The sequence below is a fragment of the Salminus brasiliensis genome, chromosome 25 (genome assembly GCF_030463535.1).
Source record: "Salminus brasiliensis chromosome 25, fSalBra1.hap2, whole genome shotgun sequence".
Taxonomy (NCBI): Eukaryota; Metazoa; Chordata; class Actinopteri; order Characiformes; family Bryconidae; genus Salminus; species Salminus brasiliensis.
This window is the reverse complement of record NC_132902.1, coordinates 8004912-8077000: the sequence shown is the minus strand read 5'-3', so window position 1 is coordinate 8077000 and position 72089 is coordinate 8004912. Positions and strand designations below refer to the sequence as shown.

The 72089-nt window shown below is 41.7% G+C and overlaps 1 protein-coding gene and 1 non-coding gene across 2 annotated transcripts; both read left to right on the top strand.

Moving 5' to 3' along the window:
- The first annotated feature begins 42011 nt into the window (after nucleotides 1-42011).
- Nucleotides 42012-42127, top strand: LOC140548722 (U5 spliceosomal RNA). The gene has a single exon (XR_011978917.1). It is a non-coding gene; the product is annotated as a U5 spliceosomal RNA (small nuclear RNA).
- Nucleotides 42128-49088: 6961 nt separating this feature from the next.
- On the top strand, nucleotides 49089-66251 carry syt13 (synaptotagmin XIII). Its single transcript, XM_072671697.1, has 6 exons — nucleotides 49089-49584; nucleotides 54707-54914; nucleotides 56061-56198; nucleotides 57867-58186; nucleotides 61471-61597; nucleotides 62513-66251. Exons 1-6 carry the CDS (start codon nucleotides 49411-49413, stop codon nucleotides 62815-62817), a joined length of 1272 nt encoding a protein of 423 aa, XP_072527798.1. The 5' UTR covers nucleotides 49089-49410; the 3' UTR covers nucleotides 62818-66251.
- Nucleotides 66252-72089: the final 5838 nt, after the last annotated feature.

The following is a 72089-nucleotide window of genomic DNA, read 5'->3' as shown; positions in this document are numbered from 1 at the left end:
CGGAAGTCATAGAGATGATCCAATGTTTTGTCCCGATATAAATCATCGCCGGAATCTGAAACTATCAAATAATTAAATAAATATATATATTTGTAGATCACCAGGAAGCATGCGCTACATAAGACTTTAAAATATTACTTACATTACTTATGATTAAAAGTGTATTAAAAGATAGATAAACACGCGTTGACTTCATTTCTAACGCTATACTTTACCTATTTTCTAATAAATGCATCGCATGTTGTAAACGACAGTTTTCTTACCTTGAGAGTATTCCATTTCGCTAGAGATTTCTCCTAAAAAGAGATGCTTTCAAAATGAACTTCCAATTTGACCAAGCAGTTGTTTAAATGCAGTTTTGAAACAAGGGGGTGGGAGAGTGGTCGTAAAAGGTCATGGCCCCAATTTCCTGAGTGCCATCAGGCAAGGAATCGGTGCCGCATAGTTTTGTCTTCAAGAGTTTTAAGGAGTTAAATATGCAATGGTCAATTTTATATATATATATATATATGTATATATATATATATATATATATATATATATATATATATATATATATATATATATGTGACAGTGAAAAGTATTTACAAAAAGAAATGAAAAAAAGAAAAGATTCTGAAGTTGCTCTTGTTTTCTGTTTTCACCATATTGAATGCGCCGTCAATTTTTGCAAAATATTCGAGAATCATCTTTTGAAAATCGTTCCATTTAAAGACAATCTGACAGTCTTTCATCAGATTCTTCCTCAAACACGCAACATCTGATCATGTAAATTACGGTGAGACATATTTCAAACTTTTCTTCACTCCTTTTCGGACAGAGACTGAATGTTCGCAGCGATTTGCAAGGTTTCCACGTTAGATTAAAAATCTCATCATATTCTTCTTCGCAATGCCAACATCAAAATTTAATATGAGTATACATACAACCAAAATGTCTTTAGAAAGTATGCCATTCATCGCGTTGCAAATAAGTCTGATAAAGTGCCCCAGCCATCTGATTGAATGGCATCTTTTAAACCTGGTGGGAAAATACACTAGGCAGGACTTCCGGTGAAAATGCATGATTGGTCGAGGGGGGCGTTTATTTGACCCTTTGGGACATTTTAGCTACAGATTATTTGAATTGAGGGTGACATTAGGCAGCAGGCAATTTTAATTCATTTGAAAAGTTTGACAGACTTCCACACCGTTTTAGATTAGGTATAGTTTCATCACAAACAAAATGTGACTGAACAGACCAATAACCTGTTTAAACCTGAATCCTATCCAGACAACTGTCAACAGTTCTGAAGGATGTGATTCATCCAGATCAAGCTTGCACCATTTCAGGAAGGAAGAACTGACATATCAAGATATAGGCAGTAAAATTCTTGTAAATGGGCACCTCACAAAGACGATCAGAGTTCACTCTGGCATCCGCCAATGGTTTGTTTGTAATCTCTACTGGAGCAGATCAGGATTAATGGCTCAGAGGACTAGACTTGCCTGGCGAACTCACAGCGACCTGTGCTTTGTATATGGATAAAATTGGATAGGAATGGTAGGGACACGTTCCTACCAATATCCAGCGATTACCGTTTTGTTCATAGCATTACTTTTGATGCCTTCTCTAGGAGGAGTCCAGTTTTCACTAACCCACATCGCTAACATGATTGGCATTGCAAATTCTTGCTAATGTGGAAGAGGATGTGGTTTTAAGAAGCGCCAAAGCTCTGTCACATAGCACGTAGGCCAAATGAGAGATACCATCCACCATTTCTATGCACAAAGACAAGTAATCTTAATTGCTAATGTGTAGAGTCAACAAGAATGGTAATAAGTGTAATCAACAAAGCCAAGAGTGCTTTGGTTCACTGATAATATGGCAGCATCAGTGTCATTTTGTCAGTTGACCAAAACAAGCTCAAATAGAGGAGAAGCATGAAGCGAGGCAGGGGCAGAAGTAAAGTTGAATAATGAATGAATGATTGGACTAAAAACCTTAATCCCTAAATAGCATTGTTTATGCTGTGCTGTGGTTTAACATAAATAGTCTCCTGCGCACTCCCCAAATAGCCACTGCTCCAACAATTTACTCCAAAAACAAACAAAAAAACACACACACACACCTTTACGCATTCTCGAAAACTGGCGGAAAAAAAACTCAGATGTGAACTGTCTTATATTAAGAAGTTGTCCTCTGGTGTAAATAATGGGGTTTGTGTGTCATAAAGCACACAAAACAAGTAAAAACATACAAATTATTAGAGAGCTCTGTGCCGAGGTGGCCACTTGTGGCGCCATCTTGAGAGAGATGAATTATTACTTATCACATGTTAAGCTAGTTTTTGTTTGTCTGCCACATGTGCTCCAGAGCAGCCTTGTTAGATTTACAAAGTTTCAACAGGCCAGTTAAAACTACTGTAAACCTCTAGCGACTGTGACGCTTGTCTCAAGATGCTCGAGCAACCAGCTGGTCACTTCACCTCACCTAAGGGCAGACCCTTGGAGCTCAGTGCAGTGCGCTTTATGGGATTCCACCTGAGCTGAGGGTAGAGAGCGTCACCCAGGGACATATCCTATTCATTATAACCAACATCCCTTGTGTGGGTGTTTATAAATATTGATTGAGTCACTGGGCGAGATAAAACAGTGCTTTCAGAGTGAGATTGATTCCGTTTGATAGAACCTCCTAAACTGTATAAACTGAATTGAGGTAAGAAATTAAACTAGGCTCAATCGATAGAAGCCAAATTTAAGGATAGTCCTGGACTTATACAGGTGGAGCCCCTTTGAATGTGAATAAGAATTATAGTTATTGATTCATTAACTGAATTAAGGATCCAATCCTTATTTAATAAACAAACCTCTAATTTGGTATATCGCTCATAATTGTCTTTACATATTATTGGTGCCCCATCTGAGGGCCCCTCTCATTGAGCTCAAACCCACAAGATTTGTACTGAGAGAAAATATGCCCCATTCTAAGATTATTTTTAAATGGTCATACTGATAACCTAACCCCCCCCCATGTTGATACTCCAAGTGCCCTCACTTCCATCCCCCTCCTACCCCTCCTTAAACTCTTCAATCTTTCCCCTCCCACAATTCACAATGTATATAAGGCCATTCCAAAATATCCCTAATCAGACTAAGATTGACAGTGATCAATCGGATTTCTAACAATTTGGTGCCGTGACCTGGATGGCCTACTGAAACCTTCTTGGTGAGTAAACGCCATTTTGAATCTGAGAGAAATTCTGGTTTCTGACAGAGGAGTCAGTAATTGTTGGCCTCTCTGAAACAAGAAGTTATCTGTTTGTCACTGATAAAACCAAGTGTTTTGTGGCCATTATCCTCTCTGTTCTGAGAAGGTTGTTGTTTTGTTTATTTGTCACTAGTCACTTCATCATGATTTCAAAAAGCCAAAATGCTCAGATTCCTGGAAACCTCTTAACCATAAGAATAGCACACTAGTTAAGGGGCTGAAATGCCCCAGTGGACTGACTCTGAATTTGAAGTAGTACTTGACAAAATAGTCAAAATATACATTAATGAACAAAAGAGGTCGGAGTACTTTGCTTCCAAAAGTTTTCCTACTGATAGAGAGTAGTCCATTACAGAATGTAAAACAGCTCTGGGCTATGGTATCAAACATGATTCAGTGAAGCAACATGATTTTGTACTGAAGCAATACTGGGGGTATAAACTATGGCATATTGAGGACAAGCTAGAGAAAGTCTAGAGTTAACTAGCAAATGTAAAAAGCACAAAACATCTGCACTGAATGCCCAAAAAAATGTGTAAAAAGCTCCAACAATCACTGGCTGAGGTTGAATGGTTACATGCTAGATGTAAACCTAAGCACCAGAGTTGACCTCCAACTGTAATCCCTCCTCTAGGTCAGCCATGCTATACAGAGGATGAAAATTCTCCAATGTTGGCTTGATTGTATCTAGTTCCACTTAGATGGATCAGAATTTGCACACTCTGATGATGATTCTGAACCTACTCGCAACAAAGTATTACAGATGAGACCTGTCACAATCAGATCTGCTGAGGTCCTTAATAAGGGTGGTGAAATCAAGGAGACTAGAGTACAGATTGGTCACATTAATTTCCTTAGACAATTTGTCTAAACATCCAAGGGTAATGGGCCTTGATTTCATTGACCTTATTGAAAAAAAAAAAAAAACCTGTATTCACTGCATTCTAATGATGCTGTAGCAATAGCGAGCTAAGTCCTTAACATCTCCGATAGTAGGAAACTTGCTAATAAGGTTTCAGACGGTTTAGGTGATAATGGTCAGGACATTAAAAAAGGGTGGCAAGTCTTCAAGGAGTAGATTAGCCACAAGTGTCGTAAGACAACTGACTGGGGGCAGATTACTAACTGCAAGCAAAGAAAAGGGGAATCGGTTGCAGAGTATTGTGAGCAGTTTGAAAGACGTTTTCCTCTGTCATTGTAGAATAGATTCATACAATAGTGACAGTATTGACTGCACCACTGAGGGTCCACACTTTGGACAACTGGTCGATTTACCACAGACAGACCTTAGACAAGCTTTAGTGACAGCCCTTCCAAACTGGCATAAGGTTAAATGAAACGAGCTTAAAAGAGAACTTGACAGATTGAAATGAGTCATTATGGTCATAAAACTGGCTATTTCGCAAGGGACGGTCGTAAGAAACAGGCAGATTATAAAAGACATTCAAAGACGATAGATAGCACCACAGGGAAATCATCTGGGGGGTTCTCACAGGGGGACACAATAGAGAAATCCAGGGTATTTCACCTGAGCAATTGTCTATGCTCATCAAGGCAATGCAAAGATATACAGAGGTGGCAATAGCGCCATCTGCCCCAGCTTTAAACTAATTTGCCCAGCCGCTTCTGCCCATTTGTGTTCCATCAATAAAGTTTTTAAGAACAGTTTTTTTGTTGATTTTCAAACAGGATTGATCATTTCTTGTAGAAACAGGCACTCAAGTCACTACTCTTTCTGAAACAGTTTGTTCATCTTTGGGAGTACTGCTTACAGATAGACACATTACAGCTGAGGGTCTGGGTAATGCTGGTATTTCCTTAACCTTATCTTCACCCATTGATGTTAATTTAGGAACAGTCCCATGGCAATTTTGGGTAGGAAAGGTTGAAAACATTCTTGGGATGGATTTTCTGAGGAAATTTAATTGTTCTTTGTCTATTAATGTAGATTCTTGTGTTTGGAACATTGCCTCTTTGAAACTGTCTGATTTGGTTAATTACCCTATTTGGTCTGATAAGGATGACCTTCTAGATATCTTACAGGTCATAAACCTCCTTGTACTAAACAATATATCCTATTAACAAGGACGTTTTGGATGGTATTAAGCCCATCATAGAGCAGCTTGAGAAAATAGGCATTTTGGTCAAAACACAGTGTGTCCAACAGTCCTGTGTGGCCAGTTCGTAAAGCTAATGGAACTTGGTGGCTAACAGTGGACTACAAAGTAGACAATCAGCATATAGACAAGCTAACTCCATTGGTTGCTTACCCATCCACCATTTTTGATTGCATACCTACAGCACAGTTTTTTTTTCTGTTGTTGATATGGCCAATGGTCTTTGGCCAGTTACATTAGCATCACAAAGCCAGCCATGGCATCCCTTTACTGTGGGGAATGTGCAGTATCAATGGACATGGCTGCCACAGGGATTTCACAACAGTCCCAGTATTTACCATCAAGCGCTCAGAAATCATCTTTACCAGGCTGAGCATATTTTGCAGTCATCTGTTATTCAATATGTAGATGATGTCTTATTGAGCAGTGAGTGAGGAAACATGACCGAGACGTGAAGGCACTTCTTGGCTAGCAAAGGACAAGGCCAGTCATGACAAAGCTCAGTTGTGGTGTTCTGGTGTGCAATATTTGGGACAGCTTTCCTAGGCCTCTGCAACTACTGTAGACCTTGGATTGATTCATATGCTGCACTTTTCACAACCACTATATGATCTGCTTAAAGGTAACCCTGGGCAACATGACCCTCTTGTGCCTACAGAAGACACAAACACTGCTTTTGTAAATTTGAAATCGGCATTGATATCTGCACCAGCTCTTAGCCTTTGTAATACAAACAAGCCTTTCACGGTCTTTGTGCATGAAGACTGTGGTTTTATGACATCCTGCCTGACTTAGGAACATGGTGGTTGCAGCGTCCAGTAGCTTATCATTCAGCCAAGTTAGATGCTGTAGCCTGTGGAATGGGTCCATGTTTAAGATCAGTACAGGCCACTTACCTGGAACTGTTGGCATTTGCACCACGGACACTAGAACATTGTCACAGTGAAATGCCCTCATTTGGTGTCAGCACTGCTGAACATTGGCCATGTGTTATCAGTAACAGCCTCCAGATGGGGCTCCTAATGTGGTTATTCGGAATGTGCCCATGAACAACCCTTTCTCCTTTATGATGTCCTCCCTGACTGATGCTTATGAAGAAGGGGATGATCATGAGTGCATTGAATTATCCTGAAGTGAAGTCCTCATCCTGTTTTTAAAGATGTTCCTCTTGATAATCCTGATTTGATTCTTTTTACTGACGGTTTCTCAACTTACACTGATGGTATGCAACGATCTTGATGGGCGGTAACTGACAGCTTTCAAACTTTGGCCAGTGGTAGTCTTTCTTCCTCCTATTCAGCCCAGCAGGCTGAGTTGGTGACTCTAACTGCAGCATGTAAACTGGCATTTGGTAAAAGTGCTACAATCTTTACAGATTCCAGATATGCTTTTGGTGTGGCCCATGATTTTGGACATTTAGGAAGCCACAGGGGTTCTCTCAGCTGCTGGCACTCCAGTTAAAAATGTTGACTTAGTACAGGGTCTTTTGGAGGCTGTCAAGTTACTCACAGATCTAGCCATTGTGAAAGTCAAAGCACACACACACACACACACGTGGTACTTCCTCTGAAGCACAAGGCAATAGAATTGCAGATGAAGCGGCTAAAAGGGCAAGTTTTTTTACCACCAGCAAACATCACATCTCTTACTAGCACAGAGTGCAATACTAATGATATTTCTTCAATTCACAAATTAGGTCAGATTCCCCAAACTGGGAACTCTGGACATGGCTAGATTCAGGTGCAAAGTCGCACCTGAATCATTACTTGCTTACCTTGCTACACGGGTACATTCTTTGGGTCAAATTGATTTACCATCTTTTCCACCCCAGTTTTCACATTCCTGGTGGAATCCTAAGTTTAGGGAACAAGCTAAAGCAGTTGTTCAAAATTGTGTAGCATGTGGTCAGGTCAATGTTGCACCTCAGGTGCGCACTCCTGCTACAAAGACAGTAGCACCTCCAGGTCCATTTCGCCATCTACAGGTAGATTCTATCACACTGCCTAAATGTGAGGGAAAACAAGATGTAATGATTGTAGTAAATAAATATTCTCACTAGATTGAAGGTTATCTAACTTCTGAGGGTACTGCTGCACACACTGCCAAAATGTTAGTACAGGATTTTATTTCTAGGTGGGGACTTCCTGAAGGTAAACTGGAAACTTCTACCTGTCCTGAAGCTTGTGGTCTGTATGGACAGTGATCGTGCAAACAGGGTCATCAAAGAAAGGCTGACTAAACTTTATAGTCAGGGTGTGAAATGGACTGCAGTACTAGCTACAAACTGGCAACTAGCAACAAAACTGTTGGGCTTTGTCATTAAGTAATGACAGGTAGACCCATGATGGTTCCAGGAGTGATTGGTCTCAGGAAAGCAGATGTGCATTTATTGTCAGATGCACTTCAACTACTGTCAAACACCAACAAGCCTTACAGGCAGCTCAGAGTCAGGTCACTAATGCTTGAGGCAAACAGGCTGAATGTGGTCGCTCAATAATTCCAGGTCAATGGGTCATGGTGAGAAGACATGACAATCTTTTAAAACCCAGATAGAAGGTCCATACCAGGTTCTTTTAAATTACCAACTCAGCAGTAAAAATGTGAGGAAAAAGAAAACATGGATTCATGTTTCCCATTGTAAGGTTGTGCCTGCTCCTCAAATATAAATTTGAGGGTCAGTAGAAGAGGAGGTAGGTAAATGTACAGAGCCTCAAGGAAGAACTATGATTTCTATCATGGGGCCACCTTTGAGGTGAAGATAACACTGTGCATTACCATAACCGCTCTTTTAAAGGACAGACAGTGAGGAGTAGCATGACAAATGTAGAATGATATTGTTCAACTTCTGATTATGAACAAGATCACTGTATGCTTTGTGTATTCTACAGAACCACACAGCAGGAGCGGAGTCCCCATCCACTTAGAACATTACACTGACTTCTGGATGATTTCCAAGAAAAGTGCAACATGTCAACATGAGTCACTGGAGGAATCACTGTTTCCTGTCTCTCACTCCCTCATTGTCTCAGTGTTTTTAGCTTGTTTTTTTCTGCTTTCTACCACTTTCTAGCACTTATTTTTGTATAAATGTTTTGTCATCTACTTTGTCGTAACTGCTTTTAGATTGTTTTTACAACAAAAAGCGGAGTACCCCTACAACAACGTTTATTTTGGTGCCCAAATCAGCTGAAAGCGGTAAGTGTATTTTATTATGGCTGTTGCTGGGCTTTTTGAGTGTGAGAAGTGCGGTATGTTTAGCCTGTACCCTTTTTCCACCGCTAGTGATAAGGATAGCATTTGTACTGAATGCAAGCTAGTTAGCACTCTGGTGGAAAAAGTGGACCAGTTAGGTGTGCATCATGGGGTTAGTGAAGGATAGAGAGCAAGAGTCACTGGTAGCAGCCCTGGATGCCTAAGGGAGAGCTAGCACCCCCCCCCCACCCCCCACCCCCCACGCTCTGGAGTTGGAGCCCTCACAGCGGGGCGAATGGGTGGCGTCTCGGCGGCATAGCCGGAAAGCTAAGGCTAATGCTAGCACTATGGCTGAAGCTAGCCCACCAGAACACCACGTCCCCCCACCCGCGTGTCAAACTGGTTTGCCCCACTCAGAAAGACACCCACTGAGGAGCCTGTTCAAAGAACTCTGGTAATAGGAGACTCTATTGTTCGACACATGAAAATAGCTAGTCCTTTAGGAGCTCCAGCAGTAACAGTTTGCTGTTTACCAGGAGCCAGAGCACCGGAAAGTAGCAGCAACCTTAGCGGTTAGCAAACAGGAGATATTCAAGGATTGTCATTGTAGGGACCAATGATATTTGTCTGTGGCAGTCTGACGTTACGAAGGATAATATTAAAGAGGTGGTTAAACTGGTCCAGATGATGTCTGATGCCTTAATTTGCTCTGGCCCCATCCCAATGAGGCGCGACGCTGAGTCTTACAGCCGACTCACAGCGCTGAACCGCTGGATGTCCAAGTGGTGTTCATAAAATCATGTGGGCTTCATAGATAATTGGTTGAAGTTTGAGGGCAAGCCTGTTTTTTTTTTTTTTTTTTTTTAGGTAGGGATGGCGTCCACGCCACACGGGAGGGTGCTGCCCTACTTTCGTGCAGCATAGCCCATATTCTGCTGGTTAGTCGGCAGAGAAGTGTAAAAGACTGCTGACAATCCAGAGCTGGGACCAGGCCGCAGACAGACAGGCTAAACCCACAGTCTGCGAGCTGCTTTGAGGAGTCACCCAGGTTTCACCATATTGAGACGGTGTCTGTGACCCGAATTAAACTCAAATGTAGAACATCTAGATCAGCTCATTTTAATAATTTAATCAGTGTTAAATTCTCGCAATCAAACGATAACAGCACCATCTCAGACCTAAAGCTCAGTCTACTTAATATTAGATCATTAACCTCAAAAGCAGTCATCCTAAGTGAAGTTATAGGTGATCAGAAACTAGATATTTTCTGCCTCACTGAAACCTGGATTAGACCTGATCAATACAGAGGAGAGCAGAGGAGGTGGAGTATGCATAATCTACCAGAATACACTAGATATTATTCAAAAACAGAAACACCTTCAATTCTTTTGAGATTCCCTACATTAATATCAAATCCTGCCACAAATGAAAATGCATTCACACTAATTAATATCTATAGGCCTCCAGGGCCCTATTCTGAATTTTTAAAAGAATTTAGTGATTTTGCTGCAGACTTGGCAGTGTGCAGCAACAGTTAAAATAGTATGAGACTTTAATATTCATTTTGAAAAACCAGATGATCCATTAACAAAGGAGTTCATATCAATTTTAGGTTCTGTCAGAATCATTACTGTAACCATACCCTAGATTTACCCTGGGTGTTAGCATTGATCATCTAAATATTGTACCTCAAAGCTCAGTAATAGCAGACCATTATCTAATCTCCTTTGAGCTACATCTTAGGCAAAATGTTAATTCGTAGCCCCCAACACTGTCTAAAGCGCACAATAACCGCAATGACAGCTGTACAGTTTACTAAAAACCTCCCACCCCTATCAATCTTAGCTTATCTCAGTCAGACCAAACGGAGCTTGTTAAATTAACAAACGATCTAGAAAATACCCTACGATCAACCTTAGACAAAGTAGCGTTTAAACGTAAAATGACAAGGCAAAAGGGTCATGGTACAGTGATCAAACTCGTACCTTAAAACAAACAGTGCGGAAACTAGAGCGTAAATGGCGGACAACCAAACTAGAGGTGTTCCACTCTGCGTGGAAGGACAGCCTTAGTCAATATAGAAAGGCACTCATTAAAGCTCGCTCAGCGTATTTGGCCTCGCTGATTGAGAAAAACAAAAACAATCCCAGAGTTCTTTTTAGTGAGATCTCTAAACTTACTAAAAGCCAGGCAGATACTCAACCCCAGATTCCAACATCTTTAACCAGTCATGTTTTTATGGAATATTTTAATAATAAAATAGAAAATATTAGACAACAAATCCAACCCTGCTTATTAAATCAAACATGGCCATCACCTGGTGTAGCTGCTTTAGAACATAACTTAGTTGATTTATGGTGTAAATGCATGGGATTGCACACTGTAGGTGCGGGCAGCATAAAGCTCATTAAGTAATCAGTCTCATAAAATTACTTACACCTTATAAATACTGTGATTTTAATTCACATTAAAGTCAAAATTATTACAGTTTATAATATAAATGTATTAATAACCAAGTCACTGTATCAGGGTTCCAATCCTTGATTAGATTCTGAAGGTTAGGAGTTCAGGAACAGTATGTTGGCCTCAATTTCATCTGAGTGATAAGACAAACAACTCTGTTCAAACAGGATAGCATTTATTTATCCAAAATAGTAAATACAGTCAGCAGGAACACAGAGCAAGTGAGTCAGTTCTTGAGTTAAGTTCTTGTGTGTACCTGAGCAGTCTCAGGCAGACACATGTAGTAACGACCCAGCCAATAAGGAAAAGAGAAGCAATGCTTACTGAGTTCCAGGGATCAACTTGTCTTCTCATTGTAGAACTAAGTAGTGTGGCTTGGAGTGCGGATTGGTCTAGATTGAATTGGACAATTTTGGTCCCTTCAAGCAGAAGTTTTTGCTGGAGGGTTTCATCTAACTGTAAACTGTTACCTCTGAAAGCATCAATTAACTCAAGTTCTGTCTCATACTGCTCAGAGTTAAGGTTATACAATACAACGTCGTTCAGGTGGACAGTGGCCCCTGGAGGAACTTTTAACGAAAACAGTCTGATTTGGGAGTTTCATCCTAATGGCTGTGTCGATCATATACCACTGTGATCTCCTGTTTGGGTGTATTAACAAACCATTTATCTCCTGCTTTTTCGACTCTAGTTTCAGTGATGTCATCTCTAATGGAAAGACTGGCTCTACACTTCTCTTCTGTGCTCCCAGCTTGTAGGCCACACAGACGATCTGCAGCATCTCTAATGAATGGTTTACTTGGGCAGACCCAGTGGATATCTCTTGTAGATGTACACATGGCGAGATTAGGGATAAGGTAAAGTGTAGGATTGTCTTCATGATAGGCTAACATAGATGGAGTTTCAATGTGGATATGTACATCATCCTCCCAGAATCCTACATTCAGTATGGACTTTAACCTATAAATATTCTGTGTCTCAATTATCGGGCGATTAAGTAGGAAGCCAACTTCCATTCTTTGTGGATTGACAGAGATTGGAATTGCACTACAAAGGCTATAAGCCAAATGCACTTGCAAATTTTGAACTGTGGTGGTTGTTGCAGACTATACAAGGCTCTCTACCATTTCAACTGGAACTAAATAAGAGAGTATAGATCCTCCACTTAAACTAGTAACAGAGAAGCTAATCTCACTAAGAACCTCTTGTAGAAACTGTTTGATCATGTTAAGTTCTATGAGATCAAACTCAACGGTTTTTGATACCCTGCTAAGTGTATGAACAGTGCTGTTCAGTATGGTTGAGTGAGTATTAACCATGAGAATGGTCCCCTGTAGTGTTTTACCAAGGCTTCGTAACTCCTGTTGTTTGAACATCAGCTCTCTACGAATTTCAGGCATTTCTTTATCCAGATCTTGGACCTGTTTCTTAAGTGTATTTATGTTTACAGAATTAGTGACTGAAAGGCCTATAGAGAATGAAGGATCCAACTGCTGAAGCTGCTGATAGTAACCCACCAAGGAAACGTTTTTGCCGTTTGGTGTTTTTAAGCTCTTCTTGAGTAACTAAAAACTTATCCAATTGTTCAAGGATGTGCATAGTAACCTGTTGAGCATGTTCGACTGCATCAGTAACAAGTGGCTTAGCATATGGTTCTTGGTTTTTGAATGTTGGGATAAGAATGTGTGATATGCCACCCAAGGATCAAGGCGGACATAAACTCTTTGGGTGTGAACACGACAGTTCGTGAGAAGTAGTCTGGGATTGTCTTGAACAATGCCGGCGGGGGGTCCTGGCTCCAACACCTCATCAGTTTGTGCGGTTTGCATTGCAATGAGAATGCCTAGAATCCATCGTAGCACCATTCTGGATATGTGGTTGGTTATCTCCCGGGCTTGCCACCAAGTGACCACGTTAACCACGCAAGTCTCCATCTTTGGAAGCCATTCCTCCAAAAATCGCCATGGTGTACCATTCAAAGCTCCTGCTTTGGCTAAACGGTCAGCCTCATCATTCCCATCCTTTTCTGGACCTGGGATGTTAGAGTGCCCTTTGACCTTTTTCCAATAGATTTTCATGCCGTGGTCGGTAACGAGTTTGTCACAAGCCAGGAAAAGTTCTCTGTGTTTGACATCTTTCCCTCTGGCATTTTTCATGCCATTCTGTTTCCATAAGGGGAAGTGCGAAACAAAACTGTACCAGGCATAGTTAGAGTCTGAACATACTACAAATTCCATGATGTTGGCCTGAGTTGCTAGCTGTAGGACTATGAGTATGGCTGCGATCTCTGCATACTGGCTTGATTTTGGTCCCAATTGGTATTGGCTGGACTCGAGGGTTGAGCTGTTTTGCCATACTATGCCTACACCAGCCTGAGTCTGGCTCTCATGGTGGAAGGAGCATCCATCTACATAAGCTTTTGCAAGGCCAGAGCAGACGTTCTCATCGTAGAAATGGTGATTGGAAGGCAGCGTGGGTGTAGTAATGGTTATGGGCTCGGTGGGTCCATCCTCACAGTCACAACGCTTACATCCTGCCAGTCCACGGCCCAAGGCCATCTTTTGGTTTTGAGCATATCTTACCTCCACTTCATAGCCTTGTAAAGCCATCATCCAAGTTGCAATTCGGCTATTTGAGACTCTCCCTTCTCTAAGTCGTTGACTGTTCAAAAAGGCCACTGGTTGGTGGGAGGTTTCAATGATCACCTTCTGTCCTCCGATGTAGCTGCGAAAGTGTTCCATAGCCCATACAGTAGCAAACAGTGCTTTCTCACAGTCTGAAAACTTTAGCTCTACGCTGCTAAGTGACTTACTAGCGTATGCAACCACACACTTCTCTTGGTCATATTTTTGAGAGAGACAGTGTTGTGAGAAGCTGGCCTCCAAGTAGAATTCTTTATCCTTGTCAGGATGAGCAAGGCAGGGCGCTGTGCAAAGGCGTTGCTTGAGCTCATTGAAAGCAACCTCTTGACTGGTTTCCCATACAAAGTCTGTGTCTTTACGAAGTAATTCTGTCAAAGGTCTACTGATGTCAGCATAGTCTTCGATAAACTGTCTGGAGTAGTTGCAAATTCCTAGAAAACTGCGCACTTCAGGAACACTGGTTGGGGCTTTGATATCCTTGATTGCTTGGATTCTGCCAGATTGTGGTTGGATACCTCCAGGTCCCACCAGGAGACCGACATACTCAACCTTTGAACGGCACCATTGCCCTTTTGTTAAGGAGAGTTTTGCACCTGCTTTAGACAACTGATTTAATACATGGCAAATTTCTGCTATGTGACTTTCCCATGTCTGGCTTCGCATTAGAATGTCATCGACATAAATTAGGTTACCACGGGCCAATGCAACGCTCATGGCTTTGTGAAGAAAGATATTGAACTCCGCAGGAGAGTTGGAATATCCATAGGGGCAGCGATTCCAGGTGAATTGCCGTTGCCAAACGAGAAGGCAAGTTTGTACTGGTCAGCCGGATCCACTTTCATTGTCCAGAATCCATTCGACACGTCAACGGTGGAAAAGAATTGAGTATTCTGAATTTTGGCTAGCTCTTGATCGAGGTGGATCATTGGCCAGTGAGAGAGTGGAACCTGCTTATTCAACTGCCTGTAGTCAATAGTTAAGCACCATTTTCCAGAGGGCTTTAACACTGGCCACAACGGGGAGTTGTAAGTTGAGTTGCATTCTCGAATTATCTTTTTCTCCAACAGTGAGTCTAGGATTCCTTTGATAGACTCATAAGCTGTCAGGGGGGTTTTATATTGACAGACATATGTGGGTGGTGCATTTGGATCAGTGGGAATTCGTACCACATGGAGATCCGTCACACCACAATCAGAAGAGTCCTTTGAAAAGATGTGTTTGAACTCATAAAACAGGCGTTGGAGCTGTTCTTTTTGAGTATCTGTGGTTAGTGCATCAGCTTTAGCAAGCTGTTGTTGTACCTCGCCTTCAAAACCTGGATAGGGTTCTTCTGGAGCAGAAGTTACCTTTTTCTCACTAAAAGCTGAGCTTGGGTTCTCAGTTGTGATGGCATGAATGACCATTTCTTCGCTTTTACTAAGATCAATGCAACAGATGGTATCTTGGTGTATTGCCTGATGTGGCATGATAGAGATCATTTTCATTGGAAGGGTAAAAAACACTGTCTTCACACTCTCCAATGTCCGGTAGGGAGTTGGGCAACTCACCAATTAAAGGAATGGAGAGTTCAAAGTCATAAAACATGCTTTCAATCAGATAGCCCAAAACTGTGCAAGCAGTCACTTGTACTGCATAGTTAGTCACATTCTGGACTAACATATAGACTGAGCGATTGGTCAGCTCAAGTAAGGGTATACCGCAAGTGGACAAGTTAAGCTCAAAGAAACATGGAGCAGGTTGGAAAAAGACTTGTGAGCAATCAAGCTTTTCAACAAGTTGGATGGGAACACCAGCAGATCTTGCCGGGATTACCAAGTCAAATTCACTTGCCACTTGACATGCTTGGGGAATGGTTTGTCCAGACCTCATTTGTTCGGCTTCAGCTGCCAGTAGCTTGTTTCCGGTTTGTGCTCGGGACCAGAGAACTCCATTGAGGGTGTCCAGTTGGGCTCCAAGCCGGATTAAGATGTCGGCCCCTACAAAGATGGAATGCGGTAAACAGGGAACCACGCTCATGTAGTGTAGGAACTTTCTCTTGCCAATGTTGAGCATGAGTGCACAAATTCCAGTACTCTTGACAAGGGTCTGAGGAAATCCTGGAGTGGGCAGCCAATGGCTTTTGGATACCTGTACTGGGCAGAAGTTGCGACTAGCAAGTGCATCTAGCAGGTTTTGGCTCGCTGCTGATTTTTCCGACCACCATGCTACTATTGCATCTGGAACCTTTGTTTCACTCACCATAATGCCTCCTGCGATCAGGAGACTGTATATGGTGGATTGTGTGGATGTACCCAGCGAGCACAGGAAAGATTCCTGGGAACTCACTAGATGGGACGTCAGTTGTGTACTGGGTGGCTCAACTGCAGAGTAGCAGGGGTTTTCCCATTGTCTGCCTGTTAAAGGCGTACAGTCTTTTACTGTTTGTGCATTTTGGTCTGGACTTTCCAGATATAGGTCAATTGTTGCTGGACAGCTATCACGCGTTTGGTCCATTATGACTGCTTCGCAGGCATTCTGAGCATTGGGTCTGTTGTTCACTGGTTTGGGAGTTGTAACTTGGGCCCATAACTGTCCCCGGTGGCAATCAATCAATGGAGCTAGTCGGTCAAGCATGTCTTGCACAATCAATAGCTGGTTTGTGTCAAATTTGGATATGCTGGGTGCACTGGGTGGACCATTTTCATGTTGTGAAAAGTAAGTTCCAACCATGCTCTTTGTGTGATTGGGGCTTGATCTTGCGTGTAGCTGGTGATGTTGAGGTTACAAGCTTCCAGTTTCAGACGTTTCCCAGTAGAAAGAACAGCTTGACTAACTTTGGAAAATGTGTCTGGACACATTAGGCTGATTTCTGATCCTGTATCAAGCAATCCATTGACCTTCAAACTGTCTTCAATCAGGACGTCTGTGTATATACGCTTGGCATTACCTTTCTAAACAAGATCACCCAAAAACTGAAGGAGTGGCGCATGAGAGACAGCAAGAACCTGTGGGGTGCATTGCGCAGTTGAGGAGGATGGATTCTTTTCCCCAGCCCACAAGATATATTCTAAATGGTGGCGGGGAAAGGTCCTGGTCTAGTCATGCGAGTGGAGGACCTTATTTGCCTTCAGCATTAGTCTGTGCTTGTAATTCCCTGTCTTTGGCTTCCTGACGACGATCCTGATAGTACGCACCATTGTCTTGATTAATTGCCCTATCCTTCTTGTTTGAGCGTTGGTTGCGACGTTGGTAATAGTCACCACCATCTTTTTGGCGGTCATGTATTTGACGATGGCCACTCCCTTTTGACTGACCTTGTCTGTTTTCCCATCTTCTTTGTCCACTGTTATACTGAGATGGGCGACCCTGTGAAGTATAAACATGAGGATGATTTGTGCCGGGAACTTCAGAGCCTTCCAGTTCCAGAGGCATGTCGTCACCATTTTGAAGTGCCAGTTCTCTGGAATTCTCTTCCTTCTTATCACCTGGGCGAACTATGGTTTCCCAAGCCATTTGTGCCATTTTCCGAATGTCCCGCAAGGGTTACCTTGTCGGGTGAACAGGGTTACGTGTGTCCGTACACACGGGTGAAGATTATGTAAGAAAAGGGACTTGAAAGCTCTGTCCTCTTCGAGGCCTGGTCCATTTCTCCCTTGGAAGTAGGCATGCCTTAACCGATTATAGAAGTCGCAAGGATTTTCATTCCTGTTGTGGCGGATTTGGATGGCCGAGATTGTGGCTGAGGTCTCGTCAGCAAAAGGTGAATATTCCTCTATGAGTGCATCATAGAGTCGGTTAAAATTATCCTGCACGTGCGGTGGCTGCGTTTCGATGAATGCATGAACAGTTCTGGAAGTTGTCTTCCAGATAAGTTTGACTTTTTCTCGCTGAGTAGAGTAAGGTAGATCAAGAAGACAATGTTCAATCTCTCCGAGATAGTCTTCAATATTGTGATTATGTTTATCAGGATCAAAACGCTCAATGTCTTTGGCAAGGGCGTCGAGTTGTTTAAGGCGCGGAGCATCATGACTCTCTGCCTTGTTATTATAGACGGATCTGTGACCCGCTCTAGGATAACCATACTCTAACTCTGATGAGATGTCACGATGTCGTGATGTGATATCATGGTACCTTGAGTGTGGTAAAGAATACTCTCCATATTGCTCATAGTATGGAGCCCTAGATCTCTCTGGAGAATAATCATAAGCCCTAGGGTTATGCCGGGAAGACATATGGTTTAAGTACCGCAACACACTTGAGTTTGTTCTTTTGCGGCGATCAGCAACATGAACCTCAGGTTCACGACGCTGGGTTGCCTGAAAATTTGGCTGCGTTTTGTCTCGGAGGTGAGAAACACAGGGGAGATGAATAGGAGGTACATGGCCCGGCTGTGCGCTTTTCCCGATCTGAGCGCAACGAGGGAAGTGGAACATGGGTGAGTATTGGTCGTAAAGACCGAGGCCCCTCCATGTGCTCTTCCTGATCTAAGTAATCATTGCGTCATTGAGTCATGCGATTAGAGGTGTTTTCTGCATTAACAGATTGGGACCATCTTTGGTCGACAGATCTACCTAGCGTGTGATCTGCACCCTGTTCCAAGAAAGCGGGGCCTGGTTCCATCATGTCCCATGTTTCACGTCCTTCTGGAGATGTATGTTGTTTTAGGGGCAACCTATCAATAGGATCAGACACAGACCTAACCTCCTTGTCTGACTCATGTGCTCCTTCCGAGTCATTAACAGACCTCCTGTTTTGTACATGAGTCAGATGCTCAATGTCCTCATGTAGCCCATCCAGCTCTAGGCTGGTTTTCCTATGGAAAAGCAGGAACATTCGTCCGATAGCGTCCTGGATATTGACACTATGTCCCTGTTGAATGAAAGACACTACTTCTCCTAATTTACGTTCACAGTCTTCCATGGAATACTGTTGGAAATGTCTTCTGTCATCCTCTGACAGATGAATAAGTTGACTGACAAAATCAGTAATAGAGAGGCGTTCTGGTCTCTCAAACATATCTGCTGCACAATGGGTACTCATTTTCTGACCTATGGTTTGGCACGAGGCACAGAAAAATAGTGACTAGTGCAATGTGCTTGCACTTGTCGGAAGTAGTATGTGAAACAACACAATACAATTACAATAGTGGAGCAACAACACAGTATAATGCCAATTGGTTCTAAACTACAAATTGTCACAACACAGGGTAGTATACGACTGTATAACTAACCTACTTTACCTACAGGGGTATAACAAGCATTAAAACAGCAAAGAATCTTAATGCCTCTGCAGTGTTTTCACAATGCAGGAAGTCTACTTTAGACTTTAGACACACAGGGTATAATAACGCACTGTGGAATACGGTTGCATAATTTATCCAGTTATCACTGGAAGCAAGCACTGAATAACATAAGTGTTCTAATGCCTCTGCAATACCATAGTAATGCAGGAGGAAAAGGGGAAAGAGTGAAATTAGAATGTAATGCTTTTGAAAAACACAAGTATGTATATACTTCTAATTAACAAAATGTACTATGCAAGTTTTGCTAATTATTAAGTATCTGTATCGGTAATTACTCAATAACCTAATTTCTGCAATCACTGACTGAATATAAATTACTACAACTGAACAACAACCCACCAACAACTTAAATATTTGCCACTGCAATTGATCTACCCTTGTAGATTTTGTTTAGCAGATTAGTCAAGTCAAGTGGGTTTTATTGTCATTTCAACTACATACAGAGTACACAGTGAAACGAAACAACGTTCCTCCAGGACCATGGTGCAACATAGACAGTGCATACAAAACACAAGTGCAACACAAACAAACAAGTGCGAACAGACAACAACGCAGTACAGACAGAGAATAATAAATAATTGCCGGTAGTGTACAAATTGTGCAATGTGTAATAAATAGAGTCCAGTGAGGTAAGTTATTAGTGCAAATACTTTGTGCAAAAATGCTTCCCATTTTATCTGGGGTAAATGGTTGGAGAGAGAGAGAGTGTGTGTGCATGTAACAGAAAAGACATCAGTTCAGAAGTTGAGTTGAGAAGTCTGATGGCTTGGGGGAAGAAGCTGTTGCAGAGTCTGGTCGTGTTGGACCGGATGCTGCGGTACCTTCTTCCTGATGGCAGGAGGGAGAACAGTCTGTGTGAAGGGTGGGTGGAGTCATCCACAATGCTGGTTGCTTTGCGGATGCAGCGGGTGGTGTAAATGTCCATGACGGAGGGGAGAGAGACTCCGATGATCCTCTCAGCTGTCCTCACAATGCGTTGGAGGGTCTTGCGGTCAGAGGCTGTGCAGGTCCCAAACCAGGCAGTGATGCAGCTGCTTAGGATGCTCTCTATGGTCCCCCTATAGAAGAGGGTGAGGATGGGTGGAGGGAGACGGGCCTTTCTCACCTTCCGGAGGAAGTAGAGACGCTGCTGGTCTTTCTTGGCTGTAGAGCTGGTGTTCAGGGACCAGGTGAGGTTCTCCGCTAGGTGGACACCAAGGAACTTGGTGATCTTAACGATCTCCACCGAGGAGCCGTTGATGTTAAGCGGAGAGTGGTCTTGTCTTGATTTCCTGAAGTCAACAACCATTTCCTTGGTCTTCTCTAGATTCCAATAAAGGTTGTTGACTGTACACCAGTCTGTCAGCTGCTGCACCTCCTCTCTGTATGCTGATTAGCACCCCCTAGCAGTGGTGTAAAGAACAAATATTTTAAAACTTGGGTTGTGGTGTTGAGATCACACAGAAATAACAGAAGCCAAGCAACGGTTCCTCCCACGGGGCACCATTTGTAGGTGCGGGCAACATAAAGCTCATTAAGTAATCAGTCTCAAAATTACTTACACCTTATAAATACTTTGATTTTAATTCACATTAAAATTACAGTTTATAATATAAATGTATTAATAACCAAGTCACTGTATCAGGGTTCCAATCCTTGATTAGAACTCTGAGGACAGTGACTCAGTTAGATTCTGAAGGTTAGGAGTTCAGGACCAGTATATTGGCCTCAATTTCATCTGAGTGATAAGACAAACAACTCTGTTCAAACAGGATAGCATTTATTTATCCAAAATAGTAAATACAGTCAGCAGGAACACAGAATCACGTCAGAAAATATATAACGCTAAATCTTTGGTCAAATTTAGCAAAGGGGCATAGGTATGCGTCTACAGCTATGGGAGTCCATAGATGTTGGTGTTAAAGTGTGTACGTGTATGTGTGTACGTGTATTCATGTATTCGTGTGTGTGTGTGTGTGTGTGTGTGTGTGTGTGTGTGTGTGTGTGTATTTACGAACGCGCGTGTCTGGCGCGCTGAGAACAAAAGAGAGATTGGGGAAGCGGCGAAGTCTCTTTTGTAACCTAATGCTGTGTGTATGATCTCAGGGGGTGCGAGACTGTATCCACTCACGTGGCGGGGTGGAACAAAAGCCAAGCCCTCAGAGGGAGATTTAAACACCCTAGATGGCGTGTAGAGTCCACGAGCGATAGTAACTATACAGCTTAGGCTATAAAAGCACGCCCACAGCTCCACGAGGGGATCTAGCAGTCAATTGATCTAAACTAACGTTTCTTGAGGTGTTAGAGTCACTTTAGATCAAAGCTCACCGATGTAATTTGAAATCAAATGGTACGATGAAGTTAGTCACGTTAGTTAGGAGGGAAAGAAAAGGAGAGGATCGTAAAAGTAACTCGTGTGCTCACGAGGAGCGCGTGAGAGAACAGGGATGATCAAACGCTGTACTTTGTCTAATCTAATCAGCGTAAACTAACAATCATACAGACTAATGAATCATTGTTTTAGGAGCACAACATCCAAAAATCTGTTGAATAACTCTAATACTGCCCAGATGTGCAGTCTTACTTTTAGAGGAGTCTCTGTTGGCGCGTGATGAGTGTGTGGCTCGTAGCTTGAGGAATTTTTCTGAGCGCGACAAAGTGAAAGTTCCGACGAGCATGCAGTCCGTGGTCGGAAGTTAGATCACTTGGATGATCCCTCGTAGTTTGTCCCGGGGATGATTCTGGTCGACTCAGAAGGGAAACTTCGCTGAGGTCCGGCCGTCAGCGAGGTTCCGAAACCAACTGTTTGGTTACAGTTGAGTAAACTTGGCTAGCATTCAAAGTATTAACGCGTTGAAATGAGCGGCGGTTCAGTCTAAGCGCACAGGCCCCGAGTGCAGAACAAAGACCTTTGTTGTCCACCAATAAGGGATTAGAGTCTCCTTCTCTTGCGGCTACCACCAAGTAGGCGACGTGCCAGAGAGAATGAACAGTGGGTGGTTGACTGATTTAAAGGTTTCACCTGGGTGACGTATTACTGTACGTACGTCCGGTGATACTGTATTTTGTACAGTATCGGAAGGGGGCCCCCCCATCTGTGGAAGCAAAGCACTGACAACACATATGCCCACTGAAGATATGAAATTTACATGACCAGGTAACAAGCATGAACAATTGATACTTGGCTATGTTGACGTTTTGGGCCTTTCTGGCATAATATTATAGAGATAGGTCTTTTTCTGCTTTGTACTGTTATAGCAATTTGTATTGTTTTTGTTCCCGGCTTCTCATTGTACATATGTTTTGTACTTGTAGTTATAATATAGTTTTGTGATTCTCCATGAGGGAGACTCAAAGGGGGAATTGAGAGAAAAATATGCCCCATTCTAAGATTACTTTCAAATGGTCTTACCGATAACCAGCTGTTGTGTGACAACCATCACCCCCCCTAACGTTGATACTCCAAGTGCCCTCACCTTCATCCCCCCTCCTAAAACTCCTCTTCATCAATCTTTCCCCTCCCACAATTCCCAATGTACATAAGGCCATCCCAAAATATCCCTAATCAGACAGAGTTGTACTCGTACATCTGTGTGTATCGATAAACTCATCAACACTGAAGATCCAGTCTCCTGAATCTGTCTCTTGTATGCTGGATTTCTAACAGTACTACTACATTTATCCCAATTAAGAGTTTCTGTACTCAGGTCAGAGGAGAAGGTCAGAAGATGGAAAGAAAGAAGAGATGTAGCCAGTAAAAAGAAAGGAGAAGACAAGACTGAAAGGCCGAGTTAAAGTTAGAGTTGGCTTAAGGAACAGAGCTCCAGAAGGAGAAGAGGACAAGCCTCAATTGTGAAAAGAAACCAGTTATCTACAGCATTAAGCCAACAAAACGTTACTTGAGAAATAAGTAATCTATTTTTTTTGTTCGTCTAGTTTTTCTTTTGTTTGTTTTGTTAGTTACCACGTTAGCTCCGTAGAGACTTTGCTAGATTTCTTGATGTTCAACCAGCCAATTGAACCTCTGAGCTCATGAAATTGTGACGTCATGCCTAAGGAAGACCTGAGCATCCATAGCAGCCGTGTTGCTCCACCTAAACCAAAGCCTGAAGCAGTATGTGTCTGCTCGGAAGTGCGACCGCATTTCTCAGGGCCCCCTTTCTACCGGCCAAAAGCTGTAGCAAAAGTGCATGAGACACAGGCGTTCGGACACCTCAAAGCCTAGTCTTGACTGGACCTCCCGCCTACAGCCAACCTACGGGATGCTCTTCAAAGCTCCAGACCCTGTGGCAAAGTAAGGTGGTCAACTTTACGTGCAAACTACTGGTTCAGATTGTTAAGCCTTGCACACCAATCACATTACCTTTGTTTAACAGTGATCAGTCAGACCAGTCCAGTTCTAACTGAAAGCAGTAGCTTTCCATGTGATCAAACCCAGCAGTCAGTGTACTTTCCCAAACACCTCACCTTAATACTATTCCAACCACTAGCGCCTTTTCGCAGTGTGTGAAAATGCGCTGGAAGCCTCAAAAGAAGTGAGGCCAGAGATTTGAGTCTCAATTGAATGAAGCCAAGACCTCCTCTCCCGTGCCCGGGTAAAGCTAGATTGTATAGGACCACTGTACCCTCCTACTCCTTACCCGCTACTCCGGAACGGGCCTCGCCACTTGAGGCCGGCGAAGCTCAGGCTGCCACAGCAGAGCCACCTCCCTTACTAATAGACCAAGGTTATTTTAGAGGCCCCTCCAATAGTGATCTAGATAAAATAGCACGCAATATTCCCCGTTTGACCTCAAGCCGGATAGTTTAAATAACATCCAATTTTACTTGAAGGATCATAGATTACTATCTATGTAAATTCCCCAATGCCTCAGTTGATGAGATCTACCTGATTGAACTAACCTCCAGTAGGAACATCAGCAGCTTCATCGAACGCCAACCCCCTTTTGTCCGCACATGACATACTCTGCCAGGCATTAGAAGATGAATTTGACAATGGGTCCTCTCAGACTGAGTTGGCAGCACTCTAGTTGCAGTCAGGCTTTTTATGACTACCTCAGGCAAGCTTACTTTGGAATAAGGTGAGCATGGAGGAGGACATGCATTTTAAAAACACTGTTCCTCCAAAACCTCCATCCAACTACCAGCCATTACATCTTGCCATCATGGCATGCCCATTCACCATGGCCAGCAAACAACTGAAGGACTTGGTATTCTGAGCGTTCACTAGACACCAACAGTAAACGTCCAGAGCCACCAAATGACACCAGTTACCTGCACATGGAACTCTGAACTCCAAAGCATCCTTGGTGTGTGTAACTACTCTTGTCAATTCATTGAGCACTACGCCGACGTGGCCGAGCCAACTACACGACTTGCCCAACAACATACCATGCAAGCGTTAAAAAACAAGCCGTGTTTAGCTTCCTGTCTGGCATACTCAGACTACCATTGTGAGTTCCACATGGAAATCGGTTTCTCTAACTTACTCCAACTGTGAGAAAGCCCTGCTCGCAATGGTCTGGGCGGTAAAAACACTTCTCCGACTACCTTGGAGGACAAAGAGTAATCAGTGAACCCAAATCACCAGCCCATCATTTTCCTTAACAGCCAACACATTCAAAATGGTGTTGTAACCAACGCACGAGTGGCCTCTTGGCTCATGGTTCTCCAGAGTTTTGATTTGGAAGTCCACTATGCCAAAAACAAACACACACCTCTGGGCACAGGACTGGCAGCTTCTTTCCACTCCACAAATGGGACCATGGAAGCTGGTGTCGGCATAGTATGGACTGATAATGTGCCATACAAGCCACAACACTTCAAATTGGGTCTGAAATCCTCCCAGTACACTGAAATAGCTGGCATTTCGATTACTCTTAAACTGATTTCTTAGTCAGATGTTTGAACACTGGTCATCTGCACTGATTCCAACTATGCACAGTTAAGTTAAGTTTCACTTATTTATTTTCCAGAACTGCAAGTGGCAAGTTCACAACTTCCAATGGCAAACCAGTCCTACAAAGGACACTTTTCATGGCCTGCAATTACCTTGTGGAATCACACAACCATGTCAAGTCAAATTAGTTTGTATAGCACTTTTAACAACTGTTGTCACAAATCAGCTTTACATAATTAGTAAAAGACAGAAAAAAGGAAAACAAAAGACATGCTGGTCAGACTGGTAGGTGGCAGCTGGTCTGAAGCAAGTAAAGGTGACCTCAGCAAGCAATCTTCCAGTAGGTTGGGCTGGGTGACCCTTTACTTGAAGATGGTAAAGAGAGAGAGTTCTGAGAGGATTTATGAAGAGCAGAGAATGTTAAGCAGTATCATAGTGTGTCTGACTACGCCGGCAGGTCTGACTATAACAGCCTCATTAAAAGGAAAGAGCCAGAAGGTAACACAGACATGGGAGCACCCTGAAACATTAGCATCCATCTGCTCCACCGTCCACAAACCTAAGTGATCCGAGTGAGCCTCGCTCAGACCTGTTTTTCCAGATCTTGGTCTTTGTGACCCTGGTCTATCTCACCGCAGAGTAGATTGTACGGATCCCTAGGTTGTGTTGTGTGACTCTTGCACAGTAGACTTTCTCTGTCTGGCTCTGGGGCTCTTTTATCAAGACACACTAAGGTATGTGCAATCCTTTTTTCTCTCTTCTGTATTTTTAGGTGCTTTTTATCTATTTATTGTTTTACGTGTTTTATTGGTCAGCTGCTCATGCTGGCATGCAGAGGCACCATAGTGTGTGCCTTTTATTCAAAGAGATAGATGGAAAGCTCTAGGGATGTCTAGGCTGGACTTCTCTAAGAAGCTTATTCAGAAAACTTCAGACTTGTCTGGAATTTGTCAAAGACCAGTTCTCCATGTTCAAGGTGGAGACATTTCCCATAAGGTGGTCATTGTCAGAATGTTTAATGAAACTGTGAATGGAGAAGACATTGTTACATGGCTGACAAGATTTTGTGTGGTAAAAAAGCCCACCTATCAAGATGTTTGACGAGGATGGCATTTGGAACTGCTTGTGGTGAGTTCCCATTAAATGGGAAGGGGGGGAAGACGCAAGCAGTTACCTGGGCCTGATACAAATACCATCAATCATAGTTTTGGGAGCAAACTGGGGCTACATTTATTCTTAAGGTGTGCCCAAATCTGCCGCAAGTGTGGCAAGTTTGGGCACTTAGCCAAAGCATGACAGGAAATTGTCTGTGGGAAGTGTAGAAAAATTGGGCACTGGAATGTCCCAATGGCAGAAGATTCAATCTTTGTGGAGAATCAACCCATCTCTACAGTGAATGCCCAACATCGAAAGAAAGGGGGAGAGAGAAGAAACAGAGGGCAACACAGAATCCAGGCAGTTCCTCCTCGGAAGGTCTGGAACATCGGTGCCCCAATGAATCCCCCAATGAGGTGTCTCTTCTGCACTTCCAGTTAAAGACATTGTCAGTACTCTGCCTCGACAGATAGGAGGCCCCCTTTCGATACACAGATGCAGTATCTTAGACTGAACCACCACTCATTTCAATGCGTTATTATTTTGAATGCTAGCCAAGTTTACTTAACTGTAACCAAAACAGTTGACCTCGGAACATCGCTGACAGTCAGACCTCCACAAAGTCGACCAGAATCATCCCTGGGACAAACTACGAGGGATCATCCAAGTGATTTAACCTCCGACCACGGACTGCATGCCTGAAACCTTAAGGAGATGTGTTTCGCGCTTTGAGAAATTTGGTACAAATTGTTGTTTACGCTGATTAGACTAGACGAAGTACAGCGTTTGATCATCCCTATTCTCTCACGTTCTCCTCGTGGGTACACAAGTTACTTTTGTGATCTTCTCCTTCTCTATCCCTTCTATCTAACGTGACTAACTTCGTTGTACCATTTGATTTGACTCTAACCTTTAAGAAACGTTATTTTAGATCAATTCACTGCTAGATACTCTTGCAGAGCTGTGGACGCGCTTTTCCAGCCTGAGCTGTGTTAGTTGCTATTGCTTGTTGCACGCCATCTAGGGTGTTTAAATCTCCCTCCGAGGGCTTGGCTTTTGTTTCACTCCACCATGTGAGTTGGATAAAGCCTCGCACCCTTTGAGATCATACACACAGCATTGGGTTCAAAAGAGAATCGCTAAGCTCCGCCGCTCACCCCACCTCTCTTGTTCTCGGCGCGCACACACACACCCCTACACACGCAAATACACATACATACATACACGTACACACACACAGACTCCCACAGTTGTAGACGCATACCTATACTCCTTAGTGAAGTTCCCAAAGTGACCAAAGATTTAGCTTTATATATATTTTCTAACGTGATTTTGTGTTCCTGCTGACTGTCTTTACTATTTTGGATTAATAAATGCTATTCTGTTTGAACCGAGTTGTTTGTGTTATCACTCAGATGAAATTGAGGCCAACATACTGTTTCTGAACTCCTAACCTTCAGAGTCACTGTTGTCAGAGTTCTAATCAATAATTGGAACTCTGATATAGTGACCTGTTAATTAAAATGAAGTAAGTAATTTTATGAGACTGATACTAAATGAGCTTTAACATCTACGCCCAGGATCCCACAAGACCATCGCTCTGTAGGCCTGGAGGCTGGAGACACTGGCCAACCTCCTAACCCCAGAACAGTGGGGGTAAAAGAGGAGCAGGTGTCACAAGAAATAATGTGATTTTAAAATACCTTTTTAATCTTTTATAAATGTAATCTTTTTGTTTTTATTTTCATGGTCTTTTAATTACATACCTGTCTTTTAAAACTATACACTGCTCATGGCTCTCACTATTTCAACTATCAATGTTAGGAGTGTGAGAGCCTCCACTACCTTTACTACAAGAGTGTGCTTTACCGTTCCTGAAGACGTACAGAGATTGGGAGCAGCGCTGGGCTGCTGGTCCCTCTCTCTGGAGCGGTTCACACTACAATAGAGCTGACGGTGTTGCTATTTTAATAAAAAAAAAAAAAACTCACATCTTGGTGAAGGGCAGCACAGTGGTGAGAGATGGACGGGCTCTTTTAGTAAACCTGACTTTTTTAGTTTTTAACATTCTTAACGTGTACGGTTTTACCAAACAAAAACCGGACTTCATTCTATCAGCACTTCATTGGCTCCCAGTTAAATTCTATCAGCACTTCATTGGCTCCCAGTTAAATTCCGTATTGAATACAAAGTTCTTTTATTAACATATAAAGCCCTACATGGCCTCGCTCCTGAGTACCTGCAGGATCTTATAGTATATTACGAACCATCAAGACTACTTAGATCTCAGGGTGCTGGCCTCTTACGCGTTCCCAAAATTCAGAAAACCTCAGCAGGGGGAAGAGCCTTTTCCTATAAAGCCCCCCAGCTCTGGAATAACCTTCCAGATAATGTTCGGGACTCAGACACAGTCTCAATCTTTAAATCTAAACTGAAAACTTATATGTTTAGTTTAGCTTTTGGTAATTAATGTTTCTTAGATAAGGGCTGCAGGTCCAGGGGTTCGCGGACCCAGGGAATTGTAGTACTCTGAGATGCTGGAGCTGTCGTCTCGCTGCTTACACGCGATCACTCAGGTTTGTTGACGGTGGAGCAGATAGATGCTGGTGTTCTCAGGGTACGCCCGTGTCCGTGTTACCTTCTGGCTCTCTCCTTTTAATTATGCTGTGATAATCAGACCTGCCGGAGTCATCAGACATACCCAGATGCTGATGATCAACATTCTCTGCACTCCATAAAATTCCTCTTAGAACTAACTTCTCTCTCTTTACCTTCCCCGAGTAAATGGCCACCCACCCGATCTGCAGGAAGATTGCCCGCTGAGGTCCCCTCTACCTGCATCTAACCAGCTGCCACCTACCAGTCCAGCCAGTGGGTCCCCCCCCCCAACCCACCACCACCCATGGCTCACCCGCCAGCCGCTGCTGCCTGTTTGGTGGCCGTGCTGAAACCTAGATGGACTCGTGCCTGTCTGACACTATTAATATCACAAACTATTAACTTTCTGTTGTACCTGGTTTGGTAATTTTTATCATTAATGTTTAAAACAGTCTGGCCAGAGGAGGATGGGTCCCCCTTGTGAGTCTTGGTTCCTCCCAAGGTTTCTTCCTCCAGCTCTGAGGGAGTTTTTCCTTGCCACTGTCGCCGTTGGCTTGCTCACGGGGGTCTTTGACGCTTCATGTTATTTCTTCTTTCTTCTCTGTCTCTGTTCTTTATTAAGTAATAATTATGTAAAGCTGCTTTGTGACGACAACAGTTGTAAAAAGCGCTATACAAATAAATTTGACTTGACTTGACTTGACTTGACTGTAGGGGGAGGGCTGTGGAGACTGAACTGCTCCCTGTTACAAGATGAAGAAATAATTAAGCGCTACAGGGAGCAGTACAGTCTCTGGCAGACCCTCCAGGAATGTTTTGACTCATGGGCACAGTGGTGGGAAATGGTTAAAAAGAGGATGAAGACAGTTTTTAAAAAGATAGGAAAGGAAAAAAAGTTTTCTCAATCATTTGAATCTTGTAGCTGCCCCGTAAACTGTGGGAATCATTCTGGATGAATAGACCAACAGAAATGCTCTAAATTACTTAGAATAAAATCTTTATTTATTTCAATAAATAAACAATATGTAAGGGGTAGCTCTAGGGCTAGGCCTCCTCCTGCCAACAGGGGGAGGCCCCGAGTCACACCAGCCAGTAATTGAGCCTAATTCACTGTACCTGGGCAGTGGGCTATATAGGCACACAGATCCAGTTGCACCACTGCTGGATCTTTTGCCTCTTGTTGAGTGTGTGTGTCAGCCATAGTCTCGAGCTAAAGGCTGAGTGGGTGTCACTCAGGAAGACAGGAGTGTCTGCCTGCCCTGGTGTGTGTGTGTGTGTGTGTGCACGTGTTTGTGTGTCTGCCTTCCCTTTAACTCCCTTTGTTTGTTTCCTGCCTTTTCTTCGTGTTAGATGCGACGTCTTCTTTGTTAATTAAATCCACCCTTTTTTAATTTAAAGTTTAATTTAAACTAAACTTTTGTGAAGCGGCAGAGCGTTGGTCTCGCGACGTGGTGGCCTGGGTTCGAGTCCCGGATGGATTTATTTCTTATTTCCATTTTGCCTGCTTTAAGGGCAAGATTAAGGACTCTGCACTTGGGGCCGTTGGTCACGTGATCGTGGTAGCTCACTTAGTAGCGCACCGGCCCGCCAACATGGTGGCCTGGGTTCAAACCACGCTGTAGGTGAGCACCACATTACAGAAAGATCCAGCCAAAACATGGACCCAGCAGAGCCATTTAGTCTAGAGCAGGCAAAGAACGCTCTAGCTAGTCAGGGGGCGACTGTAGGGAGGCATGAGCAGGCCCTGCAGCAGATTCTTTCTCAGCTGACAACTCTAGTAGCCCAACTCACTAGCCAGCAAACTCCTGAACGTCCCCAGGAGGAGGCTGCGGCGGCCCAAGCAGCTGTGGCGCCTCGAGCTGAACCCTCTCTACCAGTCCCAGAGCGCTACGCTGGCAGTAGAGGGTTCCTCCTTCAATGTTCACTTGCTTTCAATCTGCAACCATCCCACTTTCCATCAGAGCGTGCTAAAGTGGCGTACATCGTCTCTCTCCTCACCGGTAGGGCATTAGCCTGGGCCACCCCGGTGTGGGAGCACCAACCAGACGTATGTGCCTCTGCAGCCCTTCGACCTCCCGGTCTGTGGAGATGAGGCCTCCTGCACCTGCGCCAGGGAAAAAGGTCTGTGGCTGATTACGCCATCAAATTCTGCACGCTATCGGCGGAGAGCAGATGGAATGCCAACGCTCTCACCTCAGCTTTCCACCATGGTCTCAGTGAGGAGCTCAAGGATGAGCTGGCCTACCATGACCCTCCCACCTCGCTTGATCGACTCATTGAGTTGGCCCAATGGGTTGATAACCGTCTCGAGGAGAGGCGAGGAAGTGGAGTGCAGAGCTCCTCATGGCCCACCTGTTGTCTCAGGCTCTTTTAGGGGGTTAGAAGAGCCTCCTGACGGTGGTGTCCAGCCCATGCAGTTGGGGCACACTCGTGAAGGCAGGTGCCTCTACTGTGGTGTCTCTGGGCACCTCTGTTCTGCTTGCCCAGAGCTCTCGGGAAAAGCCAAACATCCATCAGGGGAGGGGAGACCACTGACTAACCTGACGCTTCTCCCTCAGGCCCAGGGGGTGTTCCTCAATGCCACGCTAGCACCAGGGCTGTTTGAGGTCCACCTGCCTGCCTTCTTGGACTCTGGAGCGGCAGGGAACTTTCTGGATGCTGGCCTCGCCAGGAAGCTGGCCCTGCCGCTGGTCCTCTTGAGCAAGCCCATGCCCATAGTGGCTATAGACGGCCGGTCACTGGAGCCCGGGGTGGTGTCCCACCAATGCTGCGAGTCAGTCCTCACACCGAGCAGATAATGTTTTTCATTATCAGCACTCCTGACTTGCAGTTGGTTCTGGGTTTCCCCTGGCTCCAGCGGCATAACCCCCATGTGGACTGGCTATCTTGGTCTGTCTTGGCATGGGGGCCAGCTTGTCAGTCATCCTGCTTCAAGGCACCGAGGGTTACTGTAGCTACAGACACCGTTCCTGAAGGTTTTGACCCCTCGCAAGTACCAAAAGAGTACTGGGACCTTCGAGGTGGTAGGCTGTTCTCATTGTCAGCACCAGAATGTCAGGCAATGGAGAACTATGTCTAGGAGGCCCTGGCCTTGGGGTTCATCCTGCTATCCACTTCCCCAGCTGAAGCCGGCTTCTTCTTTGTGGGGAAGAAGTATGGGGGTTTGAGACCCTGTATTGACTACAGGGGTCTCAACAAAATAACCACTAAGGACTGCTACCCATTGCCCCTCATGACCTCAGCCTTTGAGGCACTGCAGCAGGCCTCCATCTTCACCAAGCTGGACATGCGCAGTGCGTACAACTTGGTTAGGGTCAAAGAGGGTGATGAGTGGAAGATGGCGCTCATCACCCAGTCTGGGCACTACGAGTACCTTATCATGCCATTCGGATTGATGAACGCACCTGACGTCTTCCAGCGCTACATTAACGAGGTCCTCAGGGAGGCATTGGACAGGTACGTGTTCATCTATAGTAGGTCCGTAGACAAACACGTCACCTACGCCGGGTTCTCCAGTTGCTCCACCTGTTCGTGAAATTGGAGAAATCCCATTTCCATGCGCAGACAATTTCCTTTCTGGGCTTTGTTGTGTCCCACAACACCCTGCGCATGGACCCAGCCAAAATCAAGGCCGTGGAAAACTGGCCGCGTCCAACCTCTTTGCGCCTAGTCCAACGCTTCCTGGGTTTCGCCAATTTCTTCCGGCGGTTTGTGAGGAGTTTTGGCTCCGGGGCAGCCCCTTTGACCTGGCTTTCAACCCCAGTCTAATGGCCAAACAGAAAGGGTCAATCAAGACCTGGAGCGCACTCTCCGCTGTCTGGCCTCCCCATCTACCTGGTCTGATCAACTGATTTGGGCGGAGTATGCACATAACACCCTCTGGCACTCATCCCTGGGAACGTCCCCCTTTGAGTGCCAGTATGGATATGCTCTGCCCATGTACCCCGGACAGGAGACGAAGACGGGGGTCCGTTCGGCTGAACTCCTGTCTGCGGCAGCTACTCAGAAACGCTATGCTGACAGGAGGCGGTTGCCGGCTTACCTACCTACCTATCAGGATTTAGAGTTCTATTTTAGGGCCGCTATTATTTACATTATACATGTTAACACTGGGCTCAGTTATAAGCAGACATGACATTAATTTCCACTGTTATGCAGATGACACACAGCTCTATATATCAGCCAAACCTGATGATAAATTTAGATTAAAGAAAATGGAGGACTGTGTAAAGGATATAAAACTCTGTTTAGAAGAAAGAAGTTATGTGACATCCAGTGACAAAACTGAGGTTCCCTTTTTAGGTCCAAAAGACACTGGAAATAAACTATCAGACTTAATGTTAGACTTGGCTGATGCTTCCATTATTCCTGGTCTAGCAGCTAAAAATCGATTCAGATTTATCATTTAAGCAACATATAGCTTTTATTAGTAGGACACACTTTATGCGACTTAGGCACATCACCAAACTAAAACTCCTTATCTCTACAGGATGCAGAAAAGCTAGTACACACTTTTATTACCTCAAGGCTAGATTACTGTAATGTACTTTGTTCCAGCAGGAACCTCAAACTTCAGCTAGTTCAAAATGCTGCAGCCAGGGTCCTTACTCAAACTGTAAAATTTTACCATATTAGTCCAGTTCCATCAGCACTTCACTTCCTAGTTAAATTCTGAATTGAATACAAAATTCTTCTATTAACATATAAAGCCCTACAGGGCCTCGCTCTTGAGTACCTGCGGGATCTTATTACATATTATGAACCATCAAGAATACATAGATCTTGGGGTGTTTGCTTCTTAGTAGTTCCCAACATTCAGAAAACCTCAGCAGGGGGAAGAGCCTTTTTTTATAAACACTGTAATAACCTTCCAGATAATGTTTGGGACTCAGACACAGTCTTAATCTTTAAATCTAGGCTGAAAGCTCATCTGTTTAGTTTAGCTTTTGGTAATTAATGTTCCTCCTTTAAAGGTTGTAGGTCCAGGGGTTCACAGACACAGGGAATTGTAGCACTCTGAGATGCTGGAGCTGTCATCTCGCTGCTTGCACACGATCACTCAGGTTTGTTGACTGGAGCAGATGGACGCTAGAGTTTCAGGGAGCTTCCATATCAGTGTTACCTTCTGGCTCTCTCCTTTTAAGGCTGTTATAGTCAGACCTACTGGAGACGTCAGAGACACTCTGATACTGCTCAACATTCTATGCTCTCCATAAAATCCTCTCAGTACTAACTTTGTCTCTTTATCTTCTCTAAGTAAATGGCCCCCCAGCCCGACCTGCTGGAAGATTGCCCACTGAGGTCCCCTCTACCTGTGTCAGACCAGCTGCCACCTACCAGTACAACCAGCAGGCCCCGCCCGACCACCCATGCCAGACCAGCGGCACACCCTCCTACCACTGCTACTTGTCTAATGACCATGTAAAATCTAACTATCTGCTACTATTAATATCACCGCTATTAACCATCATTACTCTGACCATCACTGCCATAACTATATTAAGTTCTATTACACCATGATTATTATATTATGATTATGATCAGAACACTTCAACAGTATAGATGGTTTGGTAACTTTTATCAATAATTCATAAATAGTTCTGACCAGAGGAGGATGGGTCCCCTTGTGAGTCTTGGTTTCTTCCTCCAGCTCTGAGGGAGTTTTCCTTTGCCACTGTTGTCGTTGGCTTGCTCACTGGGGGTCTTGGATCCTTCATGTCTACTTATGTTCTTTTTATTTATTTTTTTCTGTCTTTTACTAATAACTAATTATGTAAAGCTGTTTTGTGACAACAGTTAATAAAACAAATAAATAAATAAATAAAGTGTCTTGCTTTGGGTTGCTTGCTAGGGACTGTGCAGGTGGGAGTGGTAAATGGGGGATTTTAATTTTCTTTTTCTCGTCTTTTTTCTTTCTGAAGTAGCTAGTCTAGTAGCTAGTTACTAACAAAGGGGCGGTCCTGCACGGGGTGCCTTGTTCCAGTTATCACTTTTCTGCCTTTTGGCTAAAACAGCAACCAACTTTTTCAGATGTTGGTCTTTATGACCCTGGTCTTTCACACCAGAGAGTAGATTGTACGGATCCCCAGGTGTTTGTGCAGGAGTCTTGGATGGTAGACTGTGTCTGGCTCTAGAGCTCATTTAAGTACATACGTAAGTCACTAAGGTAGGTGCAATAATGTTTTCTCATCTATATTTTCTCATCTATATTCTATATCTATTTATGAATATTTATTGTATTAAATGTTCTATTGGCCACCAGGTGCCTCCAAGCATGTTGGCGGTTTGTGCTTTTTAGAGAAGTTGAAGGGAAGTTCCAGAGGATGTCTAGGCTAGACTTTTTCAGGAAGCTTATTCAAAAGACCCTCAACTTCTCCTCTAAGCACCTGATCTGCTTGTCGACTCTGTCCGGTAAGAAAGGATTTGATGTTAGCTTCTGCTCGGCTTCCCTACAGAAAGATTTTTGGACTCCCATTTTTCCCACAAGGTGTGATTGTTAGAATGTTTAATGAAACTGTGACTGGAGAGGACATTGTTACATGGCTGGCTAGATTTTGCACCTATCAAGGCCTATCAAGGCCTATAAAAGCCCACCTATCAAGGTTTTGGACGAGGCATTTGGCATTTGGAACTGCTTGTAGCGAGTTCCCATTAAACAATGGGAAGACCCGAGCAGTTACCTTGGCCTGAGACAAATACCATCAGTGAGAGTTTTAGGAGAAAATCATGGCTACATTTTTTACCAAGACATGCCCAAACTCTGTTGCAAAGTGGCAAGTTTGGGCACCTAGTCGAAGCATGTCAGAAAATTGTATGTGGGAAGTGTAGAGAAATTGGGCACATTTTTGAGGAATGTTCCAATGGCAGAAAGTGCAATCTGTGTGCAGAATCTACTCATCTCTACAGAAATCGCACAAAATTGTTTGCCAACAAGCCAAAAGCTAGTAAAATGGATGCAAGGCAGCATGGCCAGGAGGAGAAGGAAAGGGAGGTCCCTGGGGTTTTGGCAGGAGATTTGGGAATGGAGACCACCCCCTCCAAATTAGTACAGAAAAAGGAACAGGTTGTGCAGCAGCAGCAAGAAGAAAGCACTTCCTCCCTGATCACGGTGCCGGAGGGAAGTGTGGCCTCCAGTGGGAGTGGGTCTGATGGCTCGTTCCCAAATGTTCAAGTGGGGAAGAGTGCAGCCCCACATGCTGGGGAGGGTGCCTTGAGTGGTGGGGGGGGGGTATTTTAACTGTGTTTTGTCAAAGAAAGACAGAAAGAGAAGGGGAGGATTTTAAATTTGACAAGATGACTTATGTTTACGTTTTACTGCAGGCTTTAGTAAAGAATTTTAAATTAGTCGACTGTTTCAGAAAAATGCATCCAGAAGAGGAGGGCTTCACCTGGTTCAGTGGTGACTGTCGGCAATCAGTGTCGCACTCTATAATCAACAACCATCTCTTTAGTTCACATTCAGAGACAAGTTGTTGATTCTGCACCTGGGCCTCAGACTTGCTCCTATTGATCTTTGTGTCAGAGACTGACTTGGATTTGGATTTTAAAGAAAAAAATGTATTAAGATTTTAGTAATTAAAAATTTTACAAAGAGGGTGGTGGACAGGGCAACTGGACTGACGTGTATTGAGAAATGCAGCCCACCCCGCTCTCCAGAACAAGCACAGGGATTTGTTGTGGATGGCGGCCCATGAGATCCTCCCAGCATGATGCATTCCCAGGTAAAGTGTCGAACCCCACAGCCTGGGTGTGGCGAGCCTGAGACTGTGTGGCAAGGGACCTGTGGGCCATAACCGGCCCCCTGCCATGCCGGAGCCTGTCAGCAGGAGAGGTCCAGCCTGCAGAATTCAGTGCACACTGGCTCAGCCTTAACAGTGTGAAAGCTATTCTGTTGACAGTGACCGTGCCCCTGCCTGCTCTATCTGTGCTGGGGACATCTTCACTGCAGGGGATACCGCACAATGATGTCCAGGTGGAACTTCTCCTGGAAGCTAATCCAGAAAACCCTCAACTTCTCCCCAAATGACTGCTTACTGACTCTTCCCAGTAACAAAGGTTTTGATGTTAGCTTTTGCTCTGCTTCCATTTTGAAAGATTTCTGGACTAGGTTTGAAATAGTTAAGGACCAGTACGAGTTTAAGGTAGAGAAACTTTGACATTTCCCACTAGGTGGGTATGGTCAGAATGTATAATGAAATTGTGACTGGCGAGGACATCGTTACGTATTTGAAACAGCTTGTGGAGAGTTCCCACTAAACAATTGGAAAACCAAAGCAGCTACCTAGGCCTGAGACAAATACAGTCAGTGAGAGTTTTACAGACAAAAACACTTGACTGAAGGGCGGCAAGAAATCATATGTGGGGAAGTGCGGGGAAATTGGGCACACTTTTAAAGACAGTCGAAGGAATGGGTTATGTAGCAGAATGAGGAAGGAAGAACTTCCTCCTTGATAACGGTGCCAGAGGGGAGTGTGGTTATTGTCAGAATGTTCAATGAGAAAGTAACTTGAGAGGACATAGTTAAATGGCTGGCTGATTCTGCATAGTTAAAAGCCCACCTATGAAAGGTGCTTTACGAGGATAACATTTGGAACTGCTCATGTGGAAGGTTCGGGAACTTGGCTGAAGTGGTGTAATAACTGTGGTGAATCAAACCATCTCTACAGAGACTAAACCTAAATCTTTTGCCAACAACCTAAAGGCAAGTAAAATGGCTGACAGGATACATGGCTAGGAGGAAAAGGGGAAAGAAGGTGATTTAAGAACACCTGTCTCTTTTAACCAGACAAAAGAATATGATTTTATTACAAAGTTCTTAAAGAAATATAACATGGAAAAAGATGATCATACTGTTTTAACTAACGCAAAATCTCTAGTCTATTTTGTGCAGGACCGGGAAGACTCATATTAAGGGTCCTCTCAAACAACAGACCAGGTCAAGTTACATGCTTGTGTGACTATTCATTAATATAAATATTTTTAATATATTGCCTAAATTAAGCATTTACAATATTCATATGAATTCACAGACACATGATTTGGCTTGGTCAGTCATATCAGAGGGTGCATTTAGTGCTCCTGATATCGTACCCTGATGCCAAACAGTTGCTATATACATTTGAAACCATTCTATTTGCTGAATGCCAGAATAATGAGAGAGATTTATAAAATTGCCTATAAAAAGCCTTTAAACAATTTGTACATTTGTCCAAATTTGTCCTGGTCCAGATGATGAGACCATGGCTTTTGGAAGCGTTTGACAACATTTGAGTTAATTGGAATCACATCACAAAGCCCTGATCTCAATTCCATAGAAAAGTTGCTGGCAAGTGCGAGCAAGGCAGCCTACAAACCTGACTCATTTACACCAGTTCTGTCAGGAGGAATGGGCCAGAATTCTACCAAAGTATTATCAGAACCTTGTGAAAAGATACCCAAAACATTTGACCCAATTCAGGTCTGGGGAACGGGCGGGCCAGTCCATAGCTTCAATGCCTTCATCTTGCAGGAACTGCTGACACACTCCAGCCACATGAGGTCTAGCATTGTCCTGCATTAGGAGGAACCCAGTGCAGTTGGCCCCATCATATGGTCTCACAAGGGGTCTGAGGATCTCATCTCGGTACCTAATGGCAGTCAGGCTACCTCTGGCGAGCATATGGAGGGCTGTGCGGCCCCCCAAAGAAATGCCACCCCACACCATTACTGACCCACTGCCAAACCAGTCATGCTGAAGGATGTTGCAGGCAGCAGATTGCTCTCCTCTGCGTCTCCAGACTCTGTAACATGTGCTCAGTGTGAACCTGCTTTCATCTGTGAAGAGCACAGGGCACCAGTGGCGAATTTGCCAATCCTGGTGTTCTCTGGCAAATGCCAAGCATCCTGCACGGTGTTGGGCTGTGAGCACAACCCCCCATCTGTGGACGTCGGTCCCTCATACCATCCTCATGGAGTCGGTTTCTAACAGTTTGTGCAGACACATGCACATTTGTGGCCTGCTGGATGTCATTTTGCAGGGCTTTGGCAGTGCTCCTCCTGTTCCTCCTTGCACAAAGGCGGAGGTTGCAGTCCTGCTGCTGGATTGTTGCCCTCCTACAGCCTCCTCCACATCTCCTGGTGTACTGACAGACACAGCAAACCTTCTTGCCACAGCTCGCATTGATGTGCCATCCTGGACCTGGTAGCTGCACTACTTGAGCCACTTGTGTGGGTTGTAGAGTCTGTCTCATGCTACCACGAGTGTGAAAGCACCACCAACATTCAAAAGTAATCAAAACATCAGCAAGAAAGCATAGGTACTGAGAAGTGGTCTGTGGTCCCCACCTGCAGAATCACTCCTTTATTGAGTGTGTCTTGCTAATTGCCAATAGTTTACACCTGTTGTCTATTCCATTTGCACAACAGCATGTGAAATTGATTGTCAATCAGTGTTGCTTCCTAAGTGGACAGTTTGATTTCACAGAAGTTTGATTTACTTGGAGTTATATTGTGGTGTTTAAGTGTTCCCTTTATTTTTTTGAGCAGTGTATATATATATATATATATATATATATATATATATATATATATATATATAATCACCCTGGTGATAAGGCTGGATCATCTGTTACATTAGTGCCACAAACAGAAAACTAAGAGACCAGTGAAAGGAACGACAATTCCTAAGCCAAGCGGAATTTCATGCATACGCAGTTGGTTGACCAGCTAAGTGTTAAGTTTAATAAAAACTGAATTTTTTACATTATTTACAAAACAAACACTGGGTGGGTGTAAAAACAGGTCTAGTGTAAGTGAGAACTCTTTGCGGGTACAGAGTGACTGGATAGAAGTGCAGGGTATAGAGTGTGTGTGTTTGGGCTAGAGGTTCGACAATAGGTTGTGGACTGTGGACCAGTACACTGCACTATTGCTCTTTTAGCAGCCTAATTGTTTGAGGCTAGAAGTTGTCTCTGAACCGACTTGGTTCTGGTCTTCAAGCTTTTGTACCTCTTGCCTGATCTCTGTCTGGCATCATAGATCCTTTAGTTCTGCTAACGACTATTCAAGACAATGGGACTCCTTATCAACACACCTACACAGGTTGATTACTCCATTCCAGCTTTTAAAACCAAAGGATGTTAAAAGGCTATGTCAGAAAATCCTGTAACAGAAACTTTCTGGTAAACTGAATGTCTAAATTCCAAAATTAACAATAATCTGCTGATGGAACCCCAGATCCTGCTACAATAAGTACATTCGGAGAGTGCTTGAATCGTCACAGCACGATTTTGCTTTCCTGATTCATTATTTCTCAGAAATATTAACCAGCCATCTGTGGAATGACCGCAACCCCAGTGTTTGTGGGTGAACTATCTAAGGTCACCTAAGACCAGATGTCTGACTCTGGATTAAGAACTGTAAAACTTCCAATTTATAATGCTTTTGTTACGAGACTAAAACATTTACAGCAATTACCCTGTTTGCTAATACACCCATGCTACATTCCTCCAGGATGACATCTGAGAACCAGCAGTTGGTATATTGTCTGATTTAAACTAATAAATTCATTTTTTAGATGCTTAAATTTCTTTTTTTTCTTTTTTTCTGGCAATCATTGTGTTATTCTGTATCCTTTTTTGATGTATCTAAATCTGAATAAGGGGATCTCTGAATCTACTCGATGTAGATAAAAAGTAGAAAGCTAACTTCTAATAAACATCTAATGAACTAGTTTATTACTTTCTGGGGGTTCTGGTTGCGCAGCACAAAACTGCAGCCGTTTTCAGAGCGACAAAACAGTGCTTTTTGTTGTTTCTTTGTTTATTTCCTGTCGTTGTAACCTGACTCAACTCTAGAAAACATGTAATCTTCAACCAGCATCACCATCTACCATTGCCAGAGCCTGCTACAGTTGAGAGACCAGCCACAAACCTTGCTCTTGAATGGTCTGCATGAAGCGCAAGCTGGGCTTGCTAAGATCTAAATAAATGAGACGGATAATACAATCAATGAGACGGATAATACAAATGGTAACAAAAGAGGCAAGAAAAACTTCTAAAAAATTAAAGGTGAACTTCAAGCTCAATAAACATCAGTGTCAGATCGCACCATCCATCATTGTTTGAGCCAAAGTGGACTTCATGAGAGACGACCAATGATGACACCATTGTCAAAAACAAATCATAAAAGAGCCAGACTGGAATTTGCCAAACTACATGTTGACAAGCCCTAAAGCTTCTGGGAGAATGTCCTATGCACAGGTGAGACAAAAATGGAACTTTTGGAACATCAGCTCTATGTTCACAGACAGAAAAATGAAAAATCATGTGAATTTTGCAACATGGGTAGGGGGGGCCTAATGTACTGGACATGGTGTATACAAACATCAACATTTTGTAATCAGTCAGTGGGCTTATATATGGGGCTACAGGTAGTCAATGTGCTGTTTGGTGACATGATGTGTACCACACTCAACATGGACCAGAGGAAGCGAAGGAAAGAGTTGTCTCAGGAGATTAGAAAGAAAATTATAGACAAGCATGTTAAAGGTAAAGGTTATAAGACCATCTCCAAGTAACTTGATGTTCCTGTGACTACAGTTGCACATATTATTCAGAAATGTAAGATCCAAAAGACTGTAGCCAACCTCCCTGAATGTGGCTGCAGTAAGAAAATTGATGACAAATCAATGAGATGGAAAATACAAATGGTAACAAAAGAGGTCAGAAAAACTTCTAAAGAAATTAAAGGTGAACTTTGAGCTCAATAAACATCAGTGTCAGATCGCACCATCCGTCGTTGTTTGAGCCAAAGTGAACTTCATGAAAGACGACCAATTGAGGACACCATTGTCAAAAACAAATAATAAAAAAAGCCAGACTGGAATTTGCCAAACTACATGCTGACAAGCCCAAAGCTTCTGGGAGAATGTCCTATGGACAGGTGAGACAAAAATGGAACTTTTTGCCAAGGCACATCAGCTCTATGTTCACAGACAGAAAAATTAAGCATATCAAAAAAAAGAACACTGACCTTACAGTGAAACATGGAGGAGGCTCTGTTATGTTCTGGGGCTGCTTTACTGCATCTGGCACAGGGTGTCTTGAATCTGTCTTGAGCTTGCTCCTTCCACTCCACACATTGACCTGGTATTGCAGTACCTCCAGGAACAGTGGACCTCCTTAAAACAACAAAAAGAATACCAAAGAAATGTGTCTGAGCCAGTGGGAGTGGTGTTATTTTTGTGTGTTTTTTGTTTTCCCTCCGTTTTTTTGTCTGTGTCTGTGGAGATGAACATCTACAAATGAAGCATACCTGTTTCCTATTTTAGGTTAAAGTCTGTCCCTCCCCAGTTTGGCGTCAGCAGCACCTGGGCAGCTTAATTTAAAAAGGTGTTTACTGCACTGAACAGGACAGGAGAAACAAGGAGGAGTTTGCCTCGCCTCTCAATCTTTCCTGCCCTCCTCTAGCAACCTTGGCCCTCGGTGGGCATGGCGAGGTTGGGGTGCTGTTTGGTATAGCTCGGGTTTCTCTTCATTCACGTATAAATCTTTGGCCTTTTACTAAAGATTTCCGTGGAGGGGAATGTTGATGAGTTTTGCCTATTTTCTGTAGGCTCTACTTTGGCTTTGCTTTGCTTTGAGTTTTAGACGGTAGACTCTCTTTGTCTGGTCCTGGGGCACATTTATCAAGTCTTTATGGTAAGTGCAATTTTTTTTTCTTATCTGTATTCAAGTGCTTTTATCTATTTATTTATATTTATTGTTTTAAAACTTTTATTCAAAGAGGTAGCTTGAAACCTCCTGGGGATATCAGGGCTGGAGTTCTCCAGGAAGCTTCTCCAGAAAATCCTTGGTTATAAGCCTTCTGACCTAAACCTAGAAACAGAAAAATTTGATGTTAGCTTTTGCTTGGCTTCCCTCTTGAAAGATTTTTGATCTCTGCTTGTATCCGTGAAAGACCAGTTCTTCATGTTCAAGGTGGGGAAATTTTCTGACAATTCCCACAAGGTGGTTATTGTCAGAATGTTCAATGAAACTGTGACTGGAGAAGACGTTGTTATATGACAAGATTTTGCACGGTCAAATGGACCCAATTGTGGCGAGTCGGAGGCTGTGCGGCATGTACTCTGGGAGTGTAGTGTGGCGAGGGATCTGTGGGCCATAATCGGCCAGCCATCGGTTTACCAGTTAGCGGTGAACGTGGTGGGCCAGGGCATAGAGAAACTTCCAGCAGCAAATTTTACAGTGCTCTGGCTCACCTTTAACGCTGTGAATAAAACAAGTGACTGCGCCCCTGCACGCTCTATCTGCGCTGGTTACAGTGTCACTGCAGGGGACACCTCATACTGACATTCGGAAGGAGGGGGCCAGGGTCACACGCACAGGGGGGGTGACGACCCCTGGCATGAACAAAATGTTAACAAAAAGCTTCTGAAATGAATGAAATAGACTTGACATTGTGACAGTTACTTTTTTCTAAAGAAAAATCTGTTCTTATCAGACAACATGGTACCTGGGCTTTAGTTTTAGGTGGAGTTCTTGGCATGGCCTCTTTCTTGGATTTTTTAAGTTTAGTTTTGCTCATCTAGCCCACCAGGACAAGGATCCAGAGGAAGAAGAACAAGACAAGACAACCTGCAGGAGTGGACTGGCAAAGCAGTGGTTTTGACAGCCTCTAGGGGAGCCTACGACGCTATGGGTGTGCTTGCTTTTTACTTGGGTTTCATCTTTAGCTTGTAAGGTAGGCTGGTTTTTAAATATACTTTTAACTAGATTCTGCTAATAGGTTTTAGGGTTAATATAGAAGCTTGGTGCTCATTAGTTGATTGAGGTGCTGATTTAGGTGTAGTTTCAGGTCAGCTAAAAGTGTGAATTGCAGAAGAGGAGCCAAGAGCCTCAAATCTTGATAAATTAGGTGTGTAGCCTTGTTAGACGTTATGACTCCTCACTAGAATATCAGCTGCAACAACTTTATGACTTTAACTTTATTTTGTGTTGTACTTGAAAATGTGCTTTGCAATTCCTGTCCACACTTCTGACAGCAGCCAGAGGTGCAGACGCCGCAATTCCGGTAACCTCATTTACCCACCTTCCACTCTTCACCGCAATCTTCGCTCTCTTTCCCCCTCAGCTCTTGCCTCAACTGTCCTGACCACTCTTCCTCATCTTGAATCTTTCTCCTCTCTCCCATTAGAAACTGCTACAAACACTCTCCTCACATCTATCTCCACCTCGGTTGACCTTCTGCCCTTTCTCACCTAGGTCAGCAAATTCTTCACCTTCCCCGTGGCTGTCAGATGTTCTCCACAATAACCGTAGAGAGCTAAGAATGACTGAAAGGAAGTGGAGGAAGTCACAACACTACTCCAACTTCCACTCCCATCAGTCTCTTCTCTCCAGGTTTAGAATGGAAGTTGCTGCTGCTAAAGCATCTTTCTACAGGGGGAAACTGGAAGCATCTGCATCTGACTCATGCAAACGTTTCACCATCTTTTCCATTCTTCTTAACCCTCCTACTCCCCCACCACCCACTACCCTGTCTGCAGAAGATTTTGTCTCCTCCTTTGAAGAAAAGGTTGACAAGATCCGCCGATCCTCCCCCCCTGCCTCTACCCCCGTCTCTAGATACGGCCCTCCTTCTCCCTCTTCTCTGTCCTGCTTCTCTCCCCTTTCCACAGATGACCACCCACATCTTCTCACCTCTAATAATCCTACCACCTGTCTGCTAGACCCTGTTCCATCCACTCTGTTCCAAACTATTGCTCCAAACCTCCTTTCCTATTCATAAACAGCTCTTTGTCATCAGGTCATGTACCATCCGCCTTCAAGTCTGCCAGAGTTGTGCCTATCCTAAAGAAACCAACTCTGGACAGCTTGGACATTGGCAACTACAGACTTATCTCTCTTCTCTCCTTCCTCTCAAAGATTCTTGAACGTTCTGTCTACAACCAACTGTCTCTCTTTCTTACTCAGAACAATCTACAGGACCCTAACCAGTCTGGCTTCAAAGCTGCACACTCTACTGAAACTGCTCTCATTGCAGTTACAGAGAAGCTCCATGCAGCTAAAGCTGCCAAACTGTCATCGGTTCTGATCCTCCTCGACCTCTCCTTAGCTTTCGACACAGTGGACCACAAGATCCTCCTGTCTATCCTTGCCGGCCTTAGAATTACCGGCTCTGCATGGCGATGGTTTGCAAGATGTACGGAGCTGCTGTACATCCCGGGAACTGCTGGACCTAAAAACGATCTTGCCATCTCCTTTGAGAACTCACTGGTCACTCCTTCTACATAAGCTCGAAGCCTTGGCAACTAAACCTTATTGACTTGTGTTTAGTAATGTTTAAACTTTAGAGGTATATTTCAATTATTAGTCTATTCAAACTAGCTGAGGTTTTTCTTGGGTAAATAGCAAAGCACTTTTGTAAGTCTCTCTGGATAAGAGCGTCTGCTAAATGCCTTAAATGTAAATGTAAAAGGAAACCTGGAAAATCACCAAAAACCTGAAAAAGATCCAGAGCATACAATAAAGGAATTTATGCAATCTGCACTGAAACTATCACACAACATTGTCAACAACAGTAACTTTCCACACTGAATTGGAGTTAAAAATAACAGCAACAGACCGAGACCAATTGTCACCAAATGTGAACATTATGTACAAAAAGAGCTTGTTAAGAGTTGTGATAAATAGCTTAAGGGAACAGACTATAGACTAAATAACCAGTTCCTCTGTGAAATCCAAAAAAACTGCTCCCAATCCTGAAACAAAACCCGGGAGAAAGAAAGAAAGGTCGCTCTCGCTGTTGATAAATCACATATGTATGGGTGGGTGTATGTGTGTGTCTGTGTGTATGGAAGTCTATATGAATTTATGTATGGGTGTTTGTGTATGTGTATGAACATAAATAATCAAGGACTAAGAACAACATATAAGTGTATTAATGTATTAATGTACAAATGTATTAAGGTGAGTTGAACAAAGAACGTAATATTTAAGACAATCTAAAATTACGGATATCTCCTTTCTTGAAATCAACAATACCCCAGACATAACAGATAGTATGGGAAACAGCAAAAGCGGTCTTAAGAGGTAAAATAATATAATAAAAAAAGAAGAAGAAACAGCAAGAGAGCCAGGATTCTGGAGAGTGGCTGTGCATGTGCACTGCAGCTGCTGTACCCTTGTTAGCCTTGTAAGCCTGTGGCTACAAAAGCTCTGTGCTTTCATGAACTCTCTGCCATGAATTCGATAAAACTTCCTCAAAGAGTCTTGTTCAGTGCCACATCGCTTGTGTTCTGTTGGGTGTTGGGTAAACCTGCTTGTGTTTCTAGTGCTTGTTGTTTTGTTAGCTGTTTTTTCACCTTGCCCTCACATCCCTGTTTGTTCTATTTTTGTGTTTGCCCTTGTTCCCCTGCCTCTTTGTTTGGTTTGGTTTTTTACTGTTGTTCGAGGTGTGATTCCTCATTTTCTGTATCTGGAGCGCTGCTTGATAGTTTTTGGTTATTCTCCTGTTTTTGTACACTCAAGCCTATAAACACAATTTATAAAGAATTACTTCAAATCAAATACATAGAGCCTGCTAAAATACAACACAACGCCACTTGTTAAACTCAGACATTGACATCTTGAATTTGTCAATAAAACTGACAATCCATTAGCAAACTGAAACAACAAAACATTGTTGCAGTAGATAATAACTTTGGAAATATAACGCGTATATATATATATATAACATAAGGGTGGCAAAAAAAGAGGAGGACTACAGTAATGGCTTTCCCTCCTGGCTTCAGCAGGTCCTGCTTTGGCCAAGCTCTGCCTTAATCTAAAGCTAATCTCAAGACTCCTAGGACTTATTGCTTGTTACTCCTAGCCCTTTCTTTATAGTTCCTGTCTCCTGTCTCCAGGTTCTCCTGCTCCTTGCGTTATTGCTGCGGGTGATGTATCGTTCACTCTGTGTTCATCTCACCTTTTACCATCACCTTCTCTATTTACCGCAATGTCCTATGCTCTGCCTTCCCTTCTCATCGCTCAAGTTTTGGCTTGCCTTGCTTTGACGCTGGAATGGCCTCTTTTTTTCTATGACGATGGGCAAACCTACACACGTCCAGCTCTATACGGACACTGCTCCTTCTACCAGCTTTAGCGCCTATAACAATGGCCACTGGTTCGCCTCCCCCTGGCCTGCACAGTTCATTTAACTAAAGACCGGGCTCGACGATTCTTTAGCCCTCTGGGAGCTCTACCTGATCGTTATCGCCACCCTTCTTTGGGGCCATGAGTGGACAGGAAAGGCAATACAAATCCACCTCGATAACTCTGCCGCTGTTCATGTCATCAATAAGTCACTCACACACTTCATCCGTCGTCTCACTTGGCATTCAGTACTACATAAATACATCCTTAGAGCTGTTCATGTCCCGGGCCAATTAAATGTCATTGCAGATTCTCTCTGTCGTTTTCATTTTTGGACACCATACTCCATCTAACCCTCCATCTATAAATGTCAGCTGGCAACATTCAAATATTTGCCAGCAATGGCAAAGTTCTGGATGGGGTCGTACTTGCGCAGATTAAATATTTTATATATTGATTCTAGAACACTCATCTCTTAAGAAACTTTTAAGAAAATATGATCTTAAAAAAGAACTTACATTCTAACTAATGCAAAATCTCTCATGCAGGACCGGAAAGACGTGAGCAACTTCTGGGCAGCAGGGTGGTGCCAGCTTGATAGTGGCTCACCCTGGTCCTACACAAAGAGACTGTTTTAGTAAAGATTTTTTATTTATTCTGGACTTGTTGAATATTTATTTTGTGGTATTTATTTCATTTATTTTTTTGTAAACTGTATTGACTTTTAAATTGGAAATGAAATGGTGACACTAGTTTTTTTTTTTTTTTCGAAAGTAGAAAAACCAAAAATAGTGCCACTTAACACATACACACATACAGAGTGTTTATTCCTGTCTCTTGGCCATTTTTGCCCTGGATGTACCACTTTTGACAAAAAGTGCCTGTATTTGGGACAGGTTTCTTGCTGGTTTTGACCCTTGCCTGTACACTGACTGTTTATTGTTTTAGCCCTTAATATTAAAACCGTTTTTCAACACAAACATCTAACTGTAATGTTACATTACAAGCACCTGTCTCACTGCAACTGCCAAACACAGAGAGACTGATCTTGAGAAGAGCTCAGGCCCGCATTTTACCAACATCTTCTGAAGCATTTAGAGCTGTCACTATGTGACCATCTTGAAGAACAGCTGTGTGGATTGACCACACTGCTCTCAGTAGTTCTAGACCCAGTCCATCCAGTAACTAAGCTCTTGCTACAGGATCTTAAACATTGTAGCACCCAGGCTCATACCACCTGTTTGCAAAGATTTGCTTTTCCTTTTGGATTCGGCTAGCCACCCTGACGAAAATACAGGAGGTCTGTGCCATCCTTTACCCAATAGGTCTATACATTGGGTGCCTACATGCTGTAAAATGTACAAGGGGATGCCCATCTTACCAGTCCAGAACCCAGAAAGTAATATAGTAATAGTGATATAGTAAAATATGATAATTAAACTGTGCTCATACAACCAAACATGCACAGTCAGACTGGCATGAGCCAACTAATGGAGGCAAAAAGGGTACAAAGCTTAACGTGGCTAATCAAATCACAAAGCTTGCATAAAAGAGTAGTCAAGGGTACGCAACTAGCCCCTGGCCTCCTCAGACCCAGAAAATTTTTCTTCGAAGAAGTGGGGGTTTCACCTTGACAAACCTATGAAAGCGATTGAAAAGGGAAAAATGCCAGAGCACATAACTATTTACTTGCTTTTCAGACCACAACCTGTATGATCTTTATACACCATCATCTTTGTGTAACCAAACACCAACTTTAGCATGTCATGTGTCCATACCTAAAACTATGACATCAAGTGGTGTTAGCTGACTGACAAACGAAGTAAAGTAAAAGAAATCTGTCTAGTAGTGGTTTTCACTACAAATGTTGCTTTTCTGCCCTCAAGAGGGCAGCAGAAAACACCATGTTCACATTATGGAGCACTCTTATGAAATGTTAGTTTAAGGCTTTATTTCTTAAAAGCTAATTGTGCACTCAATCTAGATCGAAATGTTTTTGTTCTGAAGATTGGTGCTAATTTGTATTGTGTTGGATGATACAGTCAGTGGAGCTTTATGAAATGTGGTATGTAAAAAAAAAAGATAGAAAGGAAGCAAAACTCTGCGCTTCATATCCAGCACTGCTGTCTGTTCCGTGCCATTATTGAAGTTATCTGACCTCATAAGTTCTGGTCTTTTAAGGAATGGCAAGTCGGAAGGAGAGAATGAGGCATGGGGTTGTTTCTATGGCAACGGCTTGTGTCTAGATAATCAGCTTTTTCCATTTAAGAGGTTTGATGGGGCGTGATTAATAGAACTTGTATTGTTATGCATATATGAGAATGATGTAGAACTCTGAAGGTGATTTCATGCAGCTCTGACGTCAGAACACACACGTTAGGGGGTGGGGTGAGCGTGACAGATTCATCCTTATTGAGAATAGATAGCCTGTCCTCAAAGCCCTCCCTCTCCACCACGTCTCCCTTTTTTCCCCTCGTCTCTCTCTCTCCCTCTCTGGTGCCGTCTGCTTGACTGTGCACGTATCAGACAGAACGGCACATCACACACGCATGCACACACACGTGGTACTGCCTCATCTGCCTCATCCCTTCAGCTGTCTGCTGGTTTGTGCGCTCGCTCCCTTTCTTCCTGTCACCTGTCTTCTCTCCTCTGGTTGGTTTCAGTCTTTTTTTCACTCGTCACGCTCACAATGACCTTACAGGAGTAAAATTCCAGCTCCTTTACCATCATTTTCTCGTAATTTCATCATTGGCGAAGATCCGGACGAGGGGCAGTGCAGATGTTCATTTCTGTGGCAGCAGTGCTTGGGGCCACCCTAGGGACGGTGTCCGGAGCACTCACGCTTTGTGGCCTCTCGCTGCTCTGCAGGAACTGCAAGAAAGGAAAACTGGAACGAGGAGACTGTGCAGACCCTGAGAAAGGAAAAACCAGCATCCTGCACACACTTACACAGGTAAGACACACACACACACACACAGAGAGAGAGAGGGAGAGAGATTAACAAAAGAAGTGAAATGTTGTAAATACACCAGAACAAGTGAAAGGGATCGATGTACACTTAATCACTTCACATAAACAGGATAATGTAAACAAGCCATTGCTGTAGTAATAAAAGCTTGTATCATGTCCCCTCACTTAAATTGAACAGTTCCATTTAAAAAAAACAGGATCATGTAAAAATGCACACAGATGAGTAAGAAAGACATGACTGAACCCGTCCATTCTTGGGTCACAAACACACACACACACACACACACACACACCTTTTGTCACAGCCTCAGGTGAAGGAGTCATGTGGACATATCTATCTGGCCTATTTGCATAAAGAAGGTTAAAACTAATTGGTCATCTGAGGCTGTAGCAAATACATGCTATATTCAAACAACCTGCTGGTCTGTCTAGACAGACATCAAGTCTGAAACAATGTATTGCAAACTCTGAACATGCATCAATTACACTCTAAATGGGAGAGGGAGACAGCATTAATCTGGATGATTGAATAAAACAAACATTCAGTGTTGAATTGCCTATGAGTTAGTAGTAATTACATCCCGGTGAAAGCCAACAGTGGCATCCAGAGAGAAGCATTATTACAGGATGTTCTCGCTCACTTCACTGTTCACTTGAACGGATTTATAAAATTTTGACTTTACCTACAGAGAGAGGATGTGCCGCTTGCTGTAATTTCAGGCTGGGTTGTTGGTTTTTTTTTGACAACAGAAGCAGCATGGTGGGGGGGGGTGTCCATCACTAAGAACTAGATTTTATCCTTCTCATGATCGATGATGGGCTGTGTTTAACCATTAAATGTGATTATGCGCAGTGTCCATTCTTGTGTCTGGCTGGTGAGTTATGGAGCACAGGGGGAGCACAAGGGGGAGCACAAGGGGGAGCACAAGGGGGGGGGGGGGGGGGCACAAGGGAAGCTGCTGTTTTTTGTTTGTTTTTAACCCCACCTTATGTTCTGTTCCTTCAACACTGAAGTGGTCACTCATTCACTACACAGGTGGTACATTTTTAATGGTTACATAAGTTAGTTTGGCATCAAATGTTTCAGACAATTGTGAAAAAAAGGTTTCTATAGAAATATCTAATTTATAATTTAATTAATATATAATTTCATATAGAACCAATATCATATAAAGCCATTTTAACAGTTCAATTGAATTCACCTTCAACTGTATTTCAAAAACTGACTGCTTCACAAAAAGGGCTACTCCATGAAGTGCACAAAAAGTAAATCTCAAATGGAAAAAAGTTTTTACAACAATCTTCAGTCAGATGGTTCTTTGTATCTGTGTCTTGGCATATTTGCTCAGTTTGTACATAAGCTACATTTCCAAAGTAACAGTGAGACCTAATTGGATTAATTATCAATCCAGTATTTCATTATTTTGTCTAGGAGCCAATGCATTCACAAATAATTGCCTACTCATAACAAGCAGACTGATTGAGTGTGCCTGGTTGGAGGAGAACCCTGCAGCACAATGAGAAACGTTATATTACATAATACCTAATGTTAATTAGGCAGCTAATGGGCCTTGACAAGCCTGCCACTGCATCCCACAGTGGACATTGTTTTGTGTGCGCACATAATTACATTTTTTAAAAAGGGAAACCCAAGTGACAGCCATCCATTTTTAGCTATATTGTGTGTGTGTGTGTGTGTGTGTGTATATATATATATATATATATATATATATGACAACATAATTTGTTCTGCATAAGTGTATGCAACGCTGTGCAGTGAAACAATTGTACATATAGTGCTACATAGTTTGTAAAATGTAGCACTATTGATCGGCTGTCTGCTGCACCTCTAACATCAATGTGATATGTACTGTGTACAATGGAAATGTTTTTTTTTTGAGTAATTGTCTCTACTGTTTAGGGAATGGAACATTGCTTTGAGGACTTATTTGCATTCAGTGACAAGACATCCCAAAAGTATTGGATGGAGCTCAATCCTTCCAGGGGACACATGCTGGCTTTATACCCCTGTAGCACCTGGCATTAGAAATGGTGCCAGTACCTTCATGTTTATCTTCTGTTCTATATAGTTGCTAGATAAGCATTTGCACACCTGTGTCAGCTATGGATACAACTTAAAAGTAGCTGAATGTATTTATTAGAAGGGGGAAACATTGGGGGAATACATTGGGGGAAAGGTTATGTTTATTAATTTGATGAATACATAGGATTTTGTTTCAGATTTTCATTTGAGACACAACACAAAAGTATGAAAATGTTCACATTGGAGAGGAAGAATTCAGCAGGGTGTAAATAATTCAGTGATGCTCTCGCTGCATAACTCTATATAAAGGAGATCTGATGGAGACAACTGTCTCCTGAAGACTTAAAAAATGTCAACCTCAAATCAAATGTTTGCCATAGCATTGTTGTTCTTATCAACTCCCCTTTGATGCCTTTTTATTTGTGTTGTTTTAGGTCCATTTTGCAAATTCTTTATTGCTCTATTTAAACAGGCTGTTTTGTAACTGTGCCTTTAATACTGATAATGAGCTGTTCTGATATGGGTTGGTACCTTATTAAACAAGCAGTCTATCCTAAAACACTATTGAGAGTTGTGATATGAATAGCTGGAGCTAAACAGTTGTAGATGGAATAGACAGACATTTAAATAAGTTGGTTCTTGTGACAGAAAAACAATCCATTTAAAATATGCTATTTTTGCAGAATAGCTTTCTGTATTGCTCAGGTAATGAAAAAAATTTGTCATGTCAATCAGACATTCTGATTTTATACCACTATGCCGCAATAGACAAAAAAAAATGGACAAAAATATTCACTCAATTTAATGCTTGCTGCTTGTAAAACAGAAACCTTTGATACCGACTACGGCTGTTTGCAGTTTATGAACATTTTCAGGAAACACTCACCTTAAATTCTGTGTACAGATCTGGATCTATGAGATTTACTTTCATTATAAATAGATTTTTATAATAGTTGTGTATAATAAATATTGTTGTAGGGACAATGAGTGTGTTATGAACTGTGGGAGAGGACGCACACTTAGTCAAGCATATTATCACTACTGGCACTGATTATCCATTGGTATTCTGGGACTTTGAGTCTCCCAGATTAATAGTGCCTCACTGCATTTGCCCTCTGCTGGCAGCTGGCAGCACAACCCAAAAAATGCTTAAACGTTCAGAAGAACCAAGTAGACTAAATATTCTGCAAGTTCAAAAAACTTGCTGAAGATGTGAATCTTCATAAAGTTATGTAAAATAAATATATATGCTATTTAAATATGTATTCATTTACATAGTTGCATTGTTTTAGAGATATCCCATCCTTGCACATACACTTTGCAATGGTCCTACATGGCAAAACCAAAATATGGTCACCCTGCATATTAGCATTTTTCTTCTATCCTTTGCATCTGATGTCTCCTACACATATAGGCTTATTATGCTGACATTGTCAGTTCTGGGGAAAACATTGCCAAATCTCACCAATCCATGGCGGCTGTGGTAGTTTGCGGTACCTTCAGTACCATAGAAAACATAGCGTCACGTTTTCAGAATTCACTGAATTGCTGCTGTATCGGTTCCTGTGACATCCTTACTACTGAGTTTTCATTCATATCAAATGAAATGAGCAACCAGCAGAAAAGACTGTATCAAAATTTTAACGGACTACACTTTAAGGGGTGAAAATCTTACAGTAATCTGAAGCGTATGTTGTTCTTTTTGATACATTTTCTTTGACAATTGTACAAAAATATATATATGATTGATTGCCTGTGGGAAAAATGTTGGGTGGACATGCGATGATACAAAGAGACAAAGGAATGGTATTTTCAGGAGCCCAGATGCAGACAACTTTTAGATTAACTGTCCCTAGTCCCCAGTCCTGGAGAGGAGGGAAAGAATTCATAATCAGTTCTAAATTGGTCCCAGGAGTCTGAGCAAGGAGTGGGAGTGAAGCAGTTGACCAAGTCAACTATGACGAGTTCTAATTACATATGTTATTTGGGGACTAGTCCATATATTTATGGACTCGTTTATGGACCACCCTTAAAAGGCCATTTTATCACCACTGCTGACAAGAGAAATTGAAAAAGGGAATGAAAAAGCTCATTGGCAAATGCTTACCATAGAACCCTAACCTTAAACACACACATACCACTGCCATGTTGGTGTCACTGGTGCACTGGGAATAGAATCAGAATCAGAATCAGAATCAGAATCTCTTTATTTCACCAAGTATGTTACCCATACAAGGAATTTGTCTTGGTGAGAGCAACACGCATGACAGTAACAAAGAAACACAGAACACAGTCTTAAACTAAAGGAAAATGACACTAAACAATAAATAGGGTAGGGGATAAATTAAAAAAAAGTAGAAAGTACTAAAGGTAATAAAGGTAATAAAGAGCTGAAAGATGTATTTACAGAAAAGAAAAGGACATCTGTACAGGTGTGCAAATAGTCATAGTGCAAAATAGGCAGAGTGCAAATAACTGTTCAGTCCGGTTTGGTACAGTTCAGTTGTAAGTTTAGAGGTTTACAGTGGGAGGTGACCACTGTGATTGAGGAGTGCTACAGCTCTGGGGAAGAAGCTGTTAGCATGACGTGTTGTGCTGGTTTTGATGGACCGCAGTCTTCTACCCGAGGGGAGTGTCTGGAAGAGGAGGTGTCCAGGATGTGAGGGGTCAGATGTAATCTTGCCAGCCCGCTTCCTCATCCTGCTGGAGTAGATCTGCTGAAGTGATGGCAGGTTACATCCTATGATCCTCTCTGCTGTCCTGATGATGCGCTGGAGTTTGGTTCTTTCTTGTGAGGTGGAGGAACCAAACCAGATAGTTATGGAGGCTGTGATAATGGACTCGATGATCGCTGTGTAGAACTGGATCATCAGGGTCTGTGGCAGGTTGAATTTCTTGAGCTGTCTCAAGAAGTACATAGTCCATCAATGTTGACTAATGAATAGGTGCTGACCAGTAACTGTAAACCCAATGAACTGCCAACTGTCATTTATTGTATTTCCTTTTTATCTACCATAAAATGATTTGAATCTTCTGTTTTTCTTTTTGTTCCATGACTCAGTTTAGTGTGCAGAAATCCACAGAGCCAATCCAGCCTCAAACGCTGCTGAAATTCCCTAAAATCTACAACCCTAAACCATCCGTCACATCACCGGAGATCATTAATTACAGTGAGCATGCAGTCACCACTGACAAGGCCATGGACAAACCTGAATACTGTAATGAAGAGATGGAGGGAGACGGAGAGGTCTTTTCTGTTTCTCGGCAAGGTAAAAACACCTCCAACCCGACGCCACGGAAATACGCCACACCATTTAGCTCTTGCTTTAGTTTCTAAAACTATGATAAACTACATAGAAAACTATCTGTAATTATGCAGATACTAATGACAGGGCTTTTACCTCATGGTGTTCTGCTATTGCTTATTGCTTGGCACAGGCTTGGGATAAGTCCCAAACATTCTGCTCTGATATTCAAAGTGATAACCATTAACAGTGATCACATCTATTCATATTTTTGTCTCAAGGTAAGGAAAAACATATGAAGCTGTATTTTGTGTAGGTAGAGATGTGTTTATTGGCTGCTCTTGTCCCAGTGGACACAGAATGTAGTTAAATTATGGCAGAATGTCAATGTCATCAGAGCATACCTCTAAGCTACAAGGATAGGATTAATGTAAAGTGTTACCCTGTTTATTCTATACCTTTTTTACTTTAATGCAGTGTTTCTTAATCTTTTCGGTGACCCACAGCACTGAACAGTTGCAATTATCGACTGGCCAAACACACTAGATCCAGCTCATTAGGAGCTTAATAATCAGCTGATGAGCTGGATAAGATGTATTGAGTCAAGAATTACTCGAAACCGTGCCTTGTTTGTGGGTCGCTAGGGGCAAGATTAAGAAAGGCTGCTTTAGTGCTCCACCTCCTGTGACTTCAAAGATGCTGTAAACCTAACTATGTTAAGGTTACTATAGTGCTATAATGCTTTGATAAGCTGTTAATGCTTTTAGCTATAGGTTTCCTTTAGAATTGGGTGGCACTATATGTAAGGATGCTACAGTTAAATTATCCCATTAAGTGATTCTTCACCACATTCCCAACCCTCATCAAACCAGTCTCTTTAAACGTAATTGACAGACTGAATACCAATGATCAAGCGAGTTAACCCCTTAACTGTGATAAAACAGGTTACATAAAAAAAATAAAGGAGTCTGCAGTACATGATGAACCTATTGTACAATACATGGATGTGATCTCATTTTTGCTGACCTTAAAATTGCCCTTTTGTTTATACGTGTATGTTTCAGCAAGCCGTGCTATTCTTTTCTTTCAACCGCTTTCTGTTGGAGATGATCTCGAGATTTGGGAAAAGGGCCTATTTATAATTGAATTCTAAAAACTGATTTCTCACAGATTCTGCAGATGAGACACCCTGTGCTGTTGAGCAGTCAAGCGCCATGACAAGCAGCAGTTCTGTCCTGCACCCAAAACTGCACTTTTCCCTCCGTCTACACAGCCAGAACAGAGAGCTGCACATCACTATTATAGAGGGTAACACACATACACACACATAACAGACTGCCATTACAGACAGTAACACACTTCCTACTTCCCAAAATACATTGATCACACTGCTTCTGTAAACCGCTCTGTCCACTAGAATCAAAATATTTGTTAGGGGTGTAAATCTCTGGCTTTTACAAGGAACTGATTAGATTATAATTCTATTGAAAATTAATTAATGCACAATGCTATTTATGTTACAGTATACTGAATATTAAACCATCAAACTGTAGTTTTACACAGTGGTGGAATGTAGACTATACACTGTGCCGTTTAAGTTAATTACAGTGAGCGACTACTTAGAAATGCTTACTGCAAAATCTGTGCAGTTGAATCTTACATCTCAAACATTCAGTCTGAGGCATCCAATGTATTAATGCATTTTTACACCCCTAACACCTGCTAACGTTTACACATTGGCTACACACCCTATACACATACCAGTAAAGACCTTGTCATAGCTGTAAATATATTTATGCGCACACACATCCAAAGTGATCTTGAATGGTTGCTGTGGTCACCGACCTGACCAGTAGTTAAGGCCTAATTATGCCTGCAGCATGCTTATTATCTACTCTTCTGTTGTTGTTTCGTGCTGCTGGGGTCTGAAGCACTACTCTGTTTTGCCTCCTTTAGTATAAAATACATATTTCCAGAAATGTATTTAGTTTGTTACAACTGATGCATGCACAGAATTTTACACAGCTTATTTAACACAGCTGCCAATCCAAAGATAATGTCAGAGATCCTGTTGTTACTCAATCTCTGATAATGTATTCTAAATGATGACATATTTAATTTAAATATATTTAATATAAATGCTGTTAAAACTATCACAATTGTAAACAGACACAGTCTTGCATATGAAAATGCATATGTGCATGCCAAAAGCATTTATGACACAAAATTGGTCAGTGGTTTGCATCTCAGGAAGCACAAGCTGCTAAATGTTGAAACTGAATCAGCCAATCAGCTCCTGCACCATAAAAATAGAAAGCAGTATTCGATACTCTGAGTGCAGTTTAGCTCTGTCTGCCTGCAGTCTCTCAGCACTGATAACTAGAGATGGGTTATTGAGTTCAGAGAGGCACATCGGCACTGCTCTTAATCCCATTCTGAGGGTGCAATTGGAAAATGCATCTGTTGCCTTAAGGCAGCCGTGTAGCCTTCAATAGGGCAAACATATTTTGAAGCCCAAAGTGCTTTTTTTCTCCACCCTAAACGTAACCTGATTTATAATCTTATTCCATCATACTTAATATATGCTTAAGATGTTTCCCATTGACATGTCATTTGGTATTTTGCAATGCAAATTAGAATCTCTTACACAATTAAAAGTAGGACATTTATGAAGTAAGACATCATTCACTTACATAATACCTCTAGAATAACTGCAGACATCAGTATGCATCATAGGATTGATTTGAGCTATTCTGAATCAAGCCAATACTTCAAGCCATCATATCTGTGCAGAGCAGAAAAAAAATCACCACGCTGAATCACCTCTTTTCTCTGAAAGAAGAAAAATAGAAGGAGGAAGGGAATGAATGAATAAAGTAAGGAGGCTTAAATGAGAATCTTAGTATCTATTAATTAATATAATTTCTTTTCTCTTCGTCTTTTTCCGTTTCTTTCACTCCCTCTTCCTCTCTGAAGCGGAGCACATTACTGTAGAGGCTGGTTGCGAAGGGTATGTGTCGGGTTGTGTGAGTGCTTCCGAAGAACAAAAGCATTCTCAGACAGCAGTGCGCAAGCTATCAGCACGGGTCCAGTGGAGTGAGTCCTTGGTGTTCGCCCTGCCCAGCGGCTGTAGTACGGAAGGCACAGAGGGCATGGAGGGAGAGGTGTCATTGACCTTACACAGCTGTGACCGTTTCTCCCAGAACTCAACTCTGGGCACTGTGAGGTTCAAACTGGCTGATGTGGGCATGATGTCAGATGCTGACTGCTGGGTTGACTTGCAGCCACCCAAACAGGTGAGGAATATTGGCCTAAATGTCTAAATGTCATATTTTTTTTTATCTGCACGGACTACGTTTTTTCCAGTAATACAACAATGAAACTGAAAGATGACGAGGGTAAGGGTGATCAGATACAGAACAGCTGACGGACCCCAGCTTTCTCAATAGCTTTGTAATATTAAGAACATCTTGAAGGAGTGTTTCATGTAATGCTCGCTCTACTGTTTAACAGTAATCTTTAACTTGTGCTACAAGCCCTATACTCAGCCCTGTAGCTGACCGCCTAGATCAGAAGAATGTGTAAATATTACTGAATGACTCAAATAAGGGTAATTTTTTATAAAAGCGTCATACGGAGTAATTGTGGATACAGGTGGGTTTTGGCATTAAAAGGTTTGTACCAAACCATAGTGTTAATCATGGTGACTTCTAAAAAAAAAAAAAAAACTGTTATAGTCTGACCATGGCCTGCATTGACATTGTCAATATGAGAAACAGTTACTTTTCTGTTACTTTTCCCTTGCATATTGAATCAGTTAAGCACAGTCAATGAATGAGGACTTTCAATAGCATTTTTTTTTATATTTGTCACTATAAAACAATCCTCCACCTGTTGGTACAATATGCACTCATTATGTTTATTCACAAATTTCGTCAGCTTTTACCTTTTAATTTGTCACCCTTTTGTATTCTCTAAGCCTGTTAAACAAGTGAATATTAAATAAGCGTGTATTACTCACCACGCTTGAAGACTTACCACACTTAATGTGTTTCTCTTTGTTTAGAGCGATGTCATTGTAAATAAACAGAACAGAACAGAACAGAACAGAACAGGAAGATAGTTACATGTTTGCTAAGTGTATCTGAGTCACAGTTCTTGTGGAGTGTGTGCATATGACCTTTTCGAGATTTTAGAGGAAGGGTAGGAGTCCGCTGAGGGATGAATAAATCAGCTGGTGCGTCATGCTTTAATTCTGGGTCAGAATCTTAATAATGCAACACACACATACACACAACACTGTTCATTCAGTTAGGTTTAGATAATGCCAACATGTAAACCGCAGTGGTTTTAGACCAATATATTATTTTAGAATCACAAGAATAGTCTTTCTCCACTACCACCTTTTAATGGTTATAGTTGGCTTTAGAATACATTTCAGTATCATCTATCTTAAACACACACACACACACACACACACACACACACACTACACATACAACTGCTTCCAAATGCTTCTGTCTGATCTGCTGGTGGGGCAGGAGATCTCTATCTGCGTCATCACATATCCCAGAAGACCTGCAGCTCCAGCGTGTGCAGTGGGGGAGGGAGGGGGTAGGGGGTAAGGGGGAGCGAAAGAGACCTGCTAGAAATGTATTTGTATTTATTATTTTTACATTTGTTGTTTTAAAGGCTACTTTGTTATATAATGTATTTTTATTTTGTATAATACATGTGCATTTAATATAAATGAGATATGGAAGAGGAGATTGAAATAGCAAGTTAGTGAGAGACAGAGAAAAAAAAGAGATGGTGCAGAGGGGGTGGAGTTTGCTCAAGGGGGTTTCAAGGTGCTCTGTGTGTGTGTGTGTGTGTGTGTGTGTGTGTGTGTGTGTGTGTGTGTGTGTGTGTGTGACGACATGTATGACGCAGTTCGCACTGGCCTGTATGAGTGCCATTCTAAAAGATTTATTGTTCATACAGCAAGACATTTACACACACTCATGGTTACAGACTTCAACAGATGGGAAAATGGAGTCATATACAGGCAGACACTCACTCTCACATACACAGACACACACCCACACTCATGCACACATTTATACTGTAATATTGAGCTGGCTCTTTTTCAATCCATGGTGTGAGATGATTCATATTTCCTCAGTGTCAAAAATATCAGCAGGAGGCAGTTTATGAATGCATAAAAATAGGCTAGAGAGAAAGAGAGGGAGAGAGAGACAGAGAGAGGGAGAGAGAGAAAGACACAGAGAGAGAGAGAGAGAGAGAATGTGTAAGAAATAAATAAATAAAAGGGAGCAGATTATCGGATAGCATTCGTCACTTTTTGCGCTCAGGTGCTAAAGAGGGGGAATCATGAGCTGTCACAATTATTCTCATCCACCTACCAACGTGCTGTACAACAGGATTTTCTACAATGACTAGGGTAACATGATCATAATTATGCTAATGTGACCCCACTGGTATGAATGAGATCCATTCAAATTTGCCAGGACCATTAGCATTTGTTTTATGCTGCTGTATTAAAAACATGCGTTATACATAATGGTTGATCAAAAAAAGGCATAGGTCATCATTAAAGATATGAGGTTTTGTTTTGTCAGAGACAACATGTAGTTTAATATGCAGTTGATGTGCATTCAATTGCTGGTTTTCTGTTTTACTATTCACGTTTAAAGCATTGGATTTAAAACAAAATGGTAATTTTCCAGATCCAAGCATTATACACAAAATATATAATAATAATAATAATATAATAATAATGTAAACTCTGGTATAAATGTATAAGGCACTTACAAAATAAAACATAGCCATAAATTAGGCTTTAAGAATTATATGTGTTTGATTCTTGTGAAATGATACACTACATGACTGGCTTGTACTGAAGAGTCTACCAACATAGATCTGCCCTGCTAGACATACCCCAGTCAGCTGTAGGTGGGTTTATAGAGAAATTAATGTCTCTAGGATCATCAACAGCTCAGCCTCGAAGTGGTAGACCACACAAATACATAGAGCAGGGCTATCAACTCATAAAATATGTTCCTAAAAACAATTTGTTGTAAAACACATTAACTATCCATTAGGATTTGCTGAACACATTGCAGCCTGCATTGCCAGGGAAAGCAACCAACCTCAACCATATATTTACTAGATGCTTGGATACATAGGCTTTTTTGGCCCACACTGTAACATTATTAAAGATTTATGATATATGTATATTATTGTTCCACTTCTGTATTTCAAAGATTTGCATTTAATCAAGGTTTTATTTTTTGCTTTTAAAAAGTGATATTAGTTGCTATCAACATATGGATAACATATGTTGATATCAACATATTTTGACTATTTCTATGGCATGTTCATTTTATCTTTAACCAGTGAAAATAATATTGCCTTAACTGTCCCTCTACATTGTCCCTAATTTTAAATCTACATTTAAATCTGCAAAATCACACTGACTGCATGTGTATGTGTTAATATGCATCACTGGTTTAATCTACTGTTCTTGTGACATCTCCAATATCAAAAATGTATTGCTAATATCCTGTCTTTTCTTCAGCTGGAAGTGACCTCATCAGCGGGGGAGCTGCTGCTGTCATTGAGCTACCTACCAGCAGCTAACAGGCTGGGGGTGGTGGTGATGAAAGCACGAGGACTGCAGTCTGATAAACTCAAAGAAAATATAGGTACCATTAATCATTTTGTAGTTACCATATCAAACATTAATCCTTTGTGGGGGTGGACTGGGGAGAAGGAAGTTGGTTGGTGTGAGGCATATGCTGTTATTGCAGTAATGAATTACATCACAGTATGGCTTTATATAGTTACTGATAAAAATCATTTTTCATCACAAGACCCATTTTAAAGAGCCTGTAAAAACCAGTGTATAGTAAATACATAATTGGCATAGTAGCTGCATATCAGCTCAGATGCAATATTTAATTATCAAAATGTATTTTAAGAATTGTTTATTTTTTAATAGTACTTCTGAAACTTCTTACTTTTGCAAACACTGAATTAAAAAAAGAAATACACAGAACTTTGTACATGACCCCCCCCCCAGCCAGAAAAAATAAAAAATCAGATTCAGATTAATACAATTGCTGTCAATGTACATATCTTCATTTATGATTTACTTTATTGTGCATTTAAATGTACAGAGGCCTGTCTTATGTAGAGTATTTGAACATTTTATTTATTACCAATACATGTAGTTTAACCTTTTGCATATGAATGTGGATGGATTTTTATATTTTGTTCAACAATACCATTGTTTGTTTGTTTTTTTGCAGTTGTAAGTAGTAAGCAAGCTACTATTATATTTGATAACACACTAACATTTAGATGTAATAAGAATTGCCTTAAACATCCCCTCTCTCATTATTCTGTCATTTAGCAAATATAATAATAATTTTGGTAACCCTAACTGACCTAAAAAAGGTTTAATTTAAATTCATTTCAGACAGTGAGAAAAAAAATGCATATGTGTCTTTTTATATAGTGTATGTAAACTTCTGGTTTTAACTGTTGATACCACTGCATTACATGCATAAATAATGCTTTGTGTTATATATAATAGTTTTCCTTTTTTTATTTTATAGATCTTTCAGTGAAGCTGACACTAAAGCACCAGAGCACAAAGCTGAAGAAGAAGCAGACACGGCGCGTCAAGCACAAGATCAACCCGGTGTGGAATGAGATGATGATGCTGGAGCTCCCGAGGGAGCTGCTGACCAAGTCTAGCCTAGACCTAGAGGTGCTGAACCAGGCCAGCCCCAACACACTGCACCCCCTTGGCCGCTGCCTGCTGGGGCTCCATGCCTCCGGTACTGGTCTACAACACTGGCAACAGATGCTGGATAACCCACGCAAACAGATCGCAATGTGGCATCCACTGTACACTTGAGAAAATGTACGCTTAAAACTCCAATATAACTAATGTATGCCAACTGTACATGATGAATAATTAGATGTTTGGACAGATTTTACAACACTGCTCAATTCCTGTCTAATACAAGGTAAATCAGAATTTTAGAGCCAGTCATTAATTATTACAGTAATGTTTAACTAATCTATCTCAAGCTACCAATTTGCTGTAGTTGCATGGGGAATGACAACCCTGACAAGAAGCATACAAGTGTGTGATTATGATCATAGTGCTTAGAGCACTCTGGTATAAAATAGTACCATATTTAGCTTTAGTATTGTGAATGTGTCACTATGAATGAAATAGGTAATGCTTAACTCTCACCCACAGACTAGACAGAGAGATATGATTGGATCGTTTTGGATCTGGGGCATTTGAACAATTGAAAGAATATTCCAAAACAAAATACTGCTCACTTGAAAAATATGCAGAAAATATGCAGAATGCAGTATTCAGAATATTTTTTCTTCAGCAGTATTTTGAATCTTTTTTGAAACACAATGCATACAATTACCAATGTGGTAATCAACCACATGACACAGATACATAATATAAAGATTAGGTTAAATTTCTGGATTAAAAATGTAAGATCTGTAATGCATAACTTTTATCGGATATTTTGGGTAGTCAAACCAATGATTTGGTTTTTGTTTTGAGGCCCAACAAAACACTATTTCTATACACTAGAAATCTCATCTCAAATCTGTGCATAAAATCGTCGCCAAGCGTCTTGTCTTGTCTTATTCCTAATGTGACCGAATTAATCAAATCCATCTATACCATCGCTGCTGTGTGTGACTGATATACTGCAGGTAGACTTATCAAGTACTAGCATGTTCAGCAGATGAACAAATAAAAAAGCCTACCTCTGTTTCTAAAAATGTCTTTCCTCCCTCCCTGGAGGCTGAAAAGCTTTTATGGAACTTGTCCAAAGGAGCTCAGGACACTTGATTCCTGCAGCTTCCCTGATACATTATAATTATTACTGGACAGCTCAGAGGCCAATGGGACCAAACGCGAGGAATGGTTTAAATGTTATTTTATAGGGTTACATTTCATGTTGAAATCCCACATTTACTATAAATATACTAGTGCATGTCAAAATATTTGAAAATCGTGAAAAAGTTCTTTGTTACATTGATAGCATGTCTCCAGATACTGGATTGTTGCTCAGAAGTCCAATTTTGCATGTCATTTGGAAATCAAGGTCCAAGGTGTCTGAAGTGCAGCGTGATGTTTTCCCAGTCTGAGATGGTTTGGGGTGCCATGTCGTTTGCTGGGGTTGGTCCAGTGTGTTTTATTCATTCCAAAGTCAATACAGCCATCTACCAAGAGATTTTAGTGACTTCATACTTCCATCTGCTGACAAACTTCAGGGAGATGCAGATTTCCTTTTCCAGCAGGACTTCTGCTACTACAGTGCCAGTACTACTGACCAAGATATTACCGCACTTGACTGGCCAGCAAACTCTCCAGACCTCAAACCAGTAGAGAATTGATGGGGTATTGTTAAGAGAAAGATGAAAAACACCCGACCCGGCCATCCAGACAGACTGAAGGCCACTATTAAAGCAATCTGGGTTTCAATAACATCTAAGCAGTGCTACAAGCTGATTGCCTCCATAACATGCTGCATTGATGCAGTAATCTGTGGTAAAGGAGCCCCAGCCAAGTACTGAGTGTATAAACGAACATACTTGTCAGAAGCTGGACATTTCTACATCCTTATCTGTTTGATCTTTTAAAAATATAATAATAATTTGAGATACTGGATCTTCGGATAGTCATGAGCTATAAGCTATACTCATAAAAAATAAAACAGGCTTGAAATGTAAGGTATAATGACTATAAAACATATGACAGTATACCTTTTTGAGTTCAGTTATGAACAACAATGAACTTTTTCACAATATAATTTTTTTAGATGGACTAGTTTATATCATCACTGTTATCAAATCCTTGTCCATTTTTAGCCTTTACATTTCAATTAAGATTGATCAATATAAATCTAAAATTCTGAAAACCTGAAAATCTCAAAATTAAGATTTTTGACAGTGGTGGTAGGTCTATGTTTCTTAGTAATCAGAAAATGTAAAAAAAAAAATTAGTTATTTGGACTGGTTTCATCTGCTCATAACACTAGAGTTGGTGGTGGTGATGAAGTTGTTATAATAATAATAATTACTACTACAACTACTGTTATTATTATTAATACTAACAACAACAACAATAATAATAATAATCATAATAATAATAATAATCTCACAGCAGTAATGCTTGACTTATATAACACTGTGTTCTTCCATTCAGCTTGAGTGTTTCTACTCTCACCTTCAGTGTGCTTTTGTTTTACGACCTGGAATCAATCCATATCTATAAATAATCCATCCATAATACGTATTTAATACTTGTTTAAGACATGTTTATACACTGCAGCTCAGATAAACAACCTGAACTTAATAAACATGCATCAATTGGTTTTTCATACTCATTTAATGTAAATGTACAGTTAATGCACAACATTAGCCCATGATTTTTTTTTAAATTAAGTAATACATATGTAAAACTGATCTTTAACAGATTTTAACAAAACAAAAACTGAAGCTTAAGTGGAGGTGGACTTTGCAACATGACAGTGACCAAAACATTGCAGGAAAGGTTCTACAGTTGATTTGAGATATTGGTAGACAGATAAAGAAAGCATTTAATTGATTTATTTCAGCTGGAAAGGGAAAGGCAAGCTATTAGGGCATATGATGTCCTAACCTTTTCCTAAGTATTTTTGTTTTTTTGTTAATAAATGATAGTCATCATGATTGGTTGTAATTAATGTTGTGCCAGTATTACACTCCGTAGTGAGGCATATGAAAGTGGGTCAATACTGTGATCAATGATTTATGTCCTGACATGTTTCCCCAAATATTTCAGAATGTAATTACAATGAGTATTATCATTAGTCACGGATCAATTACAGAAAATACATGCTAATGAGAAGTTTATTTAGAATGCAATAATGATAATAGTTTTGTACTTTCGTTTCTCAAATAGTTCTAAAAACCCATTGACAATGTTTTAAAAAATATATTTTGGTATTGGAATATATTACTAGTATTCCTACATATTTGATCAGGGTAGCTGAGATTACAGCAGATATGCAGCAATAAATGTTTGATTTCTTAGAGCTGCTTGGCTTGTGGACTCTTAAAAAGCATGCAAGATTAGCCCATTGAGTTTTACTATGCATGCATGTTAGCCTGAGCTGAAGCTTTTCAATTGGCTAAACATACATATACAGAAATAAATAAATGCCCTTTTACTCCCACAAAGTTACACTGAATGCTACAAAACACTTAAATGCTGAGCGATACGTTCAGATTTCAACTATTTTCAAGGCATTCTTAAAGACGTCTTCTTGTGGAACAAATATATTTCATTGTTGATGTGAAATAAATGTTCTTTTCTATAAAATGTTTTTCCATGTGTGATGTATGTATCTTTTAGAATTGTTCTTGTCAACAGATAATATCAGATTTGTTTAGATACATGACTCACAGGTCAGCCAGGTGGGGAATTAAAGCTGTTCATATGCTATATAAAGCTAAGTGGAGACAGGTAACATTTCATTGGTTATAGTATTAAACAAACTAGTGAACAAAGTATAGATGAAAAAGTATATAACAGCACATCTGTGCAAAAAAAAACATCTATGCCCCCTCCTTTACCATGATTGCTGAATTAGTCATATATTAATTATCACCCCAGTCTGATGTAACATAACAGGCTGTGTACATTGTGTCTTCTTAGGCACAACAGGCTGCGGCTGAGAAAAATTCTGAAAGGAATAATTTAGCATTCACACCAGGCATGATCAAGCCCCTAGAGATCTACCAAACAGTGAATACTAATTTAGAAGTTCCTGATGACCTTTAATATTCAAAGTATATGCACCTCTGGCCTAGAAGCTTCGCTGACTTGCCCAGAGACTCCACAATGCCATAGATTTAATGTGAATGCGAATACTAACTAATTTAGCACAATTAGTGAAAGCGGATGTAGTCAGAAGCAAAAGCAGTCAAACAAAAAAAGTTCCATGTGATACTAGGTGCTTTAAGGCAATGCTGTAGAGGTTCCCTGATAAACATTTCAGTAGATGAAAAAGAGGACAAGGTGTGAGACTGATTTAACACAATTCTCCTGAGGTGTTTAAAAGAAAGATGGCAAAGAATGCTTTAATTACGTAGTTTATGCTGCTTTTTGATATATAAATACCAAGAATGTGACCTTGGTTCAGTTGAAAAACAAATGTTATAATTATTCCAGAGGCTTTCCAGATTCTGGAGTCTTTCTCTTTGTGTCCAGTCTGCATGGTGTGCTGAGCTAGCTGAAGAGATTACTCTGGCCGGCCAAGCACATTCATTTATATGCTAGTATATGTCATGTTGTCCTCTCCACCAGGCCGTGCCTGGGGGGCATGCTTCAGATGTTTTGCCACTGCATGCAAAATTTCACACTCTGTGGCCTTGCTGTCCCACTTTTTGACAGCAGCTATGATGACAAAGAAAACATTTTTAAAAATCAATCTTTTATTTAATCCTGAGTTATAAATTTGTCCACACTCTATGCAATTGAACTTCAAGTCAATGAATGTACCCATCTGCTGTGCGGATGTGTATGTGCTCCAGCAGACCGAACTGACATTAACTCATAGCCAATCTATTGCTAAGTGCTGGAGGTGCTGTGACTAGGTAAATAAACTTGAACACAGGAAAAACAGTAAATTCACAAATAATGTCAGACAAGACAAAAATAATAATAATGCTGCTGCTTGTGTCACGCTGTGAGAATAACTTGGGATGAATCCCAAATTGCTCTCTATTTCCTAAATAGGTTACTGCAATATGTACCTAGCTAACTTCTAAATTATGGCTCCTGCACCCAAATTGTGCACTATGTGACCAGTGTGACACTGTTCACACATTGGGAGCTGCAGAGATTCAGTTGAACTCCACTGCTATCTATAGGCTAACACTGATGGGATCATTTGGCGCTAGCATTAACTGCTAATGGAAAGTAGCTTACCCTGTCAATAACGGCACACACCACTCACCGGTCTGCCAGTGCTCCATTTAAACAGTCCAACTTACTCTAAAAACTACTACTCACTAGCACCTCAATGGCAAATTTTCCTGTCAGTGTTAGCATATATGCTAATACAATGTGCTAGCTATATGCTAATACTGACAGGGAAATTTGGCGCCAGCATTGGCTGTTAATGAAAACTTAGCTAACCTCTGTTTAATTCAATTCCAGCACCTCAGTGAAATATCCAAATTTTATTCAAATAGCTACATTTATTTAATGAATACTTACCCAGTTTCAGTTTCTCTCTCGCTCTATGTTTTAATCTGAGATAGGTAAGAATTTTGTCGCCCTTTTTTCAAAAAGGTGCCCTGTCTTATTCCATAGAGGGTTATGCATGTGAAGTCACTGCTGCCACGTCCACTGGGTGGCCTCAAAAAGGCAGACAGAGTAGCAGTGGCAGCGTTAGCGATGAATGCCATTATAACACGAGGAAGAGCTGTTGTGTGACTGTACAAACAGATTCAGCAGGAATTCGTAGCTTTTCCTTTTACAGAAGAGCAACAAATGAATTGCTGCAACTTGCAGAAATGACTGGATTCCAGGCACTGAAACGTGTGGGAGCTCACAGAGTGGTGAAGTAACACTCTGAAAACAAACCAAGCCCACTGTAGTTGCGAATTTAGTGACATGCTCAAGTAAGAGTGAAAGCAAGCAAACCTCCACTAATTGTGCCTGAAAACAGTCGAAAACACTCCTAAGACCATTCACTTGACTTAGATATGAGGTATTATCCTATGAACAGGTGTGATTTGAGCCTCAGTTAGGTGGACATTCCTGGCTACACATTGCTGTCCATGGACCATTGGTTCTTTACTAATTTGGATAGATCGCTGTCGAGCTCAACTGCCTTTAACTTGAGCAGATAATCGATTGTTTTTATCAATTTCATTTTCATCAGTCTAATTTTAATGGTCATATTAGAGCTAAATGTGGTCCATAACAGATATTCATCCTGAGCAGATCAGAATTGCCAGTTTGGATGCATACAATTCTATTTTACTGGAAAAATTTATGTAAAGGGCATCAGTGGCAGCTCTTTGCTCTTAAATGTTTTTGACTCTCAGATAAAGTGAAATTTGCAGTCAGGTTGCAGCAGTTGTTAAGACTGTGGAAGAATGTGTAAAAATATAACCCTGGTACCTCAAAGATACTTCATCATCTTACATGCTTAAATGCCTTCCTGAAACTGAAAGTGATTTCAAATAAACTCATGTTTTGACATGACATGGTTTGCCGTTGTATAAAACTGGACAAAAGGACACGGACAGCAAAAAAAGAACTGCTTAATTTTTTGGGGTGGTGATTACTGATGGACACCAAAGTTCAAATATACATTTAGCTTAGAAGAACAACCTTAATACATTATCTAAAAGTATTCACCCACCCACCCACTGGATATATTGGATTTTCCTTTAATTGCTTTTATAAATTAAATAATGGTCAAGAGTATTTGTCTTTTTCGAACAAGAATTCACCAAATGCCTCTTTAACAATCAAGTGAAGAGACATTTGTAATAAGTCATGTCAATTAAATAGAAATATATAATGTAAAATAAGCAATTGCATATATATTCACCCAATATTAAAGTGACTGAACTAATTACAGGCAGTTAGGTGCACGTATTTGCACGTATTTGTCACTGTACACTGTACAGCGAAATGTGTCCTCCGCATTTAACCCATCTGGTAGTGAACACACACTCACACACACACACGTGTTAGGGGCAGTGAGTACACACACACCCAGAGCGGTGGGCAGCCAATTCCAGCGCCCGGGGAGCAGAGAGGGTAAAGGGCCTCAAGGACCCAACAGTGGCAACTTGCCGAGCCCGGGAATCGAACCCACAACCCTGTTATCGATATCCCAGCGCTCTAACCGCTGAGCCACCACTGCCCCTAGTTAGTTCTTTTAGTCTCACAATTAGTGAAATGGAGATCACCTGAGTGCAATGAATATGTCTCAAGTGATTGTAGTGGAAGTTTATGGAAGTTCCAGACACTGGTTAATCAGTATTTCTGAAAACAAATACACAATTAAGACAAAAGAACACTCCAAGCAACTTGGCCTGAAGTGTCTTTAACACTGAAATTAGACAAGTCGAGCAAGGCCTGTTGATCCAGAGATGTTGCTCTAGAGTTCTTTTTGGTGGCCTGTGCCCTTTGCTTTTGGATTAATTTTAAAGCAACTGAATGGTCACCACTGTCACAAAGTTTTGCGTCTGCCAAAGACAATGCACCTCTGCTGAAATTACAATCAACTGTTAGAACCCATGTTCTATGAAGGCCACAGTTTAGTTGTTTCTCATGCTATGCAACACAAAGATGTGACCATGTATACAGCTGTAGAAATAAGATAATATAAATTACATATAGCAGATAATATTTTCACATTAAACATTTTTGTTTAAATGCATTCATCTGTCAAAAAAAATCCTTTCTGTGTCATCAGGAGAGCACAGAATGCATTAATGACAGAGCAGGCCAACCTCTATACCTACATTAATGATGAATGTGTTTATGTAACTCAACAAAATGAAGCTGCTCACTGTTTGGCTGAGATCCAGGACAGCAGACAGAGAGAGAGAGAGAGTGGTCCACAAAAGAGTAAAATGTAGAAGTGCTGCTACTGCATTCTGGTGCATACTGGCCCACTTTAAGCACTGCCTGGGGTAACGAGATTACAGACCCCTAAAACATTTGGTTAATATTACTTCTGTAAATGTAACTGTAATGCTTACTTGTGTGTGTGCAATTTATGATCTACTGTGAGCGGTCAGCAATGCTTTTCTGCTCACACCCTGGTCGGAGTCTGTACAGAAACAGCATTTCAACACTCAAAGTCCAGATTCAGCTGCCTGCAGTGACTGTTAAATTCAACCCACAAACACCATGTGGCTGTGCATTTTTTACACAGTGTGTCTGAGCTACAGCCAGAGTGGATGTTGAGAGCTGAGCACTGGAAGATGTGAACTGTGAGGGACAGTGTGATAGACAGCAAAACGCTATAGGTCTGGAGGGAAATGTTGGAGTAAGGCTTATTCAAATAAGTGTGGCTTTTGTAAGCTTGCTTTGTGGATCAGCCATAATGGTTATAGAGAGATTTTACTTGAGGTTAAATGTGAGCGAAAGAGGTAGAACATTACGTCTCATTATGAACATGCATATTTGAATAGAACTGATTCTGCCTTTTTGTTATTGTGACAGACACTAATTAAACACCATTAAATACATCACATTAAACCACATCACAGCTTTCCCAAGCCTATTCTCTGAAGTACCTTTTTAGTAAACTACAAAAGCCTAAGGATATGTTTCACATTCTGAGGATGAATCTTTCTCATAGGGCATGAAAAATTGATGGAAGGATCGCCCTCAAAAATCTCCAGCGCTGCTCCTCAGACTGTGAGCAGAGATGTGAGATATTTAAGGACGTGTTTATGAAGGGTGAGATATTGTACCAGCGGAAGAGTATGTGTGATTAATACTGCTGTGAAACATTCAGAAAAGTCTGATATGCAGATCTGACTCCTCTGTATCTCAGAATTGCAGGGGGTTTTTTTGTTAGTGGAAAAAGTAAAAAGAGATGCAGTACAAGAAGTTCTGTCTTCACACAGGGTGGGGGGCAGGGTGAGATTTGTGTATATCCTAGGGGCATGTAAGGAGCTGGAAATGTTTAAGCATAAATGGAAGTTGTGGCTGTCTGCTGAAGAACATAATGTAGTTAAATTTAGCCAGTAGCTAACAAACGTTAAATATGGACTATGATGGCAGTGAGGGTAAGTTAGCTTGTATGCTCTCATTACTTGTTCAGTTTTTGTCTACATAAACATTATCTGATTATTTTTGAGTGGCAACTCAGGTTTATACTAATCCTAGCCCAGTTTCCACAAAGTTTTGTTTTTTTCTTGCGATGCTCCAACATGGCTATCCAGGCTACATCTTTCCTCTCAGTTGCTGCCTGGAGGACTTCAGAAGACTAATTAGCTATTTACTTGTTTTTCGCACCCCTACAGCTAATGGTTTTGCCTGCAAGAACTCAACGAAGGGTTTAGCTACTGTGGAGAAATCTTGGACATGGTTTCGATTACTTATGATGCCAAGCAGTTTAC

Bases quoted from the DNA above. Each gene is read 5' to 3' on its own strand.
- syt13 (XM_072671697.1), top strand. From the start codon at position 49,411: ATGTTCATTTCTGTGGCAGCAGTGCTTGGGGCCACCCTAGGGACGGTG. The intron at 49,585-54,706 runs GTAAGACACACA...TCCATGACTCAG, and splicing joins TCCTGCACACACTTACACAG to TTTAGTGTGCAGAAATCCAC. The intron at 56,199-57,866 runs GTAACACACATA...TCCTCTCTGAAG, and splicing joins GCACATCACTATTATAGAGG to CGGAGCACATTACTGTAGAG.